Source organism: Sarcophilus harrisii, chromosome 3 (assembly GCF_902635505.1).
Source record: "Sarcophilus harrisii chromosome 3, mSarHar1.11, whole genome shotgun sequence".
In the NCBI taxonomy this organism is placed as follows: domain Eukaryota; kingdom Metazoa; phylum Chordata; class Mammalia; order Dasyuromorphia; family Dasyuridae; genus Sarcophilus; species Sarcophilus harrisii.
Window position 1 is genome coordinate 460,985,318 of NC_045428.1, and position 65,799 is coordinate 461,051,116.

General features: G+C 34.7%; 1 protein-coding gene across 2 annotated transcripts; it reads right to left on the reverse strand.

The window, feature by feature from the left end:
* Window positions 1–5,129: 5,129 nt before the first annotated feature.
* CCDC15 (coiled-coil domain containing 15) lies at window positions 5,130–56,675 on the reverse strand. 2 transcript variants are annotated; one of them, XM_012545132.3, is made up of 11 exons: window positions 56,362–56,675; window positions 55,998–56,180; window positions 53,418–53,567; window positions 51,733–51,936; window positions 41,786–41,899; window positions 34,241–34,348; window positions 30,689–30,781; window positions 29,241–29,344; window positions 10,375–10,551; window positions 8,614–8,762; window positions 5,130–7,447 (listed from the first exon to the last, which is right to left on the reverse strand). In XM_012545132.3, exons 1-11 carry the CDS (start codon window positions 56,509–56,511, stop codon window positions 7,326–7,328), a joined length of 1,554 nt encoding a protein of 517 aa, XP_012400586.2. In that variant the 5' UTR covers window positions 56,512–56,675; the 3' UTR covers window positions 5,130–7,325. The 2 variants fall into 2 exon arrangements, with proteins under 2 accessions (XP_012400586.2, XP_012400588.2); XM_012545134.3 differs by lacking the exon at window positions 10,375–10,551.
* Window positions 56,676–65,799: the final 9,124 nt, after the last annotated feature.

Consider the following 65,799-nt stretch of genomic DNA (forward strand, 5'->3'; position numbering starts at 1 on the left):
CTTTGATCCTAACCTCTCCTGTTTGTTTTTTCCCCAGCAGATTTTCATACAATCATCTCTACTCAATCTGTTTCCTTTTTTGCTACCTTCAAATAAAGACTCTCCCATCCTTAATACCTACACACTCAAGTTATCATCATTATCATCATCATCATCAAAACCATAATCATCATATCAAACTTTTTCATTCCCAAATGATGAGAAAAAGCTAATTATACTCATATCCTCGACTTTCTCCTTTTCAAACCTTTGCAAATTGGTTGCTGAACACAAAACTGAAACTTTCTCCAAAATCATTAGTGGTTTCCCAATTTCCAAGCCTTTCTAAATGATTTCTCAATTTTCTAAATTTTCATCTTTTTCTAAATATTTGCCTTATCCTCATTCTTTTTGACCCATTTGACACCTTTTCCTAAATATTTCTTCTGATGTATCCAGATTTCAATCTTGGTTCTCCTTCTCCTTGCCTAACCCCTCCTTATCAATTTCCTTTGTTGGTTCATAATCCATACTCTAAAGCTCTCCTGAATACTCTTCTTTCTCTACTTTCTCTATGCTCTCACTTAATGACGATATTAACTTCCATGCGTTTAATTATCAGCATTATGCAAATGATTTTTTTATTCCTTTTTCCTTCCCTCCCTTTTTCTTTCTTCCTTTCTCCCTTCTCTCCCTCCCTTTTCGTCCTCCCACCCTCCCTCCCTTTCTTCTTTTTTCTTCCTCCCTCCCTCCCACTTTATTTCTTTCTTTCCTTCCTTTCTTCTTTCCTTCCATTTTTTTTCACTTTCTTCCTTGCTCTCTTAATTCCCTTCCCTGAGACAGACAGACAAAAAGCAGTACGTATCAGGAAAGTTAAACCACCACCAGTATCTTGACCATTATTAGCTCTCTTCTACTGATGAAGACAGCCTAGGTCTTTGAACTCAAGAGCTTCAGGAATAGCAGTGTCACCCAACTGCAAGCAGACCAGCCCCTTCAGCCATCTTTGAAGAGTAAATCATTGTGGAGAAGGAAGGGGTGCACTTTCTTAATCACCACAGCAACAACTGCCACCAACTGGCAGATAAGAGCCCTGACAGTAACAGCACCCTTCCAGACTACCAGCCCTCACAGCCACGATCTGGGGAAAATAGCCTTTGTGTAGATACATCTCCAATAACTACTGACTGACATTCAAAAGGCAGGCAAGCTAGCCTAGCTGAAGCAGAAAGCACCCTGGAGAGAGGGAAAAGGGGCCATATTTGCCAGGTAAATCAAGCTACCACAATCTGGTACCATTTTTACCATCTTCCCTTATGATGGAGAATGCCTTGGATCATACATACACCCAAGAACCTTTGGAATAATGCTTCCAGGCCGTAGTTACAGCCATTGTCCTGAGAAGCAACTCCTGCAGAAATGTAGTCTAGCAACTGCTCCAGGAAGTGAACACATGCTACAGTTACATTTATTGAAGATTTGGGGAAAGAAATTTTTGTCACCAAAGTCCTTAGCACTGTCAAATGGCTCAACATCAAAAACACAATTTTATCAGTGGAAATGACATGAATGAGGCATCAGGTTTCACAATTGTACCTAAAGGACTATTGGACTTTTCCATCTAATTTGCAGCTTCCGTGTATTGTCTCCATTAGATTGGGAGCTCCTTAAAAGTAGCCTCTTTCCTATTTGTATCCCCAGTGCTTAGCACAAAGTACTTAAGTGCTTCATTCATTCATCTTTCTCCTAAACTTATCCATTATTGGCTCCCTATTGGATATTTCAAATTGAATGCCTCGTGGACCTCTGAGGTTCAACCTATCCAAAATATAACATTTCCCTCAAACCTACCCCTCTTCTCAACTTGCCTATTAAGGGCACTGCCAACTTCACAAGCATTTCTTCCCTTATGGTGCCTTGACCCATTTCCTTACTATAGCTTCAGCATGTGCTTCCTAGGCATTGGGCTTTGGGTCATTGTCCTGGCCTTGTCTCTTGCTGTAGCTTGAATTGCTAAGTGCTGGGCTGTGGCCTGTCTGGACTTTGTACTGAGCAGAGATAGCTCTGTCTCCTGCCATGGTTTGGCTAGGTTGCTTGGGACTTGATCTAGGCTTGTCTCCCCTAGTTCCACATGGCTTGCTGCTGTTTAATTAACATCCCCTGGCATGTCTCTATTAGGAGTGTCTGCAGATTTCTAGGAATCTTGTTATATAGCTCTAGACTAGATAGAGGAACTTATAGCCATTCCACCTTAGCTTTATCATTTCTTCTGGTGGTTCTCAGGCAATTGAGGTTAAGCGAATTGACCAGGGTCACACAGCTAAGAAGTGTTAAGTGTCTGAGTCCACATTTGAACTCAGGCCCTCCTGGCTTCACAGCTGGTGCTCTATGCACTGCGCCGCCTAGTGATCTTTTTTTTTTTTTTTTTTAAGGGTTTTGCTGAAATGTAAAATAGGCTTGTCTCGGTCTCTTCATGTTTTCATCTTACCTCAGGGATTGATGGTTTAGAACTTTGCTATTTTTATCAGTATCTTCAACTGGATTATCCAAACCAGAAGTTGGGAGTGGTAGTCTTGTGACAATATGCTTTGTAGATATATGCTTCACTCTCACTGTACTTTAGTGAACCCACTTTTTCCAGGGTCCTTATGTGCAATGAGAGAGTATCCTCCTAGTCCAGCAGGAATGTTTTTCAAACTGCTGTTCTTGCTATGGTTTTTTTTTAATTATTTTCAAAATATATATGCAAAGATAGTTTTCAACATTCTCCTCTGAAAACCCTGTTCCAAATTTTTCTCTCCCTTTACCCTACTCTTCTTCCCCAAATAGTAAGCAATCCAATATATGTTAAACATGTGCAGTTGTTCTATACATATTTCATATTGCACAAGAAAAATCTGATCAAGAGGAGGAAAAATATGAGAAAGAAAAAACCAACAACAAAGGTAAAAAAAAATACTATGTTATGATCCATAGTCCATCCCCACAGTCCTCTCTGGGTGCAGATGGTTCCCTCCATCACAAATTTATTGGAACCAGCCTGAGTCACCCTCATTGTTGAAGAGCCAAGCCCTTCCGAGTTGATCATCATATAATCTTGTTACTGTATACAATGTTTTCTTGGTTCTACTCACTTCACTTAGCATCAGTTCATATAAGTCTCCCCAGGCTTCTCCGAAATCATCCTGTTGGTCATTTCTTGCAGAACAATAATATTCCATAATATTCATATACCACAATTTATTCAGTCATTCCCCAACTGATGGGCATCCACTCAGTTTCTTGCCACTACAAAAAGGGCTGCACAAACAGTTTTGCACAGGTGGGTCCTTTTCCCTCCTTTATGATCTCTTTGGGAAATAAACCCAGTAGAGACACTGCTGGATCAAAGGGTATGCAGTTTTATGGCCCTTTGGGCACAGATCCAAACTGCTCTCCAGAATCGTTGGATCAGTTCACAACTCCACCAATAATGTATTAGTGTACCAGTTTTCCCACATCCCCTCTAGTATTTATCATTATCTTTTTCTGTCATCTTAGCCAATCTGAGAGGTATGTAGTGGCACCTCAGAGTTGTCTTGATTTGCATTTCTCTAATCAATAGTAATTTAGTTGCTATCCACCTCTTAATCAATCTCTTTTTTTAAAAAATGCCTTTGAAATCACACAGGTGGTATGCCTGGAGAAAAAGCCAAGGGTAATTGTTAGTTCAATAGATGACAGGTTCCACAAGTCTTAAAAAATTAGAATGTTGGGTTCTACACTTATCTCTAATTTCATCTTAATAAAGTTTTAGGGTAAAAAAATTCAGTTTCATAAATAAAAGAGTTTCTTTTTTCCTTTGTTCCATTCATAAGTAAAGAATATTTCACCTGAAAAACATGAATTTTGGCAGAAAGTTCACTATATTTACTGTGTTATAGCAGCTGAAAAAATGGTTTTAGTTATCACTGAGAGGTGGGATATCCATGACTAAGATGGTCATAGTCCTCATGTACTCTCCTTTGGTCAGAATGCTGTATTTAATGTTAAACACACTTTTAGACACTAATAAGTTGAAGAACATCCAAAAGAAGTACAACCACAATGGGGAAAGAGAATGAGATAATACCATGAAGATTGACTGAAGGCACTAAAAGCTTTTAACCTGGAAAAGAAATGACTAGGAGGTGGGGAGATGTGGATGTGATGTTTTTAAAAAGAGCTGTCACAGGGAAGATTTAATACACTTGTTCTACTTATAGTCCCAGAACTAGGATAAAACCGGGAGAAGTAGATAGAAGTCACAATGAAGCAAATTTAGTATCAGTATAAGAAAAAACATCTGCACAATTTAGAACTATTAAAAAAAGGGATGTGTTATCTTTGGAAGTAATTAGATGAACCTCAGTGACTTCAAGCAAAGGCTTGATGATTTGTCAGGTATTTTTAAAGGATTGTCTTATTCAATTATGATTGGGCTAGATATCCTCTGAGGTCTGTTCTTGGTTTAGTCCTGCCTTGGTTTAGCTGAAACATGATTATGGACACTTAAATCACTTAAATTATCAGAATCACTATGTGAAAAATCTTTATTTATACCCATATATCCATTCATTCAACAAACATTTATTAATCACAGACTGTGACAAATACTATGCATCAAAAATGGATAGGAAATTACTTTCCAAACTGAAAAGTATTACCTAAATGTGAGCTCTTAGTATGAATATCACCAAAGTTGTTAGGGCTAACAGCCCCAAAGTGAAATTATTCAGGGAAACATGAGACATTTTTGACCTTCTAACTTCATGCTGAAAGGAAAATGCATGCTTCATTGACATATATTTAAAGTATTCTAAAGTCTGTCCTCCTGGTATGGATACTAGTTCATTAAAAATCTCTTCTGGATAGAGAGCTAAAGGGGATAAGATTTCCTCACTGAGTTTCTAGTAATAGCTTTCACTAATAACCTCTTTCTATACTTCTACTTCTCCCTTAACTCTATCAAATACTTCAGTAGTGACTTTAATAGTAAGATCAATGTCATAAGAGAGCTTAAAAGGAAGTACAGATGTTTCCTTATCTCACTGTCTACAATCCAATTCTACCATCTTTCTACAGACAAACATGTCACGTGACAAATGAAAAGAAGAGGCAAAGATAAAAAATTAAAAAGTATAAAACCACCTTTATTTATAAAATCTTAGAATTATTGAAGAAAATAGCAAGGTACACAAAATAAATTATCCATCTAATACATCTGGGAAACTGAAAAGCAGGATCTTGTTCTTAGAAAGAAAGAGAGAAGCAGCTAGGAATTGTGAGAACCTTCTTTCTGTCCGAAGTAAAACAATGCTAGAGGTCACCTAGTCCAGCTTCCTCATTTTACAGATAAAGTAACTAAGGTTCAGAAAGGTCACTTGTCAGTCAGTAGCAAACTAGAATTTGAACTGTGATTTTTTTTTTTTACTTCCAACAGGTAGAACTTAGTCTACAATAAATTCCTTCTGTTTAAAAAGAATAGAAAACCCAACAAATCATCTCTAGAAATTTCAAGAGTTTAGTGTACTGAACTTAATGAATAGGCCCGCAAACACTCTTTCAAAGTTGCAGGTGACCAAATATATCAAAGACAAAATAAGGAAATTTTAGAATTTTAGTAGAAAAATTAAATTAGATTTCCAATTGAAATGACAGCATTTACTACAATTTTCACAACAAACCCAATATTAGTTTTTTTCCAAAACAAAAAAATTTCCTTGAAAATTTACCAACTCAATTTTCTGAATTTTTCTTGTGATAAAGTTAAAGAAATTATAATCTGCATTAATCTGGGGAAGTTTGTGGAACTGATCTTCAAAGTTCTCATTTCCTTAAGCTTATATTTAAGACTTCCCATTGGGGATGATCTAGGTTTCTTTTAGGAGGGCAGTTGCGTTCTCAGTAATTCTCCAGTTCCATAAAAGCAAAACTGATTATGGAAAATCATGATCATGGTGCTGACACATCAGCTAAGGATGAATTTATGCTGAACCTAGAATGGTGAGAAGCCTTAGTTGGGGAAACAGAATTCACTAGGCCTAGGTAAAGATTAACTCTACTTTGGTCCTACTACCAATTCAACAAGTGACCACAAGCAAATCATAAGACCACACCAGTACAGACTTTTAGAACAGCAAGAGATTTTCTACACCATGTAGTTCAGATATTTGAGTTAAGATGAAAGGATATTGTTAGAGCATCTCAAAAATCAGTGCTTGCACAGATAAGGTGCTTAATAAACATTTGCTGAAACAAAGGTCAAGAGAATTCTTTGAGGTTGGAGCTATGAACATATAGCTTTCAAGCATTTTGACAAATAATTAATTTGGTTTAAAATGGTCAAAATGGTCTAATCAAAAAATAATTTGATAAATTTTTTTTCTGCCACCCACTAGGATCTGTTTTGGCATCTATCAAATCCCAATTTAAATGTTTTATCATTAAGTACTGACTAGCAACTGACTGGTTAAGTTACCTATCAGAAAAAAAAAGTTTAGGAAGCTGCCATGACAAACCAAGCTCATATCAGAGAGAGATTTTTTTGTTTTTGTTTTTATCTGCTCAGCAGGAAAACTAATATTTTATTCACTGATTAAAAAAGGGGATATCAGAAAATACTTGATTAATTTCAAGTTTAGTTTCACCTTCCAAAGTATTATTTCTTTCATATAAGGATTCTCAATATTCATAGAAACTATTTACTTTTCCTCAAGCCTTCTAAAGAAAAAACTGCAAATAAAATCTCTGCCTCCAAGTCATGGAATTGGAGAAGAAGCCATGTTTTCGGTTAGGTTTTTTGGTGATGTAGAAGATATAAATATTTAAGATGATAATGTGTTTCAAAATCCAAAGTTCCCATCTCAGATTCTGATGTATAACTAGAAAACAATAAAGATAATTGATGATACTTGGAAATTCATTTGAACACATGATCTATCCAAATATTTTTATCTTTGGTCAGAAGAATAAAATAAATTCAGAACAGATGATGACTGAGAATCTCTAAAAGAGAAATTTTCACAAATATTTCTTCTTCATCAGCAGCAGAGCAGTCAGGTACTGTCTGTCTCAAGCCTGACTGCTGACCTTTTAATACAATTGCACTTGTGTGATTTACATGTAAGAGAAACTAGGTTTAGACTCCAATCTGTATTCTTTCCATAAGGCATGGTGTAATCCATCCATCAAGGACTAACTTCTGAGAGAGTATAAAGATATCTATGTTGCAATCCTACTCCCTAGAATCATACACCTGATAAGTTGAATCCAAATACCCGCTGAAGAATTGATCTAGAGTGTAGACTGATGCCAGAATCTTACTGCTACAGAATCTTCCAATTCCTTCTGCGTGCAGATGCAAAACTGTGAATAGCGAGTCGCATCGATGAGTTACTTTCAGAAATCTCACAAGATGAGATGACAGAATGTAGTGCTTGAGTATATGCTGTAAACCAAGAATTTTCACATTGATTAAAAAAAAATTAACTTCCAAAATAACGTAAAGTTAACTTCTCCACAGCCCAATCTTTCTCTATTAGTTCTGTTTCCCTAACCTGGAAATACATCATCTAAATAATAATAACAATCAATCAAACAAACAAACAAACATATTACCATCACTTAAGCACTCAGTGTAATTCTCTATGATTATAAACAGATGCAAATCTGTATTGGTAGAGGGAATTTTCTTGAAGAAAGTTTTCTATGCCAATAAAATAAGAATTTCCCTCCGGCCTCCAAGAGTTCAACCCCTGACCTTTAGTGCTTATGCAGCATTTTGAAGACTGCAAAGGGTTTTACTTCCATTATCTCATTACAATTTCACAACAACCTGTGGAGCTAGGTAGTAGAGGTATTATTACCATCTTACAAATGAGCAGAGGAAGTAATTTGAATGATATTAAAATAATTTAGGCCACCAGTATAAAAAACACAAAGTATCTCATATACTCCACTGAATCTCACTAAAAGTATCTCATATACACTATTTTAGGACACAGAAATGAGTGCCTTTGTTATTAATCAGGACCCAAGAACCTCGATGATGATTAATTTGCTCCCCCAAGATCAGCAGGCAGCATTTCCAGTCAGCTAGGGTTCTTAATGATGGAGTTGGTACTTTACCAAATCATGTCAATATCCCAAGAAAATGGACAATTCAAAACTTCCTTGCCTCCAGGAAAGAGGTGCAGATTTATGGGGAAATGTTGTATATTTTACTTTAACTAATGAGTTTTTACTTTAACTGATATTTTGTTATAAACTTATTATTTGAAAATAAAATTTTACATGAAAAGTTTAAGATTATATTCTCAATGTAATAAATAATATAAATGACATTAAAGAACACCTAGATATACTCCATAGTCTGGGAATGGCTAGAGTTCTATTCTATGTGGCTGTTAAATACCTATTCTGCTTTCCTTCTGTATAACCAATGGGCTGTGTTTACAAGTTAAATAATAAGGACTTAATATGAAAATAATTTTCGAACATAAGAGAGTAAGTAAAATGATATACACAAAGATCAGGTGACAAATATGAATAATTTTCAACCTTAACATGTCTCAGCTTTTTGCCATCAGATCTCACATTTTCCTAAAAACATACCTTGATTGTTTTTATAGAAGATACAATTATTGGCACAGGTATCAGGATGAGCATCCCAGAAATCAGAACCACAGCAGCATAATGGAGGCAAATCAATATTATGCAGTCGCATCTTCTCTTGTATCTGGGCTCTTAAAGCTTCTATATATCTGTAAAAATCACAGCCAACATTTATTAAACACTCTCTATGTGCCAGTCTATGACACAAAGAAAATATGGGTAAGGCAGGCAAGGAAGGCAGAAAATCCTGGCGTCTTAATTATTAATTCATCATAAATAAAGTAGATTGAAGAATCAAACCAGACCTTCTAAGTGATTTCCTGAGTAAAACATTTTCTGCTTTTGTACCTTAATTTATTTTTTAACCATCTCTACAACATGGGGAAAATATTATAAAGTATTCTTTTCTCAAGTTAAGAAGTTTTTATTAAGAACATATTATGTGCTAGGACCTGTACTAAGCACTGGTAATAAAAAGACAGAAACAAAAGTTTTTGTTCTCAAGGAACTAAAATTCTAGCGAATAAAATGATACATAAAGAACTTGGCAGAAAAGATATAATACAGAATAGGCAGAAAGCATTCTGAAAGAAGGAATGAATATTAGCAGCTGAGGGATCTCCTGGAGGAGATAGAATTAAGTTTAATCCTGAAGGAAACTAGGGGAAAATTAAGAAGTGGAGGGGATGGGAGAGAACATTTCAAATGTGGGTGACTGTTGGTACAAAACCACAGAAATGAAGTCTCATATTATAGGAATTGCCAGGCAGTCAATGAACATAGAGTATTTAGAGAAGAGTAAAATTTAAGAAGGATGGAATGGTAGAGATAGGATATAAAAAGTTTTATATGCCAAATAAAGGAGTTTTCATTTGATCCTAAAAGTAAAAGGAAAGTAAAAGGGAGAAAGAGAGTGACATACCTATGTATTAAAAAAAAATTATCTTGGCAAGTGAATGGACAATGAATTGGGGTGTGGAGAGACTTGAGGAAAAGATACCAATTAGAAACCTGTTGCAATAATTTCAGCAAGAGGTTATGAGAACCTGAAGGAAGACTGTGACTCTGGGAATGGAAAGAAGGAAATGTATATGAGAGATGTTGTAAAGATGTGCTAAAGGATAGGAATAAATCTTTTTTTCTCTCTCAACATTATTTTTCCAATTACATGTAATGATAGTTTTTAACATTCATTTCTGTAAGATTTTGAGTTTTAAATTTTTTCTTCTTTTTTCCCTTACCTCCCTCCTCCTTAAGACAGCAAGCAATGTGATATAGGTTATACATATTTTAAACATATTTCCTTATTAGTCATGTGGAACAAATCTTGAAAAAGGATTGAATATGAGGGATGAATGAGAGTGAAGAGTCAAGAATGACTTAGGTTGGGAGCCTTGGTGACTGGACTGGGAGAGTCTTCACAGTAATAAAGAACTTGGGAAGACAGCAGAGTTTTAGAGAAAAGATAAGTGATTTTGGTTTGGATGCTGAGTTAGAGATGGCAACAAGAAAACCAGTTCAAAATACTCAAAAGACATCTGATGAGGTGGAATTGGAGCTCAGGCAACTAGGGCTCAATATACAGATATATGGGAATGAGGTACATAGAAATTATAACTGAAACCATGGAAGATGATAAGGTCAGCAAGAAAAAAATAAAAGTATTGGGGAAACATAGATAGCCTCATTTTTCCTGAAAAGGGACAGAACCATGATTCTTTTAAATTTGTAGTAAGTTTTGAACCACTTCTCCCAAAGTACCTGATACATTCTCTGCTCCTCTGCTGCTTTTTATTAGCTACTCCTCTCTTATCTTCCAATTCTAAATCAGTTAATATTTCACATGTCTTTTTCTCGGAATACAAGTCTTCCTGATATGTCATTCTCAAAATCCTTTGCTCTTCAATGCAACGCTGCTGCTCTTTCCATTTCTTAATTCTGGAGACAAATATATAATAATTATTTCTACAAACTGTATACAAAAATTTTGCATGATTTGGCCAAATACTCCTTGGATGCAATTCTCTGGAATCATTACCCCCACCCCCAAAAAACCCCAAAGTCAAAGAATATAGTAGAATAAGAATAAGTTTGTCCTTAATTACAAATAGGTAATTTGGAGATTTCTTTTACAAGAATCTTTTCACACATACCCCTTTACATACAAACAAGTTTTCAGAGGGAAATGGAGAGCTGCAAAGATTTTTATTTGCCATATTCTTCATTATGCCATTTAGTCTGGATGTTATCAAATGTTTATTAAGAACTTACTATGTGCTAGACAGTGTGCGCTAAGAGCTGTAGATATCCTGCCCTCCAAGAACTTACTTTCTAATGGGGATAACAACCTTCACACAACTAGATACATAAAAGGTATATATGGGAGTAGAAAGTCAGTCATCTGAGGGAAGATGCTGCAGAGATATTCAAAAAGATGACAAGAGAAAAGATCATTAGATCAGGCAGTTAAAAAATCTTTGGTAAAGGCACTAGAAAACAGTGATTTCAATTGAATGATGAGGTGAAAAGTCAAACTGGGAAGGCTTTGGAAGTTAGAGAGAGGAAAATAATAGCAGCACCAAGTGTAGATGGTTTTTTCAAGTAATTTGGCCAATAACAAGAGAAGAAAGATAAGGTAGTAGCTATATTGTCAGATATAGCTGTGGAAAGTTGAACCAAATGAAGGTTTTTTTAAGGAAATTGGAGACATGGGTGTTTTTGTGAGCAACATATGCAAAGAGCCAGTACACACAAGGAAGAACTTGAAGATAAGAAAGAGTTGGGAATGATAGCAGAATCTGCTAGGAAAAAATGGGAAAAGATGGGATCAAGGGTGCATGTAGAGGGAGTGGCCTTGGCAAGAAGAGCTATTTCTTCAAGAAAGTTGGAAGTGAAGGTAAAGATAACAGGGGAAGATGTTTAAGTAATATGAAATGAAGGGGAGGAAAAAAATGGGGAGTTATCAATAAATAGCCTCGATTTTTTTCAGAGAAGTATAAACTGAAATCTTTAGCTAAGAGAGTAGAGATTCAGTGGAAGGCTTAGGGAATATAGTTTGGAATAGTTGCTTTGGTGAAAGGAACAGAGATTTATTAGAAAGATATAAAAGGATTGTCTTGATGAAGTGAGGATACTTACTTCTGGAATATAAATTGAAGTTCTGAAATATAAATGTGTAATGGATCTAACCAGTCAAGTTTCATGACTATTCTCTAGTTATGTTGAATAGCAAGTGAATTAGGAGCAAAAGAGGTAAGTGGTAGGAGTAATCCAGATTTGGCATTCGGAAAAGAATGTTTGGAGATAGAATGAGGGAGCAAATGAGCTGAGTTAAAAAGAACAGAGAAGAATTGGTTTACTGGTGAGGGCCTGATAGTTTGGGGAAGAAAAGAGGGGTAGAGAGGATGGAGATTACAAGGATGAATAAAAGGGTAAGAAGTTGTAAAGCAAAGGGAAAGACTAAATGATCAGATAAATTATGGAGTTTTTAAACAAGGAAGTAGAACACTTGTGGGTGATGAAAAAATCAAGGATATGACCATTTTTGTGTGAGGTAGACTAGAGGAGCAGGTCATGCAATTAAGCAAATTGAGGAACTGAGATGTTAAGCGTGCTTGAAGGATTAGCAATATTGACTCTTCCTTTGTCTTCACCAAATCTAATTAGCTTTTTTCTCAATAATTTTTTATTTCATTTTACATATGAAGATAGTTTTCAACATTCATTTTCTTTTTGCTCATAGGAATATATTTTATTTTTTTCTCAAAAGTTATGTTTTTTTCTGTTTATAGCAGACCTTTTTGTAATGGCAAAGAACTAGAAACTGATGAGAATGGCTGAGTAAGCTATGGTATGAATGTAATGAAATATTATTATTCCTATGAGAACAGTATGATGATTTCAGAGAGGCTTAAAGAAACTTACATGAACTGATGCTAAGTGAAATGAGAAGAACCAGGAGAATATTGTACACAGCAAAAGCTAGATTATGTAATGAGCAACTGTAATGGACAAGGCTCTTTTCAACAGCTAGGTTATTCAGGCCAATTCCAATAGACTTGCGATGAAGAGAACCATCTTCATGCAGAGGAAGAACTGTGGGGACTGAGTATGGATCACAACATAATATTTTCACTTTTTTGTTGTTGTTTGCTTGCATTTTGTTTTCTTTGTCTTTTTTTTTTCTTTTTGATCTGATTTTTTTTTTGCAGCATAATAATTGTGGAAATATAAATATAAGAATTGCATATGTTTACCTTAGATTACTAGCCATCTAAGGGAGGGGATGGGAGTTTTTGAAAAAGGGAGAAAAAATTTGGAACACAAGGTTTTGCAAGGGTAAATGTTGAAAATTATCTATGCATATGTTTTGAAAATAAAAAGCTTTAAAAAATAAAAATACAAAACAGCATTTTGTTTTCCAACATTCATTTTTATAAGAATTTGCGTTCCAAATTTTTTCTCCCTTTTTCCCACTCTTCCATCTCTCCTCCCCAAGACAGCAAGAAATCTGTAGATTATACATATGCAATTCTTTTGAACATATTTTCATATTTGTGATGTTGTCCAAGAAAAATCATACTGAATGGGGAAAAAATCATAAAGAAAAAGCAAACAAACAAAAAAAAAAGTGTCATGCTTTTATCCACATTCTGTCTCCACAGTTCTCTCTGGATGTGGATCTATCACAATTGATCATCATATAATCTTGCTATTTCTGTGTACAATGTTTTCCTAGTCCTACTCATTTCACTCAGTATCAATTCATGTGAGTCTTTCCAGGGTTTTCTGAAATCAGCCTACTCATCATTTCTTATGAAATAATAATATTCCATTACAACATTATTACAATATAACTTATTCAGCCATTCTCCAACTGAGGGGCATCCACTCAATTTCCAATTCCTTTTAAAAAATTTTTATTAAAGCTTTTTATTCACAAAACATATGAATGGGCAATTTTTCCAACACTGACTCTGGCAAAATCTTTTGTTCCAAATTTTCCCCTCCTTTCCCCATCTCCTCCCCTATCTGGCAGGTAATCTAACACATGTTAAATATGTTAAAATACATGTTAAATCCAATATATGTATACATATTTATACAGTTATCTTGCTGCACAAGAAAAATCAGATCAAGAAGGAAGAAAAAGAAAACAAAATGCAAGCAAATAACAACATAGAGAGTGAGAATGCTATGTTGTGTTCCACACTCTGTTCTCAATTTCCAATTCCTTGCCTCTACAAAAAGAACTGTTACAAGCATTTTTACACATGTGGGTCCTTTTCCCTCCTTTTAAGATCTCTTTGGGATATAGACCCAGTAGTAACCCTGTAGGATCAAAGGGTATACACAGTTTAATAGGCCTTTGGGCATAGTTCAAAATTGCTTTCCAAAATGGTTGGATCATTTAATAACTCCAAAAACAATGCATTAGTGTCCCAGTTTTCCCCACATCCCCTCCAATATTTATCATTATCTTTTCCTGTCATTTTAACCATCTCCATCTTTCTCTAAAATATCTCTTGCACCTATCTTCTCTCTTTTCACATCTACTTAGCACTTGTTTAGTAATTCTTTGATACATATAGCATGCAGTACCATATATATACAATAGGAGGAATTAGAAAGGACTTTTTGAAGCAGTTAATACTTGTTGAGCCTTAAAAGGATCCAGGGGTTTTAAGAAGCATGAGTGAGAACGTTCCCAGAATGGAGAACAAAGATCTATAAAAGTAGAGTGGCAGGGGAAAGAATGTCATATATAGAGGGCAGCAAAAGGGCAACCTTAGCTACAGTGCAGAATGTATAAAGAATAACAAAGAAAGACAAGATGGCACTAGATTAAAAGAGCTTTAGATGACAAAAAGAACAATATTTATATTATCCTAACGGAAATGGGGAATTGCAGAATTTTCTTCAGCAGTGGCATGGTCAGGCTTACACTTTAGGAATATCAACTGGCAGTTGTGTATAGGATGGATTGTAGAGAAGAGAGATAAGAACAGTGAAACTACCCAGGGTACTACAATAATCCAGAAAAGATGTGATGAGGGCCTGAGCTAAAATGGCTCATCATTTTTCACCTAGGATACTAGACAAAACAGCTTCCCTGTCTTCCTTGCTTCTAGTCTCTCCACTATCCTACTTACTTCATATTCAAAGAAAAAAAGAAAAAACAAACAAAAAATCCCAAACAAACCCTTCCTCTAAATTGGCCTACTGAATAAAATAAAATGCTAAATTCTTAGTCTGACATGTAGGACCACCCCAGCATCTGTCCACTGATCCAGGTTATCTATTGTAAGTTCAAGAGGAAGAATATATTTTCTAAGATTAACACATCCCCAATTAGAAGTCTGTCCTGTTTGGGTTGTAATAACCAGGTTCTAGAAAGAGCAGTTAAATTTGGAAATTGTTCTGGATGTTGGTTTAAGTCATTTAGAGCATTAAGTCATCTACAATATTGTTCATAAATACTATTTATGAACAGTTCTACTTTTTATTAGAATGACAAGAACACTGAATTTAGAATTATCTTCTGTGTGCTCTTCCATCCTCAATTCAGTAATCTTTGCTAAACTATAAACTAAATCTAGGCACTCTTCAAAAAAATGGAAAGGATGGGGAACAAGATAATTTAGTATACAGATCTGCAGTTTAATAAGAGAGTCTTTTTAATAAAGTGGCCTAAAATAAAAATCCAGTAACAACTACAATTTCATCCAACAAATCCTAAGCCCAATAATCAGGATAAAAAGGTCAAGGGAGAAAAGAAGCTCATTGTTGTTACTTAGCTAAAAGGTTCTGTTTTATTCAATTTAAGGTCAATATTTGTATGTCAGGAAAAGAAAAGATATAAAAGCTGTGAGGGAAAGTGTGCAAGGAGGAAACATTAAAGATGCCAAAAAGGACATAGAGAAGGAAGAAATACAAATGTTGAGTTATATTAAATTATACAGCACCTTCCTTCTTAAGAGTTCAATACTTATAAAAATAAAAAAGATAAAGAGACTGAAAGACTTTAAAATTTAAAAGATCAAGCTAAGATGCTAGATAGATAGAGGGAAGATTGTCTGTATCTTTAAATAAGATAGCAGGGGCAGCTAGGTAGTGGAGTGGATAGAGCACCAGCCCTGAAGTCAGGAAGACCTAAGTTAAAATTTGGTCTCAGACAATTAACACTTCCTGGCTGTGACACTGGGCAACTGCCTCAGCAACAACAACAACAACAACAACAAAAAGATAGCAGATGTTGGGTCTGATGAATTTACATATACCTAGGGTAGAATCTAAACATAGTATATGAAAGAACATGAAAAAGTAGTTAAAGAGAAAAGTATACGCCTAAGGTATGAGAGGGAAGACAGGGAAGGTAAAAGGAAGAATTATGAATTTAGTTAAATACATTTCTTTTCCTTATGGAAAAGGCCAAGGGGAAACAAATCAAATAAAACTGAAAGACGAAACATTAATTGAATGGCCACTGTTGGCTACCAAAGAAAATTTGTGGTGACAATGTTTAAGTAAAAAAAAAAAAAAAATTTAATGTGAAGAATTAGATTGATAATTGAGAAGAAAACAATTTCAATTTAAGACTCTTCAGATTACCTGAACTATGACCAAAACAAGATCTTAAATAGTTTATTTCAAAAACTATTAAAGGAAAATCGCCCAAATCTCTTAGGAAAGTAGAAATAGTAGGCAAAGTAGAAATAGAATCTATCAATTACCTTCTAAAAGAAACCTTCAAATGAATATTTCTAGGAATATTATATCCAAAATAAAGAGTTTCTAAATCAAATAAAAAACAGGTCTAGAAGCCAGACATAAAAGGAAGCACTAAGAACTCAGAATCATCTGTTATTTAGAAACTACCACCATAAAAGGGTGGAGAGCTTGGAATAAAATATTTTGAAGGCAAAGAAAAGTACAATGTTACAGCTGAAAAATCAAACAAATGAAATTTATAATAAAAAGTCCAGAGTTGCAAGCAAAATGAAGTTCAAACACAGGAGTTAAGAGAAATATATATATTGTTTTTAAAGTATAAGTGAAAAATAAGGAACTAAAATAAGGACAAATGATTAATATTCTAATATGGAAGATGTTATGTGTGTCCCTACAGAATCATAATATCATTAGAGGTAGAAGAGGGGGTCCAATTAGAAAGAAAATCTGGGAATGGTTCTTTAAGTCTTTAAGATCTTAAGAACAGAAAAAAAAAGGGAATAATATATTACAGGTGGGAATGGGGGGAAGGGAAAGGACAGTTAAAGAAAATTAAATCACACAGGGTGCTCAAGTAGATATCTATACAAACAGAAAAGAGAGAGCCCATAGGGAGAGAATAGCTGACACCTAACAATATCACCCAATAATCTTATTTGAATTGGTCAAGGAGGGAAGAATACAAACACATACATATACCTAGATGGAAACAAAAATATATCTCACTTAAGCAAACAAGTGAGAAACGTAAGAAGGGAGAAAGAAGAATTAGTGGGAGAGTCAATTAAAAAAGAGACAGCTAAATGGCACAGTGGATAGAGTGCTGGACTTAAGAGTGAGGAAGACTCATATTTTTTAGTTCATATCCAGCCTCAGAACCTTAATAGCAGCATGACCCTGGAGAAGGAAACGGCAATCCCTCCAGTATCTTTGCCAAGAATTCTCCATGGAGAAGTCCATGGGATCACAAGGAGTCAGATATGACTGAACAACAAATATAAAAAGGCTTTAAAATTAAGGACTATGAAAGGCTTTTTATAGAATGTAGGATTTTAGTTGAGACTTGAAGGAATCCAGGGAAGCCAAGAAAAATAAAGTTTCAGGAATTGAGGGATAGTCAGTGAAAATGCTCAGTGTTAAGTGATGAAGTATTGTGTGCATGAGGTGACAAGAAGGCCAGTGTCCAAGGGGAATAAGGTATGAGAAAACTGGAAAGGCAGGAAGGGGCCAGATTATGAAGGCTTTGAAAGACAGAAAATTTTATATTTGATCCTGGAGATAAAGGGGAGTCACCAGAACTTATAAATGGGAGAAAATGTGATATGGTCAGATTGATGTTAATTATTAAGATCATCAATTTGATAGCTAAAGGGATGATAGACTGCAATGGGGAGAAGACTTGTAGCAGGGTAAATAAAAAGCAAATTATTGCAATAATCTAGGCATGAGGTGATAAGGGTATATAACGGTATAGTGGAAGTGTCAGAGGAGAGAAAGGGGAATGCTACAAAGGAGGAAATGACAGGACTAGGGATAAGACAAAGTGTGAGGATCTGAGAATAACAATAGGTTTCAAGCTCGAATAACTAGGAAGGAGTAGTACCTTCAATGTAATAGGGTAAGTTAGGCACTTTGGAAAGAGTACTTTAGGTTGAATAATGGTGTCATAAATTAGAATGAAGAATTAAGAACATAAGGAGAGAAGAAGTAGAGGCCATCGATCGCACCTAGATCTCTCAAAGAGTTCTGTTATAAACTAGAAGCTAAGTGGATGTCCATCAGTTGAAAAATGGCTAAATAAGTTATGGTATATGAATGTTATGGAAGGTTACTGTTCTATAAGAAATGATCAGCAAGATGATTTCAAAAAGGCCTGGAGAGACTTACATGAACTGATGCTAAGTGAACTGAGCAAAACCAACAGAACACTACACAATAACAAGATTATATGATGACCAAATTTGGTGGACTTGGCTCTTTTCAACAATGAGGTGATTCAGGTCAATTCATTTAGACTTGTGATGGAAGAGCCATCTGCATAAAGGAAGAGCACTATAAGGGTTGAATGTGGATCACAACATAGTATTTTCACCTTTTTTGTTGTTTGCTTATTGGTTTTTTCTTTCTTATCTCCCTCCTCCCTTTTTGATCTGATTTTTCTTGTGTACCTTGATAAATGTGGAAATATATTTAGAAGAATTACACATGTTTAACCTATACTGGATTATTTACTGTCTAAAAGAGGGGGTGAGAGCTGGAAGGGGAGTGGGAGAGAGGGTGAACAATTGGAACATGAGTTTTTGCAAGGGTGATTGTTGAAAACTATCTGCATATATTTTGAAAATAAAAAGCAATTATTAAATTTTTTTAAAAAAAGAGTTCTTTAAAAGAGAGGAGAGATATAGGAAAATAGCCAATGGAGATGGAAAAATCAAGTGAGGGTTTTTTGAAGATGGGAGAGATTTGGATATGTTTGTAGGTTGTAAGGAAGTAGATAGCAGAGAAGGAACAATTGAATTTTAGTGAAAGAGTAGAAATAACAAACAGGGAAATTTACTGGAGAATGGAATGAGATGATTTGGGAATGCAGGAGTTAGCTTTGTCAAGAAGAAAAATTAACTCTTGATGTGAAATAGAAGTGAAGGGGGAGACAGTGGTAAAAAGCACCTGAGTGATGTAAGAGGGAGAGAGGGAGCATGAGACAAATTAATTACTTTTATAGGCCAGAACTCTGAACTTGAAACAAGGATGCTTACAAGGTACTAAGTGGAATTGATGAGACAATGATTATCTAGTTTAGCATGATTCAGTATGACTGATTTAGTCTTATAACAAATAATGGTTTCCTAGTGATATAATGATTGGTTTATACTCAGTGTGGAGCATATAAGCAGGGACTGAGAGCACAAAGGATAAGCGCACTGGAAGCTCTCGGAGCCAAGAAGACAGAAATTCATTTCACCTTCAGTCAGGCTCCTGGTGGCCTGGCCTCCTGCACTTCTCTACTGAAACCAAGACTCTAGAAGGCCTCTTAAGAAAGTTAAGCGGGCCCTAGGCAAGGAGACAAGACTTTGAAGGAGATAATAAAGGATTTGGACTTTACCCCTGGGTACTCTTGTGGTGATTACTCTGATTGAAAGGAAGGCTGCTTCCAAAGACCCCCAGGGAAACTGAACCAGAGAACACTACAAATTACCTCAATTTTTTTCGGTGAAATATGAGGCAAGGTTTTCAGCTGAGAGAATGGGAATAAAAAGAGTCATGGAAAGTTGGAAGAGGGATGAGAAGGTTTATGAGAATCCCTGTGGTGAGTGGGATATGTCAATTAATTAAAAAGGTACAGAAGAACTGCATTGCAACAGTGAGATTTTCCCCTGAATCACTGCATTGTAGAGCCAAAGGGGCTTGCATAGCTCAAAAAAACAATGAGCTATATATTAAGATGGACACATCATAGTGAGATTTCCTTTCAAATGTGAATCACTGGAAAAGGAAATGGCAAATCACTTCAATATCTCTGTCAAGAAAATCCCAAGGACAGTACAAAAGTGATAAAAGCCATGATACCAGAAGATGAACTCCTAAGTTTGGAAGCTTTCCAACACACAACTGAGTAAGCAAAGAGGACAACTACAAGTAGCTCTAGTACTAATAAATCGTCTGGGGTAAAAATGAAAAGAAGCTCAGATATAGATATATCTGATTATGAAAGGAAAGTCTGATGCTGAAAAGATCAATATTGTATAGGAATCTGGAATGTAACATCTGTGAACTAAGGAAAATTGGATGTAGTTAAATAGGAGATGGAAAGATTAAATACTGACATCTTGGGTATCAGTGAACTTAAAAGGATGGGAATGGGAAAATTGAATTCAGGTGATCACTACATATACCATATACTTATGGTCAAGAATCCCTTAGAAGAAATGAAATAGCCTTTGTAGTCAATACGTAAGTGAGAAAAGCTGTGCAAGATTATCATTTCAAAAATGACAGAATGCTATCTGTTTCAATCCAAGGCAAACCATTCAATATCACAGTAATACCACTAATGCCGAAGAAGCCAAAGTTGATCAAGTCTATGAAAACCTATGACATCTTCTAGAAATAACATCAAAAAAAGATTCATCATAGGGGATTGGAATGTTGGAATAACAGGAAAGTTTGGCCTTGGACTAATTAATACAAAATTAAACAGGGCAGAGAGAGAGAGTTTTGCCAAGGTAACTCACTGGTCATAGCAAACACTTTTTCAACAATCTAAAATGTGTCTTTATATCCAAAAGGTGACTCTACCAATGGATATCACTAGATGATTAATACAGAAATCAGACTGATGATATATTTACCAATCAAAGGTGGAAAACCTCTATATAGTCAGTTAAAAGAAGACCTGGAGTTAACTGTGACTCATACCATGAGTTTCTTATTGCAAAATTCAATCAAACTGAAGAAAGTTGGGAAAATCATCAGATTGTAAAGATATGATCTAAACAATATCTCTATGAAATTGGGACAATGAATAAATTTAAGGAATTAGATCTGCCTGAAGAACTATAGGAAGAACTACAGAAGGCAGCAACAAAAGATATTCCAAAGGGAAAAAAAAAAAAGCAAGACATCAAAATGGCTGCCTGATGAGACTTTCAAAATAGCCAAGGAAAGAAGGAAAAGAGAAAGGGAAAGATATACCCAAGTGAATGCAGAATTAGAGACAAGGGCAGAGAAGAAGGTTTTCTTAAATAAACAATGCAAAGAAATAAGGAAAAAAAACAATGAAATTGGAAATACAAGAGATCTCTTCAAGAAAATTAGATATATCAAAGGAACATTTTGTGGAAAAAGTGGGCTGATAAAAAACAAAAATAGACCCTTAAAAGAAGAAGAGATTAGGAGGAAGCAAGACTACACAGAACTATTCAAGAAAGATTTTAACATCAATGATAACTACAATCATGCGGTTACTGAGTTAGAACCAGAAATCCTAGAGAATAAAGTGGGCCTTAGAAAGCATTGCTAACAATAAGGTGGTAGTATTTCATCTGAATTATTTAAAATCCTAAAACATGATGTTGTTAAAGTGCTCCACTCAATATGTTAGCAAGTTTGGAAAACAATAGTAGCCATAAAATCAGAAAAAATCAGCTTATGTTTCAATATAATAAAGAAGGGTACTGCCAAAGAATGTTCAAATTACTAAATGATTATATTCATTTCACACACCAGCAAGGTTATGCTTAAGATTCTGCAAGCTTGACTTTCAACAATATGTAAGATGAGAATTAGCAGAAGAGCAGGATGACTTTCAAAGAAGCAAGCAGAGGAACAAAAGACTAATTTGTCAACATTCGTTGGATTATGGAAAAAACAAGGGAAGTTCCAGGGGAAAAAAAAATCTACTTCTGCTTCAATGACAACACTAAAGCTTTTGACTGTGTGCACTACAACAAAATGTGTCAAGTCCTCAGAGATGAATTCTCAGAATTTCCTGAGGATCAAGAAGCAATAGTTACAACTGAATATGGAACAAGTGGTTGGTTTAAGATTAGAAAAGGAGTATGACAAGGCTCTATATTGTCAACTTATTTAATTTATATACAGAGTACTTCATGTGAACCACTTTGATGGCAGAAAGTAAAGATGAATTTTAAGTAGCCTTTTGATGAGAGTGAAAGAGTAGAGCATTAAAGCTGGCTTGAAGTTTAACATATTTGGTTTTTGGTTTTTTTTTAAGATCTTGGCAACTGGTCCCCACCACTTTCTGGCAAATAGGAGAAGAAATGGAAATAATGTCAGATTTCATATTTTTGGGCTTAAAAATCACTGCAGATGGTAACTATAGCCATGAAATGAAGAGAGGCTTGCTCCTTGGGAAGACAGCTATGTAAATCTAGACAGCATACCAAAAAACAACTATCTCAACTTGCTGACCAATTTCTGTAAAATCAAAACTCGAGTTTTTCCCATAATGGCGTATGGTAACTGAGAGCTGAAGAATTAGGAATGAGATTATCGTGGAGGTTTAAAAATAAGAGTTAAGAGAAAACTTTGATTGAATGTTTAATGAGTAAAAAAATTGCAGTGTCAGACCAGGGCTTAAGGAAATCACTTTGTCAGCTATGTTGAGCATCAGTGGGGAGAATAAATGCAACAATCAATACTGAAATGAGAGGTTAGAGGACTATGGATGCTAACTGGCAGACAGAATTACTGTCTTGGTTATTTTTGTTTAATTATTTTGTTTCAAAGAAAGTTGAAGGAGGAAGCAAAGACTAAAGAAGTATACACAGGGAAATTATGATGCTGTAAAAATACATTAATAAAAATGTTCTCACAAGAAAAAACATTAAAGTTTAGAGTTATCCAAAGGACAATGTTAGGGTACATATTAGGGTCGAGAAGCCTGTAAAAGGCATTATCAATGAATTTTCTTAAGCGGTATAAAAACTGTCATCAGAGAGATGACAGAAAAAGAATTGGAATAGTCAGTCATGTTGTAAGAATGGGAGTTAATTGATATATATACTTTATTGATATTAGTGCAATGTCACAGGACTGAATGAATCCCCTATAAAGTAATTCTGAAACACATGCAAAGGGAAAAGGAAGAAAATAAGCATTTATATAGCACATTCTATGTGCCAGGAAGTATGCTCAGTACTTTTACAACTATTATCACATTTGATTCCTACAACAACTCTAAAAGATAGGTGCTTTAACTATACTCATTTTGAAGTTGAGGAAACCAAGGCTGAGGTTAAATGACTTGCCTAGGATCACATAAGCTAGTAAGTTTTTGAAGCAGATTTGAATTCAAGTCTTCTTGAGTCTGGGCCCAATGCTCTATACATTGTACCATCAATTGCCTCTAATGGACAAGAACTACACAAGATGGACAGATAAAGATTGAGACTTGTTAAAAGTAATAATTATACTGATACAATCACAGATTCATCAGCAGCTAAGTATGTTCTAAATCTTGGTCAAAAGTTTTTGCTGCTAAAGTCCAAATCAGTGATTCTCAAACCTCATTTTGAAATATACAAAGTTATTTGTATGGACTAATCATTAAGGACTGTCATTAAGTCCAAATAAAATTGTCTAATCCATTTTTATTTGAAAATATACATACTATGCCATATTTCTGGCCATGGGAACATATCACTAAACCTAAACATTAAAAGTACCATCTCCAAAATACCGGTAGTCACTATAAGCTAAGTCTTTGATCATTCTTCAAAGAATTTCACCTAAAAGGTATTGGGAGTCATTTAGCTGAATAGGAAACTCCCTTACAACATCTAACACTTGAATATCTCCAGTAAAGAATCTGATACTTTCAAAAGTAGAATATTCCACTTTTGGACAGTTTTAATCATTACAAAGTTTTTCCTTTACATCAAGTTAAAATCTGCCTTTCTGTAAGTTCAATCCATTGTTCTGTCTTCTAAGATCAAAAAAGAAAAAAAAATCCTCTTCTATCTGAAAACTCTTCAAATTCTTAGGATTATAGAGCTAAAAGGGACTGTAGCAGTCATCTAAAATAACCCTCCTTTCTCATTTTATGTCACAGCAAATTGAAGACTAGATAAAATAACTTGCCCAAGGCCACATGCATAATAAATGGGAGAACCAGAATTTGAAAACAGATCATCTGACTTTACATAGAACACTTTCCTATTTAATAATAAGACTATGTTCCCTTATAAAATAGATTTTGCTCTATACAAGAAAATAAAAGAGACTTGGTCTAGGGCTCATAGACAAATACACTTTTAATCTACCATAATATAGTATATATACTCTGAATTCATCATAGTAAGAATTGCTTTAAGGCCGATGCTTATACTTCAAAATGTGACTTTTTTTATACTGCTGAATGTGATTAGAGATAGTAAATATAATACCCCCTCTCTAGCCCAAGTCATTCTAAAATCAAAGTGAAGTTATAAGCAAGTAGTTAAAATTAAAATGCTTCCAAAAATGTCTTAAAATCTAGTACACAGGATATTTGCACAAACATACAATAAATAGGTTCCATTTAATTTAAATTTCCATTCTTTAAAATGAAGTGTTACTGCTGGTAAGTTCTAAATCCCCAATGTATTTTTATAATGACCCGGTATCAAATCATAAGTTCTTGTTATTGCTCTTGGTTGTCTTCCATATGTCTATGTCCAAGAGTTGGTAAATTTAACAAATACATAATGCAAAGTTGAAACCTGAAAATCCTTCCTTTTGGCTTCAATTCCTGCCAGCCCTTTAACTCCAAGGATTTCTTCCTGCTGTACAGTTACAAAGATTAGCATTGTTTCTATTTCTTTTCAAAATATACTAAGGAATTATCTTCCTTTTAATGTTAGAACAGAAGTTCTCAAAGATGATATGATGGAAAAGTTTCTTAGACTTAAAAAAGGCAATATTTCTCTCTTTAAAAAAGATTCTTAAGGATCATAAGCTTTAAGAAGTATTACTGTAACTGTTTGGAGCTATTAAAAAAACAAAACTAAACAGGTTGGTCTACGTGTCAAAGCTAAGGTCATAACTATGATTGAGCTAAAAATGTTACGGGATTTAGAGCTGTAGAGATTTCAGAAAACATCAATAGTCTATGGAAAAATTGGGATACTAATATACTGTTGATAGAATTGTAACTGATCCAACCATTCTGGAGAGCAATTTGGAATTATGACCAAAAAGTTATAAAATTGTTTATATTCTTTGACTCATCAGTAACACTGTGGTAGCAAAGAACTGGAAATTGAGAGGATGCCCATCAATTAGGGAATGACTAACCAAGTTTTAGTATATTAATATGATGGTATACTATTATATTGTAAGAAATAACGAACAGGTTGCAGGTTGAAAAACCTGCATGAAATATTGGAGTGAAATGAGAGAACATTATATATATTGTTCAAAGAAAAACTGTGAATGACTAAATAAACTTATAAATATTAAAATCAACTACAAAGGACCTAGAAAAAAGATTTTACCTATCAATCTATAGAGAAAAAAACTGGTAAACAAAAGTATGCATAGTATGGTTTTACATACACACACACACATACATGTGTGTTTGCTGTGTGTGTGTATGTGTGTGAAATGATGGCTGTAGTGTGGGGTAGGCAGTGAAGGAGACAATCTGGAACTTATAATGTAATAAATTTTTTTAAAAAATAGAATTATCTTTATAACCCAAGAAGCTCCCAGTCCATTTTATAAATGAGAACACTAAAGTCCAAAAGTTAAGTGAGTTGCCTCAGGTCACAAAGGTGGTAAGTAGCAAAATTAAGAGTTGAACTTAATGATAAATCTATGTGCTCTTTCTACAATACCATACTGCCCTTAATTTTGTTAATATTTAAAAATTCATTCTCTGTACACCTGTCCCTTTCTTCCTATTCTATGAATAATAACCAACATTCCTTCTGAGAAATGGTCCCTTTCTTAGATGTCTCTAAAAACTATATAACAATTTCAAGGAAAGTAGCATTTCTAGGCTCACTATACTCTGAAGTTTTAAGTAAGATAAAAAGCAGCTTGAAAAGAATTCTTAACACTAAAGCAGATTTTATGACAGATGATACTCACCCTGGGGCTCCTTACTGACTTGGGATAAAGTGAGTGCAATGTTTTCAAAATTCAAATTAGAGAACATGCCAAAACTTCCAAAGAATTATAAAGAATATAGTCTAAACCTTTTAATGTCTGGGGAACATGTTAAGGTTCTTTGTTACAACAGTGATTACAAATGTGATTTTTAAAAATGAATTCAGTAAATTATTTATAAAAGGACATTTTCTAATATCACCTCTAAATTAGTAAGAGGACTTTCTAATTTACTTGTGACTAGGAAAGTCCACTAAAAAGAGAAAAACATCTCTGCAGGAATAGTAACAAAACAAAAGCTTTAATCTGAAATCCTCTTAAAGAATCTTAAAGTTGTTTTTGTTGTTTGTCCTTTATTTCAGGTCAGCAAAAAATTCTTTCTGGAAAAGAATTACCCACTAACTATGCTGTTAGATTTAGATTAGATATAAAACACCAAATAAGTTTGTCTCCATTTCAACCAAATGTACTAAATTAAATTTGTCTATTTTTTTGCTTCTCTGCTGAGATTTATATTCTAGATACTATTAGACTGAAAGGCTCTTTGATACTGACCACATCACAGCAATAGTAAGAGATTCAAGGTTCACTAAGAAAGATCTGGAATAGACAAAAGGAAGTATTTCCTACCATCAAGATGATTAGTCCAAGTTATTACTAAAGGATGTTGTAGATTTACTACCCCCAGAAGATCATTAGAAAGGCATCTTAGACTATGCTTTTAAAGTATGATCCTTCCTGAAAGACAAACTAGATTATATTTTGAAGATCTTTCTACTTCTAGGAAAACATTATGAGAATGTTTTTATACATATAAAATCTAAACAAATGGCTCATTGGGCAAAACATTCAAATTATTCTTAAATAGAAAAAGTTAGGACTAAGTAGTACTTAAAGCAATTGGTTAAACCCATTAAATATAATTCTTTATAGTGGGAATTCCATACAAAAATTTCAGGAATCTTCTTATCTTTTGTTCACTGCAAAATAGATATTCAGCAGAAAAGGCCATTTTTTTAACTCCCAAATCCTCTTTTCATAAGATACTATGCAAGGTTTCTCAGGCAGTGTTTCAAACTAACAATCTTCCTCAACTCTTGAGACACAAAAAAAATGGGAAAAGGTCAAGGAAATAGTTATTAGTATAAATAAGGAGAAAAGCTCTCCCTTCTCAATTTTTCTTTAGCGTCTTACTTAGTGCTTCTGATACCCAACCTTAAAACCTAAATTTTGGATACTAGAGATAATATGTATTGCACTTTGTGATCTATCCAAATCCAATTAATTTATCCAGAAATATATATTTTTTAATGGAAAACAGCTTATCATAATGCACAGGGTACTGTACTTGGAATCAAGAAGATCTAAGTTCAAATCTTGCTTATAACATTTACTAGCCAGATGACAAAAGATACAATAAATGATATAATCTATGTAAAGTTCTTTGCACTTAGCTTTAAAAAGCTATAGGAATGCCCAATATTATTTTTTATTCAGAACAGGAGACCTTTTTGATTTTAATGAGAAAAATCATGCAAATTATATAACAAATTTGTATTAAATTAAGGGTGTTATACAATACCATATCTTTGAGCTAGACAAACAAAACAAAATATAAGTGAACTTTAGTAAAGTCAGCAAGTTCTTCAAAGGCAGGGAGGGATCCACATTATTTAGTTTTACATCTTTTCCAAGGTATTCTGTACCTTGTACTAAGTTGGTATTATTCAATGATGTTTATTGATTCAGAGATAGCAATACATTAATAAAATTATGTAAAACAAATGTGATAGTTTCCCATTCATTTACATAATAATTTCAGGTATGCTTTACCTTTATTTATTATTTATCAGGGTTTAAGCATGGTCTTGTATCTATATATAACTAAAGAACAATTGACAATGGCTTTTACTATTTAATGCTTCTTATCTTCTTATAAAATCTTCTTATAAAAAGTTCCTCAAAAGTGAGAATCTTTTTGTTAGGTTTAAAAAAAATCAACTATTAAATCTAATTGTTTTATAAATTTAAAGGAGCCTGCCTATATCAACACCTTCCTGAACAATGCCTCCCAGTTCTATTAAGAAGAATGGAGAAGACAAGAATCCTCTATTATGATTAAATATATTGCTAGTTCAAAATGAGTCAGTAAAAGATACAGAATCACAGAGCCTAAGAGTTGGAAGGATCGTCTAATGCAACATTACCTAACCTCCTAAAATATCACTGAGTCACTGAAAACTATTTTCTTGGACAGTTCATTGACATTTTAGAAAACTCTTGTTTTTCTTTACATGCAATACAGATGTCCCTCTGAAATTTCTGCCAACTGGAGGGCCTAGTTTTGCCCTCTACTAACACATAAAACAAATCTAAGAGCTTCAAATTGAAGCCTGCTTAGTATGTCCTCTCCTGATTCCCAGGCCTTCTCTTCTCTACTCTAATCAGAATTTAGTTTTTTCAAATGAAACTCATATGGCACATTCTCCTCTCTCTCTTCTTCATTTTCCTTACTGTGCTAATAATCATCTTTGACACATACTTCAGTTTGCCTATGTCACAAAATATTAATGAAATAATAGAGATAAAGCATCTTTCAAATTTTAAGGCCCTGAATCATTTTCATTATATGGTCTTCCTCAAATGTATCTCTAAAAACTGAACACAGTATTACAAATGTGATTTGACCACAGCAGAATTCTGGATATTAGGTCCCTCTGAATGTAGACTAAGATAGCATTAACTGTGTTGATTCATATTGAGCTTACAGGTCACAAAAACCCACAGAACTATTTAATCAGAATAGGCATCTCAATAATATCTTTCTCAAATAGTACCCATAAAACTGACTTTTAAAGAAAGTACAGACCTTTGTCCTTAATGAAATCATGTTGTTAATTTATGGCCATTGCTTTAATCTGCAGAATATCTTCTGGATCATGTTTTCTAACACACAAAAAGCATCCCTCTTAGCTTCATGATATACTTTCTACAATTTTATCCAAGTAGCTAATAAAATAATTAAATGAAGAAGGCTGAGAATGAATCCCTGAGGCACTCAACTACAGACTTCTCTTTAAAGTTGACAGCGACTCATTAATATTTCTTCATTAGTCCAATCATAGCACAAATTATTAATCTACACAATCATATTAAACATATATCTATCTTGTTCACAAGAGACTATTAAATGCTTTGCTGATATAAAACAATCTAGTACCCCTGCTTTCCTAGAGAAGATGAAATGGTCAATTTAAGTTCCCACTGAAATCTGGAAGGCTTACCTTTCAATTTTCTTCCTAAGTTCTCTTTGTTTCTCTAGTTCTTTTACTTGTTCCCTCTCGATATCCATGAAAAGTCGTCTGTATCTTAAGTACTGCTTTTGACGCTAAAAGAAGAGTTATAAATTTGCTAATAGCCAGCTCTCAGAGGACTTTCAAATGACAATATATGTATTTCATATATGAGGAAGCTGGCACAGGGCCTTGAAAAGATTCTAATTTCCTTCTACTTCGGATATTCATTAGAAGTAGTGCTTTAAACTGTACTTCTGGGGCACCCTGCATAACATATGTGACTATTTAAAGATATATTGGACAAAGACAAAGCACTAATAACTTAGTTTTTCCTCCTAAATAAAGTTATGTCTACTTTTTGTTTCTAATAAACAGATAAAAACCACAGAGAGAAAGGTACACAATGCTAAAGTAGGTGACAAAATAAGAATTAATTTAAGTTCCCATCAAGAGAACTCTTACTAGGTGATGATAAAATTTCACAGATAATGCACAAGTTGGGAAAGTATTTGTCCAAAGGGTTAAAGTAACATTAAATCAAATGCTATTATGGTTGACAAATGTTTTAGGAAACAATCTTCCTGAGAGCAGCTAAGTGGTGCAATGGATTAAGATCTGAGTTCAAATTTTACCTCAGACACTTACTAGGTATATAACTCTGAGTAAGTACCTTAACCATTGTCTCCCTATTTCCTCATCTGTAAAACAGAAATAAGAATAGCATTTATCCCTTAGGATTGTTGTAAGGATAAAATGAACTAATATTTGTAGAGCACTGAGCACAGTACCTAACTCATAGAAGACTTTATATAAAGGTTAGCCAGCTATTACTATTACTGTTGTTATTATTATTATTATTATTGGCAGGCAATGGGTTTGTGTATATCCTATTGGCATAATGTCCAGTCTTTGGGTAAATAACATTAGTTTAAACTAAGTTTAGCTCCAAACAAGGCAATGAAATGACAAGGAAAAGCCCCTGAATTGATCAAAAGCATATATTTAAATTACTGAAGCAAATCAAAATTATATGAATCATTAAGTATAACTTAGGATTGTTCTAAGATTTCAGAATTTGCTGAAAATACACTTTATGGTAATTAAATTGCTGAAAACTTGAGATAATTTGCAAACTATTGTATCTAGCTCTTTATGGCCCCATTTGGGATTTTCTTGGTAAAGATACTAGAGTAGTTTGCCAATTCCTTCTCCAGCTCATTTTATAGGGGGAACTAAGGCAAACAGGATTAAGTGATTTGCCTAGAAATACACAGCTAGTTAAGCATATAAGGCTATATATGAACTAAGAAAGAAGAGTCTTCCTGACTTCAGACCTAGCACACTAACCACTGACGCACCTAGTTTCTTGATCATGTACTATTTCATGAATTCACAAATTCAATAGTAGTGCATTTAAGTTAGCATATTTCACATACCTCTTTCTTATCTTCTTCTTGGTCTATTCCACATTCAAATGTTGGTAAATATTGTAATTCACTTCTTAATCCTGATTGGGGATTACCATGAACCTGTAAAACAATCCAAATATATTTAAAATTCAAATTATGAAAAGTTAACCTGAGCACTTTTTTTTGATATTTTCTTGTTCTTTCATTTTTCAACACTAAGCTAAATTTTACAAAGAACTCAAATTCAAAACAAACTACACATAACAGAATAAAAAACAAAAGAACAAAAGAAGCCAAATCAATCAATCAAGTTCACAGGGTAGAAAACAATAGATAGTTTGGTGAGATTAACATCTTAAAATTAACACTGATCTTGGTAATTTATACATGCTGTGAATTTATTCAGGGTTGAATCCAAGCCTAACAAAAAAAGGCCTAGATTCCAAAATCTCAAGAGTTTGATATCTATAATTCAGATTCATTTCCCTTCATGGTAATGTAGTAGAAGCAGGAGTCTGAAATATATCCTTTGTGACATAGCAAAGAGGAACATGAAATTTATTTCTTCCATTAAAACAGAATTCAATTACAACAAACTTATTATGTAAATTTTAATATGACTACTCAAATTCTAGAGAACCCCCTAGAAATAAAGAAAAAGGCCAATATGACATAATGGCAGAGCTACTCCTGCCATCTAATACCAGCATTACAAAAGCTTTGACCTGATTTCATCAAAATAAAAACAAAAACAAAAACAAAAGTTTTCAGACTGAGAATTCAGTGATTATTACCCTTTTGATTTTTAAAAATTCACCATAAGAGTAAATGTTGAAATTATCTTTGCATGTATTTTGAAAAATAAAATCTATTATAAAAATATTTCTATGACCTATTATCAGTAAATATAGATAAGCAAATTATCAGTAAATTTTTATAATACTTATAAAAAATAATTTCCACAAGGAGGAAAATGTCAAAAAAATTTTCACTTTAAAAAAAATTGGTTTAACTCCCACCTAAATCATAACACAAGGATGATAATTCTGATGAGGGTTTCTACATCATTAGATGAAGAGAGTAATAATCAAGCACATTTGAGTACAATGCCTTGCACACAGTAGTTGCTCAATATACTCAATACTTACTATGACTAAATGAAATACAGAGACAAATTACATAAAGGGGACAAACGAATAGCAATAATTAATAGAGGGCGAAAAAAAATAAAAAGGGGAAAACTATATTATGTATGCTGAAAAGCAAAAAGATTAATTTTTCAACAGCATGAGATAGAGTTCCTCCTATCACACTCTCTCCTTTGCTTATTAAAGAGCTTATCATCTATTACTACCCTCTTTATCACTTGAGAATCTTTGGCTAGTTACCTCTTTAACTGTGTAAATATTCAACACTAACATCTTCTATTCCAGCCTGCTCAAAGGGAAAAAAGAGCAAATCAGCCACTACCACACAGCACCAACAACTATACCAGAAAGACAAGGATCACAACATATTTATAATGTACTAGACACTTGTCCTATGGTTCTTAAGGAGTTTCTAAGGACTACACATTAAGTCTCCTTTTACAAACTCTAAGTGACCAGAAAATAGTAACTGCCAGACAGGGTAAAGTTAACAAAAAATGAACAATAATAACAGCAAAACACCCCACCCAGCTACCATAAAACATACAATTCAATCACTGTTTTCAGGGCTTAGGCATTGTGCCACATCACAGCTGGTGACACTTATGAACCGCTCAAATGGTGTGTGTCATCATGCTTCCAATAACTTAGTTATCTAAAAAGAATGAAATCACCTAAAGAGAAGATATTGAAATAAGTCAGGAAACGAAGTTATCCCTAGCCAGCTGGGTTGATGGAAACTACTTTCAATAGGATTTATCTCTTACCCGAGGAGTTATGAAATTTGTGTTTGCAGTATGCCAACTTAGTTGATTCCTAATGCCAAAAGAAACTATTTACATTGCAAAGTTCAATGACCTGGAGAAAGGATTCCTAGTTCCAAGGTTACAAGTTCTAGTGTCTTTAAGCAGCAGCCAAAAATCGAAGCAAAAAAAGTTGTAACCTTAAATTATGTTCCCAATTTCCCAGTCTCTTGCTTACTCTCCCAACATCAATTCCAGTCTAATCTTAGCAACTCCAATACAAGTTACTTCTGTTTGCACTCTTCCACCTGATCTCTGCAGAAGCATAAAGACTAAGTAAAACTTGTTGGTGGCCTTTAAGAGGCAACTTCTCTCTCGTTTTGTTTGCTATGCTGACATTTGAGGGAAAATACTCATAGCCAATAAGATATTTTCTACAAAGACACAAACTCCATATATAAATAGTCCATATAGGAAATTTTCCAAGGAAAAATACTCTTGGCTACAGTAAGAAGTATGGGGCAATTTTAATAGTCTGAATAATTCTGATACAATGGAATAAAATAGGACATTATTCTTTTAGCTCCATGCCCAGGTAGTACTACTCTTATTCTACTAAATCGGTTACAATAACAATGCTAGGAAACTCCAGCCCTAATCCTGAGATTACTCTCTGTGGCTCCCTCTACTCTTCAATCTGTTCTGCAGATTCCCTGGAAGATATCAGTTTTCATACTAGATGATGTCTTCCAAACACACACAAAAAATACAAAATATTTTTTTTGTTTACAAATGAATACATTAGTGATACTACTTTATGCTTTGGTGACATCCATAAGAGCAATTTACATTTTAGGACATAAGACAGAACATGGAATCCTTACCCCAATTCCATAAATCTTAATGATACTAACAAGTCTCAATCCAAATCCTACATAGTTATTACTTTTTGCTGCTCTTTGTCATCTCTATAGGATTCTACAGGGAATAAATGCTTTTGTTCTTCTCTCACCGGTAAAATCCAAGATGACTGTCTGAAAAGTGTTTTAATTTAAAAAAAAAAAAAAATATATATATATATATATATATATAAAATCTAAATTACCTCTACACTTCAAGATAGAGATAATATGACAATGATAATATACCATGATTGATTCAAAGCAATTCCAATAAACTTGTGATGGAAAGTGCCATCCACATCCAGAGAGACAACTATAAGGACTGAATGTGGATCAAAGCATAGTATTTTCACCTTTTGTTATTGGTTGGTTGCTTTTTTTTTCTTATTTTTTTTTTCTCTATTGATCTGACTTTTCTTGTGAAGCATGATGGATATGGAAATCCATTCAGAAAAACTGCACATTTTTACTTATATCATATTGCTTGCTGTCTAAGAGACAGAGAAAGATTTGGAACACAAAGTTTTGCAAAAGTGAATGTTGAAAACTATCTTTGAATGTATTTGGAAAAATAAAAAGCTATTTTAAAAAGATAATATACCATGATTTCAATACTGGGTTATTCAAATCCAGGTAAATTGAAGGACTTTAATTAATATAGATATTTTAAGTTTCCCAGATCCTAATGCTATATCCCCAAACCAGTTGCAGCATAGACTTGGCAACTTCTGTCTCAAATTCTAAGTAATTTAAGTAAATCTAAGTAATTTCCTGTGGTTGACTTACTTCTTTAGTTTCCTTGTCTTGTATTTTGCCTGGAAGATGGTTAGGAAGGGGCTTTTCCATACCCTTCACATCTTCATTAACAGATGATCGTTGTCCAAAATATGTTTTCTGAAAAAGAACAAACAAAACATTGTCTGGGAAAGGGCAATACATTAAAAATAACACTCTAAGGTTTCATCAAACATTTTGGAATAAGACTTAGTAGACTGAATTCATTTGGTATATCAAGGGATAATAAAGACATACTAATCAACTTTCCAGAACCTAACTTTATACTGCCAAAGCAACAACTGCAGCATTATAGTACTAGCTAGCCCTAGCCTTAACGCAAGAGTTTATTTTCGCTATTCCTTCCTTTCTCCCTTTGGATTAGAAGGAAAAGATCTGTCTCATCTCTAGAGGAGAGTACTTTCCCTCTCACCTTATTCAAATAGGGGCAATATTTGAGTGGCATACCCTAGGCATTGGTGAGAGACCTCAGTGAGGCTCTCACTAACTTTAAAAGACTGTCTGATACATTATAGAATAAAACAGGCTAGGTGATGTATACCAACAAATATTACACCCCCAAGTCTGATTGCAAAAGACACCAGTCAGTATACTGACTGCCACTTGTTCTTGTGCTCTATAGTGGAAACAATTCCAAAAAGTTCATGGTTTTATAGTCTGGTAAAAAGATAAGCAAGGGAATTTTTTTGATTCTATGTTCAAAGCTGAATTAACATTTATTAGCCAGGATGATTCTGATGCAACTAAAGGCAAACCAAACAAGGAAATAATTTAAAACAACTGGAATTATAGATCCTCCTCCTTTTCAGAGTGACAGGTTGTCACCTCTTGTAATTAAGGGAATAGAAAGCAGTCTAGAATTGAGGGGAGGGATAATAAACGTGATTTCATTCACAAAACAAAATCTGCTCACAAGGATTTGAGTTTTTTTTGTTTTTTTCCCCCCCCAATGGCTTACCCAGAAAACATAGAAATAGTTTTGAGGAGGAAGCACAGTCTGATTTCAATGTAAAAATAATACTTTAAACTGAGTGGCGCCTTTGACACATAAGATTGTTTTATACAATGCTGTTAAATCTGATTTAATCCTCCCTTCTTATGAATAATGATTTCAAATCAAGTTTGTGGAGAGCACACTTTCTGGAAAAACATCAGTCAAATCACTAGAGCATGCTTCACACAATGCTCCATATCAGACCTTAGGATCTGATAATCCTGATTCAATTACCTGCTTTTACCAGCATCTTGGAGCCAAACTAACACTCTAAAACACAGTGCTGCTAAATATTCTGTGTTTGTAAAGGCCTCAGAAAGTACGTCACTGGGGAGTGTTTACGCAGAGAAGTAGCTGTTTCGCCAAGTTCCTGACAAGGCAAAAACTGAATTCTGCTATTGACTTATAATTGACTACATAGAGAAGAAAACAACAATAGCAGCAACAATAGCTGATCTTTACATACTGCTTTAAAACTATGTAGCATTTACATATATTATCCCATTTCAGTTTCACAATGGCATTAGCCACTGGGGATCAGGTAGGGTTTGGGGAGGATGGTGGTGCCCTTATAACATTATGGGTAGAGAATTTAAGGAAAATTTAATTCGTTTGGACATATTGAATTTGGTATGTCTATGGGACCTGTAGTTTGAAATTTCCAAGAGGCAGTTGGAGAAGTAGGATTACAGCTCAGTGGAGACTAGAGACAGAAATACAGATCTGGGAACCAGGAACATATCAATGATAATTGAACCAATGGGAGCTAACTTTGATTAAAGTTCCAACTCCTTGCTGTGGCATCCAAGATCCATTTTCTCCCCTCCTTCCCCATCTTCACCCTTTCTCCCCATGTGGCAACACCCTATTTTTCCCAAATTATTTCACATTATAGAATTACAGAGCTGGGACTTCAGAAGTCAATCTGGTCTAAATCACACTTAAATAAGATTTTCCCTTTACAACATATCTGACAAGAGGTTACAAAAGTTTTATCTGAAAACCTCTAGGAAGGAACCTATTGTTCTTTGTTAGTCAAACTAAACTATCATGCCCCTTAAATCTGATGCTTTCCTATTGAACTGGATTTGTTCCTGTTGTTCCATCTCCCAAAAGATCAATAAAATTTATTAAAACATCTACTGTGTGACAGGCAGTGTTGAAGACACAAAAAAGGCAAAAGATAGTCTCCTGCTCTCAAGTAGTTTACAATCTAATGAGGGAGACCAGATACAAACAAATACATACAAAGCAAACGACAGACTAAATAGGAAATAATTTCAGAAGGAAGATACAAGAATTAAGAGGGCCTTGGGGAAGGCTTCCTGTAGAAGGTAGGATTTTAATTGGGACGTAAAGCAAGCCAAGGAGGTCAGTAAGTCAGAGAAATAGAGGGAAAGCATTATAGGCAGGGGACAGCCTGGGAAAATGTCCAATAAATCCTTAAACCCAATACAATCCCTTTGTGCTTGATAAAGCCTAGATTCAAATCCTGTATCTAGTGGTTATTATCTAGGTGATACATTCATAGTTAAATATTTCTGACTCCAAATCTAGAATCCTATCCATTATCATACGCCGTCTCTAAGCAGGAACAAAAGTTATTCTAAAGTTGCTTTTATTGAGTCTATAGAAGATGAGCTTACATCTCAATACTCATTTGACTACAAAAAGCAGTCATTTTATGTACCTGTCTGTAGAACATTAAATATTTAAGAACAAAGGACGATGACCTAGACCATTTTCATATGATCCCTATTTTTTAAAATGTTAGAACAAAGAGTTTTAACAGTGTAACAACTATTCACCTTTGTATAGAACTTTAAAGGTTTGCAAAGTACTTTATATCCAGACTATCAATTGATCCTCATGATAATCTTATAAAGTAGGTGTTACAATTCTCTTTTACAGGGTAGGATATTAAGAAAAGAAGTTATGTGACTTGCTTTAAGGTCACAGATTATAAAAGCCTGAGAAAAAATTTGGATTTAGATTTTCCTGAATCCAGGCCTAGCATTCAATCACAAAACCTCATAAAGTGGTCAAGTGCCCCCATCTAATTATTTATTAGTTGAAATTACATCACTGAATATCTATAGAGATAATATGCATTTAGTACAGAGCAAGAAGTATTAAATAAACTGGAAAAAAAAAAAGGAAAAAGTATATTTGTTTGGACTTATCTAAAAGAAAGATATTCACAGTGTAGTATACAGAATATAAATGTTTATTCCCTTCTCTTCCTTCCCCCAATATTCCCTTCAACTACTCAAAGCTTCATAAAAATACTACTCTGAAACCTCAACACAGTGTGGAGGTGACCTAGGCTATGTCAATAAAGGTCAAGCAAGTTCTACCAACCTATGAATACCATGTCTGTGATGTGAAAGCCAGCTTATTTCAATCAGAGAGGTCATAAACTAGTAGGTTGACTACTAAGCTTTGGCCAAAGTAACTCATGAAATAAAAATATGAAACATTTCTCGGATGGGAGATGCTCCCCTTCTCTTAGTGATGGCTGTCAGTGCTAGAAAAGGGGTTAGAAGATGCAAAGAATCAAATCTTTTAGACGTTCTATAAACATGAAATTTAATTGTCAGTGCTCTGAATGTAAGATCCCAAAGAAAAATGAGTTGTTTAATTATAAGAGAAATTGAGTAAGTTCAATACTGACATCCTCAATGTACAAAGCCAAAAGACAGAAGGAAATTGGAAATAAATAGAAGGATAAGGTGAATATAGTTGAAAGAATGAGTTCATTATGCTTAATTAAAGGCAACAAGCAATATCATTACATGGGATACATGATCAGCTTTCCTTGAAATACTTTTGATGAATATAAGCAAAAAGATTCCTATGGAGATAACTACAACGTATATGCACACATATAAGAGAAAAAGAAAAGAAATTCTATGAATAGCTTGACAAGATCCTCTAAATCAAAACATGCTTAGTATCAGGGACTTCAAAGTAAAAGTAAGCACAATAAAAAATGGTAAAAAATATGATAGGCGATTAAGAAATTAAATTAAGTCAAAAATTTATAATAATGGGTCTTATTTATATAGCAATTTAATGCTTATAAAGCACATTATAAATATTATCAAATCTAATTCTCAAAACGATTCTTTTGAGGTAAGTGCCACAGTTATTTTATAGATGAAGAAATTGAGGGAGAAAAAAGTTAAGTGAGTTTTCCCCCAAGTATCATAGTTAACTGCCTGAAACAGGATTTAAACAAGTCTTCCTGACAAGTCCAATATTCTATCCAATAAACCATCCTGCCTTTCTATTTATATCTACAAAGCTGAAACAACACTCATAGCTAGAATGACTGTGGTGACAAATACTAAACAGAAACCTCATACCCATTTATTTTTCTTTCAATAAGAGATTCTGAAAGTATAAACATAGTGTGTCCTGTACATCATCACAACATCCAAGAAACTATTAATTACTAATGTAGAAATATTTTCTGACTCCATGGATTTGAACAGATTATCTAATAAAGAAAAGGACAAAAGGAAAAATTTACATCATATTAGAAAGGTGTAGAAGATTAAAGAGCACAATGGAGCAATTTATCAACCCAGTAGGTCTACTTTCATCTCTATAAAATCTCCATGAGAATGATCTGCCTATATATTGAAAGGAAATCTTGATGAAAATAAAAGGAACAGGTGAGCTTCTACAATTTTCACAACAGATAACATCTTCCTACTCACACTGATAATTGAAAAGTACAAGAAACACAGATTTTGCTTTTATGGGTGATTATAAAATGTCATTTGACTAAGCAGCAAAAAATTGAGCCTTTCAGGTTTTCCTTTAACTGAAGTTCTCCAATGTATATGTTAAGAATCTTTTAGATATGCAACTAGAAAAAAATATCCAATGATCTCCAACTCTCAAAATGAGGCATAAAATAGGGAATTGTTGTTAAAGTGTTGGCCAATATGAAGAAGAATGTCTAGTAGAGATCTAAATAAAGATTATTTCCTGGAGATGGTAAAATCCTCCAGGTGGTTTTGTTCGGAGCTGCCATTGTGCTGACTGCATCAAGTCACAGAAAATTAAGGGGATTCCTCAAAGAAATATAAAACTAATCAAGAGAAGAAACTGGTCACACTAGAAAAGCTAAATGAATTAACTATAAAACCCAGTTGGATGGGTGGTCATTTGACAGTCCAATACCTTGAACAGACAGGCAATATAGATGGATGAGGATTGAATGGATTTTGAAAACAATGAAGCACTTTCAATGATTCTAAGCTGTTCTTTGAAATATATGCTCATTGACCCACATGTGCAAAAATGTTTGTGGCAGCCCTTTTTGTAGTGGCAAGAAAATGAAAACTAAGTGGATGTGAATGGCTGAATAAGTTATGGTATATGAATATTATTGTTCTATAAGAAACAATCAGCAGGATGATTTCAGAGAAGTCTGCAGAGACCTACATGAACTGATGCTAAGTGAAATGAGCAGAACCAGGAGATCATTGTACATGGCAACAACAAGATTATACAAAGATCAATTCTGAAGAATGTGACTCTTTGCAACAATGAGATGACTGATGCTAGTTCTAATGATCTCGTGATGAAGAAAACCATCTACACCCAGATAGAAGACTGTAGGATCTGAGTATGGATCACAACATAGAATTTCACTCTTTTTGTTGTTTGCTTGTATTTTGTTTTCTTATTTTTTTTCTTTTTGATCTGACTTTTTTTGTGCAGCAAGATTATTGTATAAATATGTATACGTATATTGGATTTAACATATTTTAACATGTTTAACACATTTTGGATTACTTGCCATCTAGGGGAGGAGGTAACGGGGTAGAGGGGAAAATTTGGAACACAATGTTGAAAACTTATCTATGAATATGTTTTGAAAAGAAAAAGCTTTAATTTAAAAAAGAAATAGATGCTTATTTTTTTAAAAATTTCTTTTAGTAATGTTATATGGCTGCTAATGGATACATATCAGTTTTTCAGGATATCAAAACAGCAAGTAAATTAGTAGGAAGAGAAATTTGCAATAATGGACACAAGTAAACTGAAATATATTACAAATTACTTATATGCAAAAAAATGGAATAAAAGATGTATCACCCAGAAAATCTGTGATCAGAAAAAAGAGGGTAGATTACTCATATAATTAAAATGAGGCATATCACATGGACAGCCTGAAGGGTCATACTGGCACCCAGAAAACCTTAAAGAAGAAAGCCCTCAAAGGTATGGTTAGATATTTTATGAAAGATTTAGGAAAGGACATGGACAGGAATAGCAAAGAATGAGTAGATATGAATCGGTTGTGATTATTACAGAAAGTAATAAGAGATGGACATTAGTATTCAGATATATGTTTACTAAAAAGCTAACTTTAAAAGTCAGTATAGAACTTAATCATTTGTTATACATTCATTACATATAAAGGCACTGTGCTAGGTGCTTGAGGTACAAGGGGAAAAAAAAGAATGGTTCTTTCCCTTAAAATTTTTAAAATCTATTGGTTATGAAGATCATCTTCAGCACGAAGATCAGAGTAGTTCCAGGAAGAAGATGATGCTAAAATTAAGAGGAAAGAGACAGGAACTGAAAAAGGTTTCTGCTAAGAAGTGATACCTGAGCTAAACCTACAAAGAAACTCAGGATTCTAAGAGGTAAATGTAAATAAAGAATATATTTCAGATATGCAAGCCAGTATTATATGGAATATTGATTTCAGGGTGGGAGAAGGAAAAAGCTAGTAGTCCATTTTAATGTACCTCAAAATACATGAATGTTATATATAAGTCTAGAAAGACTGGAAGCCAGATTGTGGAAGGCCTTAAACAGCAGCCTGAAGAGTCTATATTTCATCCTCAGAATAAAAGGACATCATTGAAAATTTGCAACCTGGAGAATCATATAGTTAGACCTATGCCTTAGGAAGATTATTATCTGCAAAAGTACAGATAATAGCACCTACGGACTTTTATTACAACAGCAGCAATGCAAGCAAAAAGAAGAGCAACAAAGAACAGATATAATCAACAAAATTGGAAACACTGAATATGGGAATGAACTAAGGGGAAAAGTTTCAGATGAATCTAAGACTATGTGACTGAAAGGATAATGGTGTCATCAAGAAATCTGCATAAGTGGATGGTTTTTAGAGGGAAAAAGGAAAGATAATTGGGTTTTAGATATGTTGAATTTGATAAGCTGATAGGACATCTAGAAAATTATATCCAGACAAATGGAAATGGAGAAAGTACAGATATTATTAAAGATTGAAATGGAGAAATTTTATAAAAGCCCTTCATCAAAAATTCAAAAGGAATTCTATAAATTAACCCAAAGTTATATGAGTTCAGTATCCAGTCTTAGGAACTTTGAAGAAAATATAAAAGAAACCAGAGAATGGAATGTTAATCTGTAAACTTGTCAGTTACAGAATATTCTTTAAAGTTGGATCTTTTCCATTCATAATCTAAGAGTTCATGCTGAACTATTAATTTGATTCAATCGAGTTTCTTAGCAAACTAATTTACCTCTTGGGTTGGATTGATGTCTGTGCTATCTTCTGAAAGTCCTAATGGTTTCTCTCCATCAGTAGTTTTTCGAGATGCCAGTTGTTTACGGGCTTGCTTCACAGTTTGGCTAAGCTGCCAGAGAAAGCAAAGAAAAAAGAAAAAAAAACAAGTATTAATACGACTAACATTGGTATTAGTAGTGGTATTAACAACAAGTGTTCTAACAGGAAAATAGGTTCTTGCTATTAAATTTATGCCAAATTTATGACAAGAGGATTATTTTCACAGGAGATTTTTACCTCATTATATTTTTGTATAACAACTTTATCTTCATTATTTCAACTCAGATATTTTTGTTTCATCATTTTATGTTAGGAGTTATTAGTCAAGTAAGTTTTTGACATTATATATTCTTATTTTAAATGTAAATACAAAAATACCCAAAAAGTCTAGATTAATACCCACAACTATTGGATATTTCCCATCTTGAAAGGCAGCAAGATATGACATAAAAAGCATCCTACTTAGATCTGGTTTTGAATCCTATCTTAATCACCTACTGTATAACCAGCAGCAGCTTATAACTACGCAGACATTTAATCCCTCATCTATAAAATAAAAATACTTCACTTTTATTACCAATCACAGTGTTGTTCTGAAAAAAATGAGCTACATCTCAAATTAGCTAAAAACGACAGGAAAAGATGATAAATGTTGGAAAGAACATGGGAAAAGTGGGACACTAACACAATGTTAATAGGACTGTGAAATGATCCAACCATTCTGGAAAGTAATTTAGAACTACATCTGAAGGGCTGTCAAATTGTGTATAACCATTGATACAGTAGGGTCACTACTGGGTCTGTATCCCAAGAGAACATTAAAGAGGAAAAAAGGATCCACGTGGGCAAAAATGTAGCAGCCCTTTTTGTAGTGGCAAGGAACTGAAAACTGGGTAGATGCCCCTCAGTTGGGGAATGGTTGAATAAGTTATGGTATATGAATGTAATGGAATATTATTGTTCTATAAGAAATGATGAACAGGCTGATTTCAGAAAGATGTGGCAAGACTGACATAAACTCATGCTGAGTAGAGTGAGCAGAACTAAGAGAACATTATACATTCTAACAAGATCATGTGATAATCAACTGTGATGGACATGGCTCTTTTCAACAATGAAGCGATCCAAGGAATTCCAATAGACTTGTGATTGAAAATGTCACCCATATCGAAAGAGAACTATGAAGACTGAATAAATGTGGAAGAAAGCATAGTATTTTCACTTTTTTTTTTTGGTTTGGATTTTTTCCCCTTTTGATCAGATTTTTTTTTTTTGGCACAGCATGAGGAATATGGAAATATTTTTAAAAGAACTGCATATGCTGAATCTATATTGGATTGCTGAATGTCTTGGGGAGGGGAGAGGAGAGGAAGAAAAATTTGAAACATAAGGTTTTGCAAAAGTGAATGTTGAAAACTACCTTTGCATATATTTGGAAAAATAAAATACTATTAAAAATTTTTTTAAAGAATTATAACTATTGGATTGTAAAGGGAAAAAAAAGAAATGATAACAGGCTTATTTCAGAAAAGTCTGGAAAGACATTTGAAATGATGCTTAAGTGAAGTAAGAACCAGGAAAACATTGCACACAGTATCAAGATCACGTGATGATTAATTATGATGAACTTGGCTTTTGTCAGCAATATGGTGATTCAAAGCAGTTTTAATACCTTTGAGATGGAAAATGCCACCTGCATTGAGAGACAACTAGAGAGACTGAATGTGAATCTAAGCATAGTATTTTCATCTTTTTTGAGTTTTTTTTTTGTTTGTTTGCTTCTTTCTCACGGTTTTTTATCTTTTGGTCTGATTTTTTTTTTTTGTACAACATGACAAATATGGAAATGTGTTTAAAAGGATTGCACATATTTAACCTAAATCAGATTGCTTGCTGTCTTGGGGAAGGAAGAGGTAAGGGAAAGAGGGAGAAAAATTTGGAATACAAAGTCTTACCAAAATGAATATTGAAAATTGTGTTTACATGTATTTGGAAAAATAAAATATTATTGAGGGGGAAAAAAGGGTTGCAAACCTTAAAGCTCTGTATAAATTGCTGTTAGTATTATTACTATACTCATCCCATCAAAAGGGATGGGATGAGCAAATTTCAAACTAGGAATTCTTTTTAGTTTTTCTTTGCCAACCTAACTGTTTTTGCTATTCCAAACTCATACTCTTCATTTCTATATATCCCTTCACCAAAAAAATTTTTTGCTAGCCTCTACATACACTCTTCTCTCCCATTTTGGATTATCCTTTTCCCATTTTTAAACAACTCAACCTTCCTTTAAACTCTCTGTTGTAACTTCTCTTCCCCAATTAATTCAAACTATGAGCTGTTTTTAATATTACATTTGTCAAAAGTGCTATTATTACATGGTCCTACATACTCATTCTGCCATCCATTATATTGGTATTTATTTATTACTTTTCCTTAAAGTACAGCTTGTCTTAAATAAAACTACAGGGTAATAGATTTAGTACTGGAATCTCCCTGCAGGAAGGAAGGGTACATAATCAACAATTTTCCTTTATAGAGACAGTTAAAGATAGGAACAAATAAGAGTGGATTTGTCTTGTGTCATACATTTTAATAGTGGGAAAAGTCATAACCAATTTCTGGAATGTTGACATAATGCAATTTTCCTAAAGTGAGAAAGAACAAGGTCCATAAACTTCTAGCAAAGAATAGGCAAAGATGAAAAATTTTCAGATGATTATTACACAATTATCTAAATTTCAGGTTCATTCACTCATTACTATTCTGATCTCCCAGTAAACAACTTCCTTCTAGATTCTAATTGTCTTTAAAGGATTTTATCTCTTTTCAAAGATAAAATGGCATTTGTCATCTAAAAGTATTAGACTTCAATGAGCTAGTTTCATGGTGTATAAACAAGTCAAGAAGTTATTTACAATACATAATGAGGCATATGTATAGCTAAGGTTATAAAAGATAAAGTATTATGAATTATTCTTGCTCTTATTATTTGCCAAGTAGTAGGCAGCACTGCATTATGCCATGTGGATAAGGAATCAAAGTCTCCTTTGTAAAAGTCCTGCCGTAAGAAATCATATAAACTTTAAACCCTTTATCACAATTATTGTGTTGCCTGAAGGTATATTCTTCAAATCAACCCCACAAAAAATTTCTGAGAGAAGTTAATATTTATAGTCTTTCCTTTCTCTAGCACCCCTTCTCTGACTAAAAAATCTCTAATATTGGTAACATGGATCAATAACAGCAGGTGAATAAAATGGCAACGTTACTCACAAAATCATTGAAAATATATATATGTATAGGACTGCTTGCCATCTAGGGGAGGGGGTGGAGGGAGAGAGGAGAAAAATCGGAACAGAAGTGAGTGCAAGGGATAATGTTGTAAAAAATTACCCTGGCATGGGTTCTGTCAATAAAGTTATTTTAATAAAAAAATTAAAAATATATACATATATATGAGAGGAATCTACTTATTTGAAGATGACAGTGATCACTATGTTTATCCATGGCTTAAAAAAGCTATTATGTTACCCAAAGTCAGAGTCACATTATGCAAATATATATATTATACTTTGATATGAAACCATGATTGTGATTTATAAAGGCTAGCAATGATTGAAACTTTGCCTCTGGCTCACTTATCACCTTCATGATGCTTTGGTTTAAAAGTCAACCTAAAGGTTGGGCAGGTAGGTGACAGAATGGAGCACCAGCTCTGGATTCAGGAGGACCTGACTTCAAATGTGACTTCAATCACTTACTAGCTGTGTGGTCCTGAGCAAATCACTTAACCTTAACTACCTTCAAAAAATCCCCCAAACCACTAAATCTTTACATAGTTAATGTAGGTGCTTTCATTACATGCAAATGAATATCTGCCCCGATTTTTCCCCCCATATATCTATAGGTGGTACTTGAGAAAATCTTAAGAACAAACTACCAGTCAAATAAAATTAATACCAACAAATCTCACCTTCTTCCTAACAGCCATCAAAAGCTATCCTCCAGCTGACTTGTAAAATGCAGTCTTTTACTTCATTCTCAAAGCCATACTTTTTTTTTTTTTTTTTTTTTGCTGAGGCAATTAGAGTTAAGTGACTCGCCCAGAGTAACATAGCTTAGGAAGTGTTAAGTGTCTGAGGCCACATTTGAACTCAGGTCTTCACTCATGTCTTCCCGACTTCAGGGCTGGTGCTCTATCCACTGGGCAACCTAGCTGCCCCACCAAAGCCATACTCTTAAGAGACTACTAAATGCAGGTTAAGAGTTAAAGAACTATATTTAGTTTCCAGACTTCAGAAGAATTAAAATTAATTTCACTTTGTAACTGATTTCATATTGTAATTGATTCTGTTCTATTTAAATTTCATTTCTATGTCCTTGAGTTGAGCTCAGGAATTCAAGTTTCCCTCTATATTAAATTTATAAAAGTTGTCTCTCATACTAGTAGTCCTTAGAATAATTTGGTAGTCTTTGGAATACTTACAGGACTTATCTTTAAATTCCACAACTTAACCTGGTACCATCCCCCAAAGATATATTGTCTGTCCTTGCCTGTTCTTGTATAATTAGGGGAGTTTTTAATCTCCTCCAAGGAAACAGAAAGTCTGGTAGTTTTGATCCCCCCACAAAGATTACAAGATTCAGATGGGTCCCATAAAACAATTAACATTTTTAACTGTCAGAAGGGGGACAGTGATTATCCTCATGGGAATGCCAGCCCATGTTTCCTGGTATAGCCAATAATAATGTCCTGTTATTTTTACTCTATTATCTACCAAGATTTCTTCTCTTGTGTGTCAATAAAGAGATTCCCCTCTTTCTCATTGGAGTTTCTGACTTTATTGAGGTTTCTGGTCTTATCCACTTTAAGTTATTATGTGTCACTGTGTATTATTTTGCTCAAATCCATGTACCTCAGCAGTTTATACCTTTATTAATTTTATTTCCCATAAGATGTAAAAAATTACAATGCAAAGAGAAAAGCAATCTATATCATGAAAAGGCTCTAAAAGAAAAGATCAGAGTCATTTATGCAATTTTTCCTGGAAAAGAGATGGCTAAAGTAGGGCATAACATCTACAAACACAAAATGGCTAGGAAGAGAAGAGCGAACAATCCTGATCATATGCTTCCAATATTCATAAAAGAAAAAAAGCTGAACAATGGACACTCTGGAAATTTCATTGACAGGGATCACCATCACTTGACTGTAGCTCACTACAAAGCAAGGGCTTAGATCATATGACTTCTTGAAGTCTCTTCTGATGTGAGAACTATTCAATCTCATATGATCTAGGAAATTAAGAAAAGTCAGGCTTGATGCCTCATGGGACCAGACATCTAGAATTAAAAGCAGATTACCTCTTGGTGGCATACCAAGTACCATAAACTAAGAAAAATCTGGATAAGTAAAGAAATAATCCATCATATTATGTGTTGGACCATATTTGACATACTCTATTAAATTCTGGGGTCCACATCTTAAGGGAAAAATGACAAACTATGGAACATTTGGAGAGAGACAATGAAAAGGATGGTGAGGGACCTGGAAACAAGTGTCATATGAGGAAAAACTTAAACAGAAGATATTTAAAGAATTATTTTCAAATAACCGGAACTGTCCAATAAAAGAACAAACTATCACCCAAAGTAATGAGTATCTTGTGACTGGAAGTACTTAATTAAGCTGCAGCTGCATAAATCATAAGTTAGGGATACTGGAAAAAAAAGAGATCCAAGCTACACACAAGGTTGTTGGACTATTTGACCTCAAAAGATCTCTTCCAACTTCAAGTCTATGTTATTGTGATTATAAATCACAATAAAAGTTGATAATTCACTAAATCCTGCTGAAGAATCACTTTCATTCACCTCAATGTGTGACTACATTTCAGGCTCTTCAATCAGGTCTGAGTAAAATGGAGAAGTCAGTTCTTGAATGTTTCTATAATTAAGATAACACCCAGTGACATCTAGTGGATTAAAAATTACAAGAAAGATAAGTTCAGAAAGCACATATTTACATTTTTAAATCTACATTTTCTTCATAAAACTGAATTTTCTTTACAGATACATCACAACTGAGACTACTTTATTGAAGCTTTTTTAAATGGCTAACTTGTTTCAGAGAAATTAAAGGGAATCTACAATAGGTTGCTTTCAAAATTCTTCAACATTTAGCCCCAATTTTGCTATCACTTTATTTCCCTCTATTTTTATATTCATTTCAATCAGGCTGTGACTGTTCAAATACTGGGGCAGCTAGATAGCACAATGGATAGAATGCCTTGTAGTCACTAGGATCTGAGTTCAAATTCAACCTCAGACACTTATTAGCTGTATGACTTTGGGCAAGTTATTTAACCCTGTTTGGCTCAATTTCCACATATGTAAAAAAAGAACTAGAAAAAGAAATGGCAAACCACTCCATTATCTTTGCCAAAATTGCAATGGGTCAGGTATGATTAAATAACATAATTCAAATATTACCTGTCTATCAAAATACAGCTCAGTCTTCAACTCTTAAGAATCTGTTCACAGTTACTTAAGTCCACATCTTACTGTTTCATATTATTCTCTGATCATTTCATCTAAGTTAATCTTGTCTTCTTGAGCATAACCTCACTTCTTTTGCACAGTTACCTACATTGTAAAATGACTAGAGTTGGACTCAGGAGTCAAGAAAACTTGAATTCAAACCCTACCTTAAACATTTATTAGTCCACTGATCTAAGGCAAATCACCCCCAGGCACTGTCATCTTCAGTATCCTCTTCTATAGAATGGGAATAATATTATTTAATTCATAAGATTGTTGAAATGATAAAATGAAATGAGATTATATAATATGTAAAAGCATGTTGCAGACTATAAAGAAATATATGTTAACTATCTTCATTTACTATTATTATACCTAAAAGTACTCACTTTATAATGGGCCTTCAATAAATGCTTACTGATTCTAATTATCTAGTTAAGTAAAATTTCAATAAAAATTTAAGTAAAATCTAATACTTTCGTGATTTTTTTTTCAAGTTTACCATAACTTGAAATCCAATGTATGAAAGTTATGTTCTCAGAGAGAAATAATGATGGTGAAAGAAAATGTGTATATTTCTGATTCAAAAAGCTTCCTGGATTTTTCCTAATGATATATATGGTGGATTTAGTCACTTCATTCATATCTCATGTTTCAGTTTTGTATTATACCATGTATTTAGGGTATTTATATGGATGTCTTATTCCCCTTATTAGCCTATATATACATACACAATATGAAGATAGAAAGTATCTTATTCGTCTTTGTATTCTCTAAGAAAATATGATGCCTTGTACAAAGTACTTTATCTAGTACCTTTGTTTTATACTCCTCCTAGGTAACAGGATACTTTGAGACTCTGAAATATTTTGAGAATACAAACTGTGTTGCCAATTAGTAATCATTTTATAGCAATTATCTCCGATAAAAGCCTCATTTCTCAAATATATAAAGAACTGAATCAAAATTTTAAGAATACAAGTCATCCCCCAATTGACAAATGGTCCAAGGATATGAACAAGAAGTTTTCAGATGTAGAAATCAAAGCTACCTATAGTCATACAAAAAAATGCTCCAAGTCACTATTAATTTGGGGAAGCTCTTGGTTTGGATTCCTGGTCAGAGGACAAAGCTGAAAAGAAGCTTGAGGCACCATCTCCTCACCCAACAATTAGAAAAGCTTACACTAATATCTCTTACTAACAACAAAAACAAAACAACACACACACACCCCCCCCCTAACTGGCAAAGAAGAAAGAACTCCACTGAAAAATTATGGGAACAAGGAAGACCAAGATCTAGGGTTCATCTTCAGAGAAGGACCCTTTAATTAAAAAAAAACAAAACAAAAAAAAAAAAACCTTTCTATCCCAAGGAATAACATGAAATGGCTCCCTGCCCAGAAAGAATTAATAAAACTCAAAAAAGAATTGAAAAATCAAATGAGACACTAAGAAAGAACTTTTAAAATAAAAATAAAAACCATTCAAGAAAAACAAGATTATGAAAAAAAAAGCTAATCAACTAGAAAAGAAAGTAGAGTTTCAAAAAGAAAAACAATTCTTTGAAAATCAGAATTAGATAGGGAAGACAGTGATGCTACAAAAGACCAAGAAATAATAAAACAGATTATAAAGAATGAGAAAAAGAACATAATGTAAAACATAAGAAAAATGATAGATCTGAAGAACAGATCAAGAAGAGAAAATATAAGAATAATTGGACTGACAAAATTGTGACCAAAAAGAGAACTTTGACATAATACTGCAGGAAATAACCCAAGAAAAATGTCCTGATAGAACATGAGGGGAAAGTAGAATATCATCACCTCAAAGAGATCCTATATGGAAAACACACAAGAATATTACTGTCAAATTTTGAAACTCTCAGATTAATGAAAAAATTTGCAAGAAACAAGAAAAACACAATTCAAATACACTGGACCTACAATTAAAATTGTACAAGGCTTATTAGCAGCTACAACAACAACGAAAAAAGCAAGTCTTGGAATCTTATCTATCAACAATCAAAAGAACTAGTCCTCAGGCCAAAAATATCATATCCAGCAAAATTATCTATAATTTTAATGAGAAAAAATGAACTTTCAACAAACTTGCAGATTTTCAGGACTTTCTATCAACCAAACCCAAAATTAAAAGATAATTTAACATATAGAAGTCACTATCAATGATTTTTAAGTAACTCAATGTGGATAAACTATTTAGACATACACAAATTGTTTGGTTTTTTTACATGGGAAATGCATATTAAATTTTTAAGATTCACATCAACAATAGGTTAGTTCACAAGACTGGTAGAGTTAAGATAAAAATAGTAATCATACAAATGAGGTAGAGAGAAAGAACAGAGAGGCATTAGAGGGGCAAAGGGAGCTCATATTTCTTAAAACCTATTCACATTAGGAATGGGTTCAATAGAAAACATTACATATATATCATGAAGGGTATAGCACCCTCCAAAATCTAGAAAGAAACAAGGGGGAACAGATGGGCTGATGGGGAAGCAAAGGATGAGGGAAGAAAAGGGAAGGATCCTTGGGTGGAGGGAGGATAAGTAACAGTAAAGCTAAAAGTAAAGTTATGAAGCAGAATTTAAGAGTCAGCAGGGATAAGAAAGAGGGGTGTGTGTGTGTGTGTGTGTGTGTGTGTGTGTGTGTCCCCACATATGTATACATAAATGTATCTTTTCTTTACTGTAGTTTACTTGGGGCTGGTGAGGAGGATGGAAGGGGAAAAAAAGAATAAAATAAGGTGCACAACAGAGAACCAAAGAATAATTTACAAGGAAATAAAGAAAATGGACATTCATGAATGTAATTTCTTTTACTAATATATATACTTTCTTGATCTGGTAATTTGTTGTTATATATTTTGAATCCTCCCTGTTGTTCTGCTGGGCACATGACAATGTTCTCTTTTGTTTCACTTTTTTTTATATTTCTTTTCTGTTTTTCTTACTGTTTTTTCAAGTAAAATAAACTTAATTTTTAAAAAAACACCATGTATACAGAAAAGGAACTGCATAAATAGAAACATGTAGCCTATTATTGGTCATGATACAGAATTCTAAAATCCCAAGTGTACAAAATAAAATTACTAAAAGAATGCTGTTTTAATAAAAACATCTAAAGATACAAATGTGTTACCTGATATTTTATTCTACTTTACACAACTACTTATAATCAAATAAAATAATATATGTAAAACACTCCATAATATAAAGTATCCCAATCACGAAAACTCATACTTGTATAATTCTTGAAGGTATTTACAAAGTACTATCTAAATAGAGGAGTTGTAATAGTTTGGATTTGGTATTAAATATTGTGAATGTACTTACAGCCAGTGTCTGTTGTTGGAATGTTCCATTTTCATTTTTTGCTTCCTCTTCAATATCACCAGGAATCTGAGTAGGTAGCAAGCTGGAACCAGTACTTCGGATGACACTTTTCATACTGTTCTGATAAATGCTTTTGCTACTTTTAGGGGTTAAGTGTGAAGCTGAATCATTAGACTGCATGGCTATGGTGCTTTCTTTTTCTGCCTACATACAAAAAAAGGATACAATGAGTCTCTAAACTAAGTACCATAAATATCACCTTTGTTCAATGAATTCCTCAAAGTTCCAAAGTACTTTAGAGTTTTTTTTATCTTGTGAAATTTCAAGACAAATATTTAGCAGCCTTATTATGTCATGTCAGGGTTATCTCTCTGGGTTATCCTAGACCCTCTTCCAATCTCCCTCTACTACTTCACTTGATAATCTCATCTCCTCCCATGGATTTAACACCTGTATCTCTGTTGATGATTCTCAAATCTACTTATCCTGCCACCAAACCTCTCTAGTAACTACTACTCATGCATTTCCAACTGTCTTTCACGAACCTTAAACTGAATGTCCAATAGAACCTTAAACTCTATGGGTTCAAAATTAAACTCATTACTTTTCCCTGGTCCAAGCCGGACCCTGCCCAACTCCCCATTACTATAAAGGGCAATACTATTCTGAGTCCCCTAAGCTCACAATTTAGGTATTACTGGAGACTCCTCACTATTTCTTCATCACCTATTTCCAAACTGTTGCCAAGGCCTGTTGATTTTACCTTTGCATTATCTCTCAAATATGCCCCCCTTCTTTGTTCTGACACTGTCACCATTCTAATGGAGACCCTTATCACCTCCTACCTGAATTACTGAAATTACTGAAATCAGCCTGCCGATGGGTCTGCCTGCTTCTCATCTCTCCCCAATCCACTCCACACTCCGTTCAGTTATCAAAGTGACTTTCCCAAATATAGATCTGATCATGTCAACCTCAATAAACTCAATAAACTCCAGTGATTCCCTAATGTTTTCAGAATCATATACAAAATCCTCTACTTGGCATTCACAAGCTCTTCACATATCCCCTCCGACCTTTCTACTTTCTTACACTTTAATTCCCACAATATACTCTTCAACCTAGTGACACTGGCCTTCTTGCTGTTTCGTGAACAAAACAATCTATGTCTTGAACTAGCTGTCCTTTATACTTGGAATGCTCTCCCTCCTTAACTCTACCTATTTACCTCCTTGGCTTCCTTTAAGTTTCAACTAAAATCCCATCTTCTAAAAAAAAGCCTTGCCCAATCTCCTCTTAATTCTAGTGCCTTCCTTTTAAACTGATTTCTTATTTATCCTGTACAAAGTTTACGAGTACATATTTGTTTCCTATTCCCCCCATTAAAATGTGAACATTTCTTTAGTTTCTTTTTGTATTCCCAGTGGTTAGTACAGTGTGGTAGGTGTTCAATAAATGTTTAAATGTTCCACTTAAAAAACAGAAATTGTAGAACCTTTAAAGCCACACATCTATGATATGCTAGCAATAGAACCCAGGTCTCCTAGTTAACAGTCTTCTGTTCCATGCTCTAAATTTAAAATTATGCCAAATAGAGCTCCAAAGCAAAGTGAACAATAAACTTCAATGTTTTTTATACTTCTATTTCTTAGCAAACTTATATTGAGATCCATTACTGAACTTACTGCTTCACAGGACTTCTGAAGCTGCTGCTTTTTTCTTAGCCTCATCTGCTGATTTACTCTGTTTTTCACCTGTTCCTGAAACCGTTTCAGAGATTCTTCTTTTAATCGTTGTTGTTCCTTTAATTCTTCTTCTAAATGAGACGCTGAAACCTTATGAGAAAAAGCAAGAAAATAAGCTGCACCACCCAGGCAGTTTTGCCTACCTGGACTCTCCTACTACAAATTGGGGAAAAGAAAATTGGGATAAAATCCTGGGGAAATAATTCCGTTTCACAGATCACCATTTTCAAATTTCACAGATTAAAATTCCTTTGAAAAGAAAGGCATCAATAGGGTTCAGACTATAAAATTTAACACAACATTAGCAACTCTTGAACCAAATGAATCAAAAACTACAATAGCAATAATTTGCTGAATAAGTCTTTAAAAAAAAGAGAATATATCAATTCTAACCAGAGCAAGGCCTATGCATTTATTAAAACTAGAGAGCAGATTAAAGTATTGTCATAAACTTGAATTAAACCATTTCATTAGGATTGTGTCTCTAATTAGGGTTCCTTCTTATCATGATTATCATTATTTTTCTCAAATCAATATAAACATTTCTTACATGTTTTATCAATAAGCATTTATCACAAATGTTTATACTGTATACAAGCCACCATGGATAAAACTACAAAGGGTACCTACCCTCAAGGAATTTATATGCTATTAGGAAAAGACATCAAGTATGCACATAAATATATAGATTAGTTATTTATGTATAGCTATATACATATAGAATAAATACAATATATATGTATATATACAAATACAAGAACATGTATAAAAGAAAAATACAAGATAATTATGCATAGGAGAGCACTAGAAAACAGGAAAGGCTTTTTATAGAGGTGGTATTTGAGCTGATTCTTGAGGAAGAAATGGAGTTTGAGCGAAAAGTGAAGAAGAACTATATGTACAAGGATGACAGACAGAACAAAGGTATGGTGACAGGAGATAGTGCCATGTGTGAGGTACAACATGGCCCAATGTATCTTTCCAATCTCATACATTACTATTCTTTTCAAACTCTCAAAACCAAATTATTTTTGATTCACCTCTTAAAATATAGGTCAGTAAGGAATCTATGTATGTAAATAGGGATGAGCCAGAAAATGGAGAGGGACAGAGCTGTCACAAAAAGTCAAAAAATATATGAGAAGATGACAACTCCAAAAAAGCTGTCACCCACTCCAGATGATGAGAGTGAGAAACTAATAACCCAATAAGTCAACGAGTTCTATTACTTCTTCCTAAATTCTCCAAAATTTACAAGATCATGGAATAAAGAATTGGTAGAGGTCTTAATATATATATAATTCAAACTACCCAGATGAGAAATCTACTTTTGTGACTTGCCTAACAAAATATAACACATGCACAAACCAGAATCTCAGACTTATAAAGAAATTCAGAGACCACCTAATACAATTCAAACCTAAACAAGGATCCCTCAATCCCAGACAAATGGTCCCTCCACTTTGAAGACCTCTCATGAGGTCTACCACTACTACTATTGTACTATATCCTAAGGTAGCCAATTCCCCTTCTGGGTAGCTCCATTAGATTTTTTCCTTCTCCCTTCTCTCTCTCCAACTTCAACCATTATTGTTCGTTCTGTCCTTTCTAGGGCAAAGTCTTTTTCTCTACATTTAACTGTAACACACCCTGATTATGTCACATAAGTTAAGATTTAGAGCTTTTAGAGATCTTTAAGACGCTAGCACCCTCTTTGTACAGATGAAGAAACTTAAAGACTCTCAGAGAACTTGGGTGATTTTCCCAAAATACAAACGAAGTAACTAATAAACCCAGGATTTGAACCTGGGTATTTTTAGGCTCTTCTTTGCTACCTCCTCCCCAACCCCAGATTAAATGTCCATAAATTGAGGAACAGCTAAACAAGTTGTGTTTGAGACTTGTTACAGTATTAGACTATTAGTATGCTGATAAAAGCAACTTCAAAAATACAGTCCTGACCAAATCTATGTGAATGGAAGGTAAGTGAAGTAGAGTAGGGTCAGGAAAATAATTTATACAATTACAATAAACACGAGAACAAAAATATAAACAAAACACTAATTATGACCATGAACTTGGAAAGACATGTCTATTACAATTTCCCGGTATCTACACTGGGATTCCAGCTTCAGGCAGGGGGTTGAACAAGAAGAATTAAGAGCTTCTTCCCTGTCCTGCGACCTTTTCATTTAATGTGTAAACTTTTACCTATTTTATCGATTGTTTCTGTTTCCTCGAGTTTATTGAGGATCAGGGAAGTCTTAAATAAGATCAGTTAAGTCTTAAGATTAGGCTCATTCTACAAGCGGGTCCGTGGGGTGCTCTATAGAGGTTACATTGTTGTGCAAATGAGACAAGTCACAGGTTTTGGCCCTCGCACAAAAACACCCTCATTTACATAAACCTTAGAAGACACGCCGGTAGCTCGGCGGCGGCTTAGCTCGCGGTCAGTAAAGGCAGAGGGGGTGGGGAGGAGATGCCCTTGCTCATCCCCACGTCGGGAAAAGAGACACTCACGGACGCCGGGGCTTCCTCACTACCCGGTGAGGCACACTCCACCCAAGCCCCGACAGGCACCACCGCCTCATTCCTCTCTGCCAGCACCGCCAGCAGGGCCCGATTCTTCTCAGAGCTTTGTTCCACCCACGGGGCACATCGAGACTTTCGGGTCGGTGCCGGGTTTTGGGACGTCCGTGATTCCTGCTCAGAAGGAAAACATCGGCATCTTCAGGAAGCTGCTCTGAAAACTACGCGAGGGCTGGGAAGGTCCGGGGGGGGCGGGGACGTGGGGTCGGAGTAAGAGGGGGGAAGAAACGGGACCGGGAAAGGGCGACCCGGGGGTCCCTGGGGTCCCGGGGCGGGGCCGTCAATGAAAGAAAACCTGGACGCGGGCAAAGACCGGCGAGGGTTTGGTTAAGACGGGAGGATGGCGGCGTCCCGAAGGCCCGGGACATAAAACAGCCCGGCTTCGCGGCGGCGCCCGGATCCCGTCCTTGGCTAGGGAAAGCTGCTGCACGCCCGGGACCGCCATCGGGACCCCCAACCGAAAACAGAGCTAAGTCACTACGGCGGCTCAACGGCCACTTTCTATTTCGGCGCCCGCCCAGCCCGCATCTTTACTTCCTCCCCTTCCGGGCTCCGCCCTCCCGCTAGCATCCGAGGCGGAGTACAGCAGGGACGCGGATTCGGCCTTCCATTGCATTGTTTCCGGTTCCTACGGCTCGGGAATCTAAACTTCCCGTGGGGGTGGGGCGGCCCTTAGTTCTTTGTCTGCGGCTGCGTGCTGTGTGGGGGGGAAGGGAAGGGACGCGCTGCAGGCTGATCTCTCCTGGGCGGGGGCGCTGCAGGCTGATCTCTCCTGTGGGGGGCGCTGCAGGCTGATCTCACTTGCGAACAGGAGGTAGAGATCCAGGCTTCCCCAGTCCTCACTTAAGATGCTCTTTTTGTCTCTCCTGAGAGGAGCATCACCCAGTCTTCCATTGGAGAGGGGGGGAAAGTCTACAGACGTTTCAAAGTTTAACCTGTATTTTTAACATTTTCTCCTTCACTTTCTTAAGTCCAGACGATGAACAAAACCATAAATCCTGCAATCATTTGTAGTTTTGGATTTACAAGGATTATTCTCCTCTTGAAAATTTAACAATTGACCCTGCAAAGAGGGTTTGAGCTGACCCCAGCACAGGCCTGCTCGTAAATGAATAACAATAAAAAAAAAACTTGCTAGTGCAAGTAGCAAGATAAATACAAAAGAATGGTCCTGTAAGATTAATAGCAAGTTGATGACCAGTTCTGATGGACCAGGCCATCCTCAGCAACGAGATCAACCAAATCATTTCTAATGGAGCAGGAATGAACTGAACCAGCTATACCCAGTGAAAGAACTCTGGGAGATGACTAAAAGCCATTACATTGAATTCCCAATCCCTATATTTATGCACACCTGCATTTTTGATTTCCTTCACAAGCTAATTGTACAATATTTCAAAGTCTGATTCTTTTTGCACAGCAAAATAACGTTTTGGTCATGTATACTTATTGTGTATCTAAGTTATATTTTAATATATTTAACATCTACTGGTCATCCTGCCATCTGGGGGAGGGGGAGAGAGTAAGAGGTGAAAAATTGGAACAAGAGGCTTGGCAATTGTTAATTCTGTAAAGTTATCCATGCATATAACCTGTAAATAAAAGGCTATTAAATTAAAAAAAAAAAAAAGATTAATGGCAAGTGTTCCACTGTGAAGCTCGGAATGAACCAAAGTCGGCTGTGAACACTAGGGAAAAGAACAGCTTTTTTTTTTTTTTTTTTTAATTAAACCAGTTGACGGAAGGAGGTTGGAGTATTTAGTGTAGGGGTTTGCAAGCAACAGAAAAAAAGTCAGAACAACTCAATGGTTATTGTATTTATATTCTCTTGGCCAAAGATAACAATATTTGGACTGAAAGGGAGAGAATGAAAATAGTTAATACAACTGATTAATTCCTGAAGCCAGTGAGTTCAGGCCACCCATACTGCAGGTATACAACTTAGTATAGTGAGAAGAAAACGCAAAATCCTGCCAGGATTTAAAACATCAGAGATGGGGGTGGGCAAGGAGGAACAGGAAGGGTATTGTAAGACTAGAAAATTTGTACATGTAATCCTAATTTTCAAAGGAAGAGAATAGTATGTAAAGTTTGTCAGTGACACACCACTATTAACATTTGTGAGCAGTTAGAAAAAGAAGCAGAGCTTCATCAAGAATAGGTCATACAATGGTGTATGAATGTTATGGATCAAGAATAGGTCATACAGTGCACGAATGTTTGTGGCAGCCCTTTTTGTAGTGGCTAGAAACTGGAAACTGAATGGATGTCCATCAGCTGGGGAATGGCTGAATAAATTGTGGTATATGAATATTATGGAATATTATTGTTCTGTAAGAAATGACCAACAGGATGATTTCAGAAAGGCCTGGAGAGACTTACACGAACTGATGCTGAGTGAAATGAGCAGGACCAGGAGACCATTATATATTTCAACAACAATACTATATGATGACAGTTCGATGGACCAGGCCATCCTCAGCAATGAGATCAACCAAATCATTTCCAATGGAGCAGGAATGAACTGGAACTAGCTATGCCAGAAAAGAACTCTGGAGATGACTAAAACCATTACATTGAATTCCCAATCCCTATATTTATGCCCACCTGATTTTTGATTTCCTTCACAAGCTAATTGTACAATATTTCAGAGTCTGATTCTTTTGTACAGCAAATAATGTTCTGGCATGTATACTTATTGTGTATCTAATTTATATTTTAATATATTTAACATCTACTGGTCATCCTGCCATCTAGGGGAGGGTGGGGGTAAGAGGTGAAAATTGGAACAAGAGGCTTGGCAATTGTTAATTCTGTAAAGTTACCCATGATTATCCTGTAAATAAAGGCTATTAAATTAAAAAAAAAAAAAGATTAATGGCAAGTGTTCCACTGTGAAGCTCGGAATGAACAAAGTCGGCTGTGAAACACTAGGAAAAGAAAGCTTTTTTTTTTTTTTTTTTAATTAAACCAGTTGACGGAAGGAGGTTGAGTATTTAGTTAGGGGTTTGAAGCAACAGAAAAAGTCAGAACAACTCAATGGTTAGTATTTATATTCTCTTGGCCAAAGATAGCAATATTTGGACTGAAAGGGAGAGAATGAAAATAGTTAATACAACTGATTAATTCCTGAAGCCAGTGAGTTCAGGCCACCCATACTGCAGGTATACAACTTAGTATAGTGAGAAGAAAACGCAAAATCCTGCCAGGATTTAAAACATCAGAGATGGGGGTGGGCAAGGAGGAACAGGAAGAGTATTGTAAGACTAAAAAATTTGTACATGTAATCCTAATTTTCAAAGGGAAGAGGATAGTATGTAAAGTTTGTCAGTGACACACCACTATTAACATTTGTGAGCAGTTAGAAAAAGAAGCAGAGCTTCATCAAGAATAGGTCATACAATGGTGTATGAATGTTATGGATCAAGAATAGGTCATACAGTGCACGAATGTTTGTGGCAGCCCTTTTTGTAGTGGCTAAAACTGGAAACTGAATGGATGTCCATCAGTTGGAGAATGGCTGAATAAATTGTGGTATATGAATATTATGGAATATTATTGTTCTGTAAGAAATGACCAACAGGATAATTTCAGAAAGGCCTGGAAAGACTTACACGAACTGATGCTGAGTGAAATGAGCAGGACCAGGAGATCACTATATACTTCAACAACAATACTATATGATGACCAGTTCTGATGGACCTGGCCATCCTCAGCAATGAGATCAACCAAATCATTTCCAATGGAGCAGGAATGAACTGAACCAGCTATGCCCAGAGAAAGAACTCTGGGTGATGACTAAAAACCATTACATTGAATTCCCGTCCTATATTTATGCCCTACCTGCATTTTGATTTCCTTCACAAGCTAATTGTACAATATTTCAGAGTCTGATTCTTTTTATACAGCAAAATAACGGTTTGGTCATGTATACTTATTATGTATCTAATTTATATTTTAATATATTTAACATCTACTGGTCATCCTGCCATCTGGGGGAGGGGGTGGGGGGAAGAGGTGAAAAATTGGAACAAGAGGTTTGGCAATTGTTAATGCTGTAATGTTACCCATGCATTTAACCTGTAAATAAAAGGCTATTAAATAAAAAAAAAAGAATAGGTCATACAATGGTGTATGAATGTTATGGAATATTATTTTTCTATAAGAAACAATCAGCAAGATGATTTCAGAAAGGCCTGGAGAAACTTACATAAACTGATGCTAAGTGAAGTGATTTCGAACCAAGAGAACCGTTGTACATGGAAACAGCATGATTATGTCCTGATCAATTCTGATGGTCATGGCTCTTTGCAATAATGTGGTGATTCAGGCCAATTCCAATAGACGTGATGGAGAGAGCCATCTCTAGAGAGTGGGTTGTGGGGACTGAATATAAATCACAACATAGCATTTTCACCTTTTTTTTGTTTTGGGTTGGTTGCTTTTTTTTCTCATTTTTTTTTTTCCCCTTTTTGATCTGATTTTTCTTGTGCAGCATGATAATTGTGGAAATATGTATAGAAGAATTGCACATGTTTAACATTGGATTATTTGCTGTCTAAGGGAGGGAGAAAAAAAAATTGAAATATTAGGTTTTGCAAGGGTGAATGCCGAAAACTATCTTTGCACATATTTTGAAAATAAAACATTAAAAAAAATTTTAAAAGAACAGGTCATACAAAACTAGATTACTCTCTTTCTCATTTTGTCATACCGCTGCATGCATACCCTTTCTCCAAACAATATTATCATTCTAAGAAAGCAATTTCCTAACTTCCTAGACTCCAAACTCTATTCCTGGCGACTAAGACCCTATATATGTTGTCTTCCCCTAAGCTCCTTGAGGGAAGGGGCTATTTTGCTTTTTGAAATTTATATCTCCACTACTTAGCACAGTGACTGGCTTAGAGCAAATGCTTAGGACTTTTAACATTCATTGAAACTAAGTGGACTAGTGTAGACAGTATTTTTGGATTTTAGCAGAGCATTTGACAAATTCTCTGATGTTATACTGGTTGATGAAGGAATTTGGGCTAGTTAAAGTAGAGGTAGGAAGATTCAAAACTAATTTAATAATTAGACCATTAACAGCAACTTTTTACAATCATTTCTAGTGGAGTGCCTTAGCACTAAGTTGCTATTCTGTGTTTTTATTAGTAACTAGTAAAATCACAGAAGACAAGTTAATAATTGGATTTATAATTGTTTCCAAGTTTTTCGTGTTTATATATGCTCTCAATTACACTAAACACTTTGAGGATAAATACTTAATTTTATTACTTTTGTAGTATCTTACCATCATACCCAGGTTCTTGGGATTCATCATATATTCAATCTCTGTTCATTATCCTCCAATTTTTTCTCTGAGCTCTACTCTTAACAGAATTGATGAATTGATGACTTGATAGAGTAGCAATGCAAAAGAACATTTACTTAAAATAGAATACAAATTCCTAAAGTATGGAGCCTTTTCATTTCTGCACCTAAGTCAACTACCAGCCCAACACTATAAACTGAGAGAAAACCGGGACATTAAGGGTCCATTCTCTCAGAACTCCTTAAGATTCTATATAAATATCCCATAATACCCTAGGAGAGGCTGAAGTACCATGGATTCAAGCTGTAAGAGAATTATAAATGGTAGAGTTAGAATTTGAACTTGGGAGTTAGCAACTTGTACAGCATTTAAATTTAAAAGTTCAGGATCTGAACATGTCCTTGAAACACCAGATCTCCAAGCCATTTAAGTCTCGCAGCAGTGGTTTTTCAGAATAGGAATCACAGTTGGGAGGACTTGTGCAGATATTGTTATGATTCCTCTTATTATACTCTTTTCCAGTTGGAATGTTAAGCTCCTTAAGGCAAGGTCATCTTGTTTTCAGCTGTGTTTTTATCCTCAATGCTAGACACTTAGTAAGTACTTACTAAATATTTTCTATTCATTTAATTCCAACAAAGAAGAGAGAATGTCTTTTTTTTAGTGACAACACTACTTAGACATGCTTGTGGGGGGATTTCCTACCTTTGCATCCATTTTCTTCTTCCCTCTCTATCAGTTGCCTACTGTATGCTTTTATCCTGTCTTTTTTTTTTTTTTGTATTTAACTTTTTTTTTCCTTTTTTTTTTTTTTTTTTTTTTTATTTAATAGCCTTTTATTTACAGGATATATACATAGGTAACTTTACAGCATTAACAATTGCCAAACCTCTTGTTCCAATTTTTCACCTCTTACCCCCACCCCTCCCTAAATGTCAGGATGACCAGTAGATGTTAAAATATATTAAAATATAACTTAGATACACAATAAGTATACATGACCAAAACATTATTTTGCTGTACAAAAGAATCAGACTCTGAATTATTGTACAATTAGCTTGTGAAGGAAATCAAAATGCAGGTGTGCATAACTATAGGGATTGGGAATTCAATGTAATGGTTTTAGTCATCTCCCAGAGTTCTTTTCTGGGTATAGCTAGTTCAGTTCATTACTGCTCCATTAGAAATGATTTGGTTGATCTCGTTGCTGAGGATGGCCTGGTCCATCAGAACTGGTCATCATCTAGTATTGTTGTAGAAGTATATAATGATCTCCTGGTCCTGCTCATTTCACTCAGCATCAGTTCGTGTAAGTCCTCCAGGCCTTTCTGAAATCATCCTGTTGGTCATTTCTTACAGAACAGTAATATTCCATAATTTTCATATACCACAATTTATTCAGCCATTCTCCAACTGATGGACATCCATTCAGTTTCCAGTTTCTAGCCACTACAAAAAGGGCTGCCACAAACATTCGTGCACATACAGGTCCCTTTCCCTTCTTTATAATCTCTTTGGGATATAATCCCAGTAGTAACACTGCTGGATCAAAGGGTATGACAGTTTGATAACTTTTGAGCATAGATCCAAACTACTCTCCAAAATGGTTGGATTCGTTCACAACTCCACCAACAATGAATCAATGTCCCAGTTTTCCCACATCCCCTCCAACAATCATCATTATTTTTCCTGTCATCTTAGCCAATCTGACAGGTGTGTAGTGGTATCTTAGAGTTGTCTTAATTTGCATTTCTCTGATTAATAATGACTTGGAGCATCTTTTCATATGACTAGAAATAGTTTCAATTTCTTCATCTGAGAATTGTCTGTTCATATCCTTTGACCATTTTTCAATTGGAGAATGGCTATCCTGTCTTTTTCACAAGAGGTTGTCCTCAGTCTCTTACCATGTCATTACCTGCCAATATTTCCCTTCACCTAGAACCTACAATGGGGTAGTATCAGGACCAGATGTGTTCTACACAGACTTATAAGAAGAAATAATTCCCAGCAAACCTATATCTTATATCTCCCTCCAATTCCATACTGATTCCTTATTGAGTTCTCCATAGGCTTGGAAGGAATATAGTTTCCAGGGAGAATGTGTCTCTTCCTGTATGTATATCCTCCCCACCTTTTCCACCCAGAACCTAGTACATAAAGTGCTCTGCAAATTCACTTCTGTTTCCTGTACCACAATACTTAGAAGGAAGGCCAATGTAACGGGTTGAGGGTATGTCCTTCCACATAGCATGCTTAATGGTACAAGATAGATATTCTTTTGGAGTCTAGAAGAAAAAAAAATTAGGCAAAGATTAGAGTACTTTAGTAATTTTACTCATGATTTTTCAACTTATTTGTCTTTGGGCACTAAAGCTTTATAAGAACTCTAGAGATACTTTTCAGAATGTCCTCCCTGCATCTTAAATAGGTCAGTTCTGCCACTGCAATGCTTAAAAGGCAATTAATTTCCCTCTTTTTTTGTTCCTCTGAAGAGTTGCTGAATAGGGCACTTTTAGCAACCATGGACACAAGCTGGAGTCACACAGCATCTGAACAGGAAGTAGCTCTTTTTAGAAATCAAATATTTACTTTCAGTTTTTTTCTGCTGAAGTAAATGTTATCTATCTCTTCCTTGCATTTAACAAGACCCACAACTGCCCTTATATCACTGAAATTCATACCTTCTTTGAGATACCCGTTCTTCTCCTGTAACCCCTCTCCTTTTAGGGAATCCATACCTTCCCCCTTTCAATCTCACTTATCCCAATATAAATCTGGGATAATAAGTATTCCTATCTCCTTCACATTCTCAGGATCCCATACCTCTAAGAAATATGACTCTCAAAGAGAAGAGGTAAAATGAAGAGGCTTTTTGAGCTTAGTTTTAGTTTTTATTTCATTTGATATATTTTTTTTTTTGGAAGAATGACAGAGGTAGTGGGATGACCTTATGGTAACCTGAAGTTTAAAAAACTCTTTGAAGGGGGTCATTCTTCCCTATCCATTCTTACTCAAAAACATGCAAACAAAAAATATCCATTCTTGTTTTGTTTCAAAAAGGAGCCAGCTAATCTGTCCGTTGTTTGGTGGTTGCTGGAGCAGCATAACCCTGCCCACTCTCTGTGCAAAGCTGCACACAAATTCCTTGTTTCCTAGGCAGGGATCTGTAGGTCTACAAAAGCTCTGGTATTTGCCTCTCAATTTATTTCTCTCTGTTCTGGTAAATCAAACCCACAGTAAGCCTCTATTACTACCAGTTCACTAGAGCAATGGTTTATGAGACTGGGTGAAGAGAAAATGCCCGAAGGTACCTTTGTGGGAGGTTGGGGAACTGGGAGAGTAAAAGGGGTAATCCTTGGAGTCAGAAAATGGTTAGGTGCACCATGTGCTCATAGATCTCTGAAAGGATGCTGGGGGTGGATTGATAAAGGCAGTACTTAGACTTCTGTAAGTCAGGAGTAAGAGTTTCCATTTAAGCATCAAGAATTACGAGGCTGAAGAGTGTAAGAGAGATTAATTGGCGGGGTTTTTTTCTCTGATTCTCAGTTCCCCTTGCTCCAAATGCTACCTGACTTCATCATGTCACCTGATGTCCTCAACATTACCTTCCACTTATATTCAGCACTTCTCCTTCCCACAGGTCAGCTGTACTTTAATATGTCTAATGCCCCAGCGTTAGTTACTTCTTTCCTATGGATCTGAGTTAGGAGTTCACAGTGCTGGCATCCACTATCTTTTCATGATTTCTGTTAGTGTGGAGTTTTTGGAAGCACATAAAACTAATTTCTAACAACATTCTCTTTTTTTTCTGTAAAACTTGCTCTTTTCAACCAATTAGTAAATATTTAAGTGCCTGCTACGTGTCAAGCATTGTGGTAAGTGCTGGAGATAAAAGAGGAGAGAAATTTAGTCCCTATCCTCAAGGAGCTTATAAGCTTTTCAAACTAGACAACATGCAGACATATATACAAAGCAAGCTATGTTCGGTAAAAAGGAAATAATTTAAAGAGGGAAAGCATAGGAATTAATTAGGGAAGGCTTGCTATAGAAGGTGGAGTTTTAGGTGGAACTTAAAGGAAGTCAACAATATCTATCAAAATCCCTGTTGAAAAAAAATCTTGGCATAGAGCACTGGAGCAGAATCTTGTAAAGTAAAATGCAATAAAAATAAATATAGTATACTTGGTTTAAAAAATTAACTTCTCTGGTACATGTTGGGAGAGATCTGGTTAGATGACAAATTGAAAAAAATTTAGAGTCTTTAGTACTTATAGAAGAATCAGCAGAAGCCAATAAAATCTTGGGCTACATTATGACAGTCATAGTATATGACAGGGACATGATAGTCCCTCCATTTTCTGCTCTGCTCAGACTACCTTTTGGGGGTATTGTGTCCAGTTCTAGGCACCAAAG

Bases quoted from the DNA above. Each gene is read 5' to 3' on its own strand.
- CCDC15 (XM_012545132.3), bottom strand. From the start codon at position 56,511: ATGGCGGTCCCGGGCGTGCAGCAGCTTTCCCTAGCCAAGGACGGGATC. The intron at 41,900-51,732 runs GTAAGTACATTC...TTTCTCTGGCAG, and splicing joins TCCAACAACAGACACTGGCT to CTTAGCCAAACTGTGAAGCA. The intron at 8,763-10,374 runs GTACTTTGGGAG...TGATTTTTACAG, and splicing joins AGGAGCAGAGAATGTATCAG to ATATATAGAAGCTTTAAGAG.